This window comes from Seriola dumerili, unplaced genomic scaffold (genome assembly GCF_002260705.1).
Source record: "Seriola dumerili isolate Sdu_G_001 unplaced genomic scaffold, Sdu_1.0 BDQW01000104.1, whole genome shotgun sequence".
Taxonomy (NCBI): Eukaryota; Metazoa; Chordata; class Actinopteri; order Carangiformes; family Carangidae; genus Seriola; species Seriola dumerili.
In genome coordinates this window covers 414324-483211 of record NW_019174359.1, presented here as the reverse complement: position 1 = coordinate 483211, position 68888 = coordinate 414324, and the positions used below count along the sequence as shown (strand labels likewise).

The window sequence follows — 68888 nt, the reverse complement described above, 5'->3', positions numbered from 1 at the left end:
GAAGTACAAAGACTGCAGGGTGGGTGAGGTACCATCAGCAATTCCTCATTTATCTTGCAACAAAAACAAACAGGTCTGGAATAATGTCACAGAGGGTTCCGAGGAGTTGAGATGGCTTCTTTTACCGATGCTCTGGCAATGTGGATTTAGTTTGTGCCGTTAAGTGCCCCTTGTCTCCCATTGTGGCTCCTGGTCTTTACTCTGAAGTGTAAGTTTTGAATTTTAATGGGGTAACCGAAGACAGCCGGAGGGTGGATCCGGTGAGCACAAGTGCAGCGAGAGGGCCCTTTTGCCTTGACCGAGAAGAAGTGCTGATTTGGGGGGATTTGAGATGAGCTGCTTTTGATTCAGGCCCTTCATTAGTTGGCACTACATACACACCCCCTTCCTCTCAGCACCCGCCTGGTGAATCTGGCAAACGGAGCATCCTGTCATGAAGGAAGGGTTGGATATGATTGTTTTCTCCTGTCAGAGTCACAGGCATTGATTCCCGAGGATGCTCTTGTACCTTCCTCTGGAGCTCTTCAGATCAAGGGTGTTTTGTTTTCCATCACAGGCACCTCTTACACCACAGGTTAACAGTTTTAAATTCGCCTCCAGTGACCTTAATTTCTGCTGGCGATTAATTAATCTTTGCCTATTTTGTTTACAGATAATTCTTTCATTGAGACATTAATTTGGACTAATTAAAAGCTGCAGTGTAGGTCGAAAAAAGGAATTTGGCAATTGCTCTTTGATCCCCTGTGACATGAACAGGTCTATTGGCCTAACACCAGTCAATGGCCACAAAAGGCATTTATTCAGATATTGGGCATGAGCAGTACCAGCCCTTCAGAGTATCACTATCCTTCTGTCTGGGTCACCGGTCCCTGAGAAGCAAGTGTTCCTGAACAAAGTGGGCCTATTTAGCAGCATTAGAGAGACATTCGTCGTCAACTTAAGGTGTCGTTAAACCTTTTGATACCTGCTGCTGTGATTTTCAGACAGGAAAAGCAACGATGCGCCGTGTGATCTAAAGCACCTGGAGTCTGGCCCGATGAGCTCAGATTAGTTCACTGAATAGATGCCTGGTGATTCTCGCTTGTCCAATGGAGAGTCGTACTGGTCTCTTTAAGACACGGCTGAGACGAGAAAGGCACGTTCAGCTCGTCAATAAATGTGGAGGTCTTAATGAGGAGGCTGCTTGAATTTCTGAATGAAAACTGACCAGCGTGATGCTTGATGCATTCTTCACGGGGAGTAATATAAACAGAGCCGCTATGTCTTTTCTTACCGTGTTCTTCTTGACCTCAAATGTACTTGGCCATCCTCTTAAATAATTACTGATTTACTGTATATAACGTCAGGTAATTTGTGAGCCTCTGCCTTAAAAGCACTTCACAGAGTAAACGATTCCACACTGATCAAAAACAGGGCAGACGTAGAGCAATAAAAGGAACAAAAAAACGAAGCATATGTGGGTTGACTGTATGATCTTGTAAGTTCAAGGAGAGGTCAGAAAGTGATCGCTCACCAGCATACTGCAAATATATTGCATCTGCAGGAGCTCTAACAGGCCTCCAAAACAGTCCATGTGTATGCTGGCAAATACCTCTGCACCACCCATCTATTTCTTACCAAGTTCAGTGTCCAATTTGGAGCAAATAATTAAGTACACTCAGTAATGCTTAGGTGCTTGAAACAACATGAATTATGGTGATTTGCTCTGTGTATCTTTTGCTGGTAAAAACCTGCAACATATTAATAACAAATCTGAATTCAAAAGGAGAGTTTCTGTTCTGTCTTGTCACTTGTAACCTTTTTAACTTTATTTGTGAATCACAAAATTGAACTGATGTATCGTATTTACTTATTTTAAAATATATCTTGGTGTCTGCAGGTTGCAAGATCAAAGCCCTGCGGGCCAAGACCAACACCTACATCAAAACCCCGGTTAGAGGAGAGGAGCCTGTGTTCTTAATCACTGGCCGGAAGGAGGATGTTGCACTGGCCCGCCGTGAAATCATCTCCGCTGCAGAGCACTTCTCCATGCTCCGGGCATCCCGTAACAAGCTGGGAGTGTCCTTTAGCGGCTCCCCACCCACACCTTTGCCAGGTCAAACCACCATTCAGGTGAGAGTGCCATACCGTGTTGTGGGGCTAGTAGTGGGGCCTAAAGGCTCCACTATCAAACGCATCCAGCAGCAAACCTGTACTTACATCGTCACTCCCAGTCGAGACCGCGACCCTGTCTTTGAAATCACAGGGTCACCGAGCAACGCCGAGCGCGCTCGTGAGGAGATCGAAGCACACATCGCCTTCCGAACAGGAGGCCTGCATGACCACAATAATGAGAATGACTGTCTGGGGCCGAATGGTGGAAGCAGCCCAGCGGGCAGCAGCGGTGGTCTGGAGAGCCGGCTACAGCAGGTGTGGGGGCTGCAGGGGGGCCAGCGCAAGCCTCTCACCAGCAGCTACCGCCAGAACTTCTCAGATGCCATGGTTGGAGGAGGAGGGGGAGGAGGAGGAGGTGAGGGAGGGGGTATCTACAACAAGGGCAACTTCTCCAGCTCCGGAGAGAAGCCTTGCTCTTATTTTGGATCAGAGGGAACCCAGAGCTGGGGTGACCCCGACTACCCCAAACAGGTGGCCTTCTACGCCCAGCAGCGTTCCAAGAGCTTTGGAGGCCTCCCGCTCCCTCTGACCAGACTCTCCCCTGGCTTACCCGAGTCCTGCGGAGGTGGAAGCACCAACAACTCTTCAGTCACCAGCATTGTGCCCGTAGCCGGCTCACCTCATGCCCAGGCCCGCCGCGCCCACAGTGAGCCCACCTCAGCCGGCGAGGGTTTCCCAGGCCGTCTGCCAGTGCCGGACTCGCCACCGGCCACTGTGCGGGACTGCATGACCTGCTTTGAGAGCAAAGTGACGGCTGCCTTGGTGCCCTGTGGCCATAACCTCTTCTGCATGGAGTGTGCCATCCGAATCTGTGAGCTCAACCACCCGGAGTGCCCAGTGTGCCACACCCAGGTCACACAGGCCATCCGAATATTCTCTTAAGGAACCACATCAGTTTTTATCATTAGTTTTGTCAGTGTTTGTTCAATAATTATTTACTGTTATTATGATTATTATTATAATACACATTTTTGTTTTTCAGAAAATTTAAAAACAATCAAGCAGATATTTTAGAAGGCACTGCTTGCTTTACTAAAAAGTATAAGAAATATTTTTAAGTTTTTCTTTTATATATATATATGCATATATATTTTATAAAAGTTTTGTTTATAAGAGAAGTATAGTACCCTGCATTTTCAGTTTTTTGACTGCTGCTGTTTTTCATTCATGAATCACAGTGTAGGCAGAGGTAGTAATGTGAACATTTTATTATTCAAATTTTTATTTTACCATGAAGTGGGTTTATATTGAAGGAAGAAGATGATTGTTTAGGTACCCAATCTGCACCTGACTGACCTAGAAAGTCAATGTTGTTATTAGAAGGAAAAAAAACAGAATTTTCATTGCACCTTACAATCATCTTGGTCTAAAATAGGATTGTCAATCATACCTTGAAATTTCAAGAGCTGATGTGAAGGTGAATTCAGCCTTTTTTTTTCAGTTTTACTGTGATTGTGGTTTGATATAATTGGTCCAAAAGAGACATTAATTTTCACAAAATGAAAATGTGAATCAATTGGTCCTAGTCAAAGCCTTGTGATCTTTACGAGGAAACAAAAACAGCCCCTTATTTCATTCTTATACCTTATCGTCTTGTAAACCAGATTAATGCTAAAAAGGGATAGGGCATTACATCATTTATTTATAGTAATTGGTAACATTTTATTGGTATCATAATTCACAAGATAGATGAAAGTTGTATAAAGTACCAGTAAAATTTTCTTTCCAGTAGCCATTGATTACACTTTGGTCACTGCAGTTTGTTGAAAAGATTCAGAAATGCTTGCTCCTCGTGGCGCTTGAAAAGCATGTGGTCCCTCGGTTGGCTTAAAGCACTGATTTAATTTGTGAGGCCGAAAGCCTTGGAATTCATCCAGTTGGCTAGTTCTCGACATCTGTCTCCCCGATGGACTTGTTTCAAAGCCACCTTAACCGCGCTTTATTGTCTTGTGTGGTCATTTAGCCACAGTCGCTGAACGATAGAAGACAAAGCAAGAGCTCCAGTCAACAAGCAGTTCTCTGAGGTGTGCACTGTAAATAAGGAGGAGAATTAGTATGTGGACAGAAGCCGAGCAAAACTGTAAAATGTTTCCTGAATCAGCAGCACACTCAGATTAAAATAGTTGACACTGTAAAAATACACAGTCCCAAATCAGTAATCCTTACTCCACGTCCCCATTACTAACAGCATTAAGTGTGAGCTCCGAGGGGCCTGCTGTCTCCCCTGTAATTAGCAAAGCTGTACAGGAGCAGGTGTTTCATGGCACACTGTGACTGTGACCCCAAGTTGGAGGTCTTGCCTAGCCCCCTTTCTTTCTCTCCTTTCTTTTGGGAGTGGCTTTTATGTCTCCCCCTGCTTACAGTTCGATCGTTTGCTTTCGAAGGCCTCTCTGAGTGGGGCGCATTGTCTGGGCTCGGTAGCAGCGTGGGCTGCAGAGTGCTCGGACACGGCCTGGATCTACTCATTGATAATTAGGCAAATGGGCTGGTCCAGGTGCGGACCGTGTGGGGACTCTGGAGCTGTATGAGGGGTAAGACAGGGTCCCGCAGTGAGCCCCTTACCGCCCCGCCCCACTGTTACAAGCACAGAGGGGGCTGGATGGTCTGGTTGCAGCTGGGCGAATAGGACCCCCTCCTTCCGCTCCCTCTTGCCCCTTCCTCCCCCCTTTTCCTTTCCTTTTCTGCTGCTCTGAGCTATCCCTACTGGGGAGAGGGGGCCTCTTTTGTCCCAAAACACACACACACACACACACACACACAAAATTTGAAAGACAGTAGCTGGATTTGCCAGTGCCTGTGAAATGAGGGGAGGCTTTGGAGCAAAATAAATTATCTACAGTTATCTGGAGATAACACCAGTTACCTGTTTCCAACGTTAATGTCACAATCTGCCATATACCCTTTACAAATGATGAAAATGTTTACATTCACCTACAAAAGATCTTATCACGCCACCCCCCACCACCACCACCACCACCACCACCACTCCCCAGCTACACTGCCCTGAAATTTGCACTGGCACTGTTTGTGTGACAGAGCCAGTGCAGATCGACGTTTCCATAAAGCCCCGGTCCCTCTTTACCTCCAGCCCCCGCCCTTCCCGCCCATTCGCCACACATAGATAGATAGAGAGATATAGATAGGGTGGGACATCCTGCAGCTGCCCCTTCACTATGGACACCCGGGCTTCAGCCAATAGCAGCCCCCCTCTCTTTTAGCTTCCAGAATGAAATCAGACAATTGTAATTGACAGGAAAGCAGAGGAAACGCCCCATTTAACCAGCACTCATGCTGAATCAAATTACACACCCTCTGTGTCTGCCTTAGCCCCAGCCTGGGGATTTCAGAGGGCTAGAGGAGAGCGGATGGGGGTAGGGATTAAAGCTGTTGAATGATAAGGGGGGGTTCATTTTGGCTGGAGAGACAGAGAAGAACGCTCCAATATAAATGAGACCCTGCAGATCTAGCAATTTTATTGATCATTCAAGTGTAGCAGGGAGTTTTGAGTTGTCACATGTGCTCCAGTAGTGAAGACAGGGAACACTGGTGATGCAGCAGGCCTTTGTGTTGTACTGGAGAACAATTAAAACTCGGCTTCTGTCTCAGAGAAAGATGAACGATTACAAATTGTGTCATCTAAGACGCAAAAGGTCCTTCCTTCTTTTTTTTTCCTTTTTTTTTTTTTCCAACAACAACATATAAAAGCAGCAGACCACTCGCATTACACGTGGACTGCAGGGAAAGCACTGTACTTGCAAACAGTACCTTGAAATCTATCAGATGTAGGAATAAAGAATAGTTTTTTTATGGATGGAGAAATTGCACAGTGGTTTGGCCTAAGCTTTCAACGTCAAATTCAAGGCAGTATGACACTGTTCTTTGAACTTAGTATTTTTGTTATTTTGTTTTCTGCCTTAATCTTTTTTATTAAAATAATGTCCTTACTTTGGCATACAAGGTAGCAACTTTGGCCTTTGACAGTACCGCCCACTAAACAACTTTTAAAGTCCTTATTTTTGGAGAGAAGAATGTGAATCAAAATGCTCGGGTGGGGATTAGAGGGATTCAGGAAATTAGGCCCTTAAAACACTTTACTTAAAATACAGAGTAAAGCACCTTATTACAAAACATGCGCATTTGATTAATACCAAACCGACCACTGATGGTGAAATATATTTCATAGAATCTGAAAGACATGCACATAAGGATTCCCTATCATTTTTTGTATTATGGTGGTTCTTGTTATTCTTAATACTACAGTAGTACTAGTGGTAATTTGGGAGACCTCTCGTCCATGTAGTCAATGCTGATGACTTGGTTGAGTTTTGCACTGGTTTAATGAAGAGAGGGCTTATTGGAGATTCTCCCAGTTTAGACGCTGTATAAGTTAATGAGTATTGTACTTTATGGGAAAGCACTCTGAGCATCTATGTAAATACAGTATGTGTATCAGTTACGAACATCCAGACAAAGGCCCGCTTGAAGTGAGGTTTTGATTATTTTTACAAACTGAAAGTGTCATTGTCAATGTTTTTAGCATATGGAATTCAAAATGTTTCTGGGTTTTAGGGAGAGTAAATCTTTTATATACGTGTCCCATCATCCTTTTGACGATAATAGTATATTAGATAGATCCATACATTTAAGAAATATTATTTAAACTGATTAACTTAGTATTTCATCCAAATATATAAATGAGAAATTAACCAGACACTACTATAAACTGTAATAATTAATATCCTTTATGAAACCGCTGATGTATAAATCCAATCTCAAATAAAAACTCGAATGAATAGTATGTGTAATAACCTAACCCCTACTGAATAAATCAGTTTCTATGTATATTAGGATGAAAAGCAATAATAGGACTATACTGGGACAATAAACAGAGGAGCCTGCTTAGTCAGTTCTTTAAATAATATTCTATTCAGAAATTGACCTTGATTATTAGGATAATACTGCTGCATTTCTGTCTCATATCTGCTTAAAATTCATTATGGATTCACGCCAGTGTAGTAACAGATATAATTAATTAGTAACAGTTTCAGGATAAAGTGATTGTTCTTGTTGTGTTCATCAGGGTCTCAGTCATTCGGTTGTTTCATTTTTACGTTGATATCAATCAGATCACAGAGGTGGGGTCGAGACAAACTTTTAAGGAATCCTCCTGCCAAGTAGCACTGAAACGACGACTTGGAGGGAATCTCATTGAGCTGGAAAAGTGATCGCTCAAGTGTAAACAAACAACAAGACCAGAGCAGGAGCACCGAGGTTTGTCCTGTTTGTTAAAAAGCAGGAGCTGGTGACTTTGCTTATGACAGACTGACGTCTTGAAGGCTTTGGTCGAAAAACATACACACAGCAGTGAGAAGTAAGGGGGTAGGGCAATGTGATACGATGTACTGTACCAGTCACTCTTTCACTGAAGTCATGTTGACCATGTGAAGAGCTTCGATTCTTCTTCTACACACAGGGGCAGACGAGTTACTTATAGCATATCTTAAGATGAGTTCTGTTTACATTGTGACGATAATAAGTTTCTGATTTCATGGCTCTATTTGATACTTGTGTTGCACCTACTTGTCATCTGTATTGTTTCTGAAGGAAAAAGGTCAGACATAGCCAAAGAACAATTTACGAGGAGGGGACATGAACTAACTTATCACTTGAGTTAACTTATTTTAGCATGAAAATCCGCTTGGTTTAGAGTTTATTGAATTAAGAAATAATCTCATAGGTTAGAATTACTCTGTTTACCCGAAAGTCTTCGAGGCCACTCAGTCGATATCTGTGAAATGAAGGCATATTATGTTTCCGTGTTGTAAGATTAGTTTAATACTACAGAGGCGCCGGTAACAGACTTACTTCTCCCAAAGAGACCAGCTTACAGCACATCCTGGCACTTACACAGTCCTTTGAGTAGTTTTCTATTGTCCTGGTTAGATCGTTGGGGGGGAAAAAACCACAGTCCAGGGAATGTCTTAATCTTTCTGAAAAACTTGACCGAGCTTGAGAAGTTGAGATAAAAAGGAACTGCCCAAGTAATTAAAACAAAAAAAAAAAAACAGGCTGAGAAGGAATCGTGTTGACAACGACAAGCCAGTGAAAATTCAGGCTGAATTCCTAATTTTTAAGACCCTCAGAGTAAATAGTAAGGGATTACCTTAGATGTAAACAAGGCGACAGTGTAACAGTGAACAAAACAACACTGTGGTTTGAGTTAATATCGTTTCCAGAGCCATTAACTGTATCCTTGAGTTTAACTGCATGTTAGTAAAATATAGTACAGTAGGTAAGATTTATCAGAAAAAAAGTTAAGATCACATAAAGAATTCATCAGCCTGATACCTGAAGTGTATAAAAAAGCTTTAAGACCTTAAAGTTGACATCGGTTTAAAATCATATATTTACCGTGTAGTTTAACTAATTGATACATAAAGTTTAATTATGATTCTTAAGAATATGCTAAGGCGTAAGTTTCATTTGTCCAAATCACCCAGTATGAAAAACTTTTTAATTCAGTGGAGCAACAAGGGGGTGGGGTGACTCACGGTGACATTTGATTCATTAAGTTCTTGTTAGTATTATTTACAATATTGTATTAAGCTTACTATTATAGTAATGGTAGAAACTGTTGATGTTTTTCTTCTCTTGATATGAAAAGGTCTTTATGCATTTATGTAGAATCCCTTTTAAGGAGTGATAGGAAATCCTTATTTTCAATGGATGCACTTAAGCAATTGTACCAACCTGTCGAAAATCACACATTGAGCAAGTAATGCATTTGAATGTAAAAAAAAAAAAAGACCACTCAACTTAATGCACTCCTTACGCTTATTGTTTCGTCAATTTACAAGTGAGCTTTAAGTTTTTGTTTGTTTTTTGGACAGAATTTGCGACAGGTTTTCAACGTAGACTATATTTGAGTTCTTCCACATACATTTATAGAAAGTAACTTAAAAAGAATAAAAAAAACATATTACAGTTTCTCAAATCTATTTTGCTAACATGGGTTATTATTTCATAGAAAGCAGAGGAAAAAAAAAGTCAGTATCTGGATGTTATTTATGAAAAGTTAAAAAATGAAGCAACATATTTATGAGTAACCTCAAGACATTTTGTTTTTTAATTAAAATTACAAGAAGTTAATATATTTCTAAACACAGGGAAGTCAGTTTCTACTAATAAGTAAAATGAGAAAAGAAGTTTAGAAGTTTTATTTATGAAAGTTATGGACGCTCGTCTTTTCCATGTACTTTATCGTGAATGAAGTAAATGGAACAACGAAGAGTTCCCCATAGCTTAAATTTTAACTTCAGACATGCGCTACGTCAACATCAGTGCATTCACAATGGAATAATTACAGAAAATAATATAATATTTTTTAGAATTTGGAGATATTTTAGTCACAGAGCATCAATTTTGTGCCTCAATTATATATTTTTCCTGCATCAGCATTCTTTGTGCAGTGCTGCTTGCTGTAACCCCTTTCTCCCCTTCAACTAACCCCATGTTACTGACTGAACCACATTACTCATTTCCTCTGTAATCTAAACTCGCTTTTACTTATCAAACGTATAAAACATGTTACGACTGCAACGCTTGGAATGAATGAGGTAGCTGTGACCCTCTCGCCAATAGGGCCACACATAACTTGTACACACTTTTCATTCATACATTTTCTACATCTACTACTCAGACAGTTTGTGATCGATAGCAGCAGAGTATAATCAGCTTAAAGAAAGTCTTTATGAGAGACTTTCCCTAATGTGTTAATTGGGAGAAGCGTGCGGATTGAGCGGAGGCATCTAGGAGAGGACAAGAGCGCACTGTGTAGTAGATCTATGTAACTAGATGCACACATATACACACAACAGATTCATTACCGTACTAGGTTGCATGTATGTTGTATGGTCACTTAGACAGGAGAAATGGCGCAGGTCCTGCGTTATCCTTTAACGTCAGCGCACTTGGGCTGTTTCTCCTCTGTAGATTTTCATAGTTGGAGTCTCTTTGGAAACTGGAAAGTTGACATGAGTTTGGAGCCAGGCAAAGAGACCATTTCAGTCCCCACATAAAAGTTGGAGTTTGTATTCTCAGTTACCTGATAGTGATGAAAGACTGTTCACACCTCATATGAATTAACTTGAAGTTCTTAGTTTGTGTAAGAGTTGATACAGATAAAGGAAAAAAAAAAACTTGACAAAAATACTACAATGGCACATTTTCTGCTGCATGTAAAGGATGGGGACTGAAGTGGTGCTTGCTGGTGAAACTCGCAACCTTTTCCAAAGAGGCCAATACAGTCTGACAGTTTGTCTTTGGTAGCGTTTCCAATTTTTCCAGCACAGTAGAGGTGTTTCATACCGGTCTAATAGTGGTCGTAGTGCATTAGTTTTTGGGCCAGCATCACCTGGCATTAGTTTCTGTGAACAGTGAAAGAGGGTTGCCACTGTGGCCCTCTGTGGCTGACCGTCAACTTTGATGGATGGAAAAAAAAAGAAGTCTTTGAACTCTGTTACAGTGTGCCATGCCCTTACAAGGCATGTGATATTGCAGGTTTATTTCTTATAGCACATGTTTTTTTGTGAATTACATTTTTTGGAGACATTTTTATTATTATTATTATTGTATCTGCGCCATGTTAGTTCTGGTTCTTTGTTATTTTTCCAAGATTCAAGATGTATTGTAAATGTTTCTAATAAAACAAAAATGAAATGATCTCCAATTGAAACCAATTGTGTTTTTTTTTTTAATTTTGTTTGAAGGGGGAGTACTTATGACTAAATCGATCCTTTGATGATAATGACTATTCATATTTAAATTTCAGTGATCAGAGGAACGGTATCATTTTACAGCACTGCAAATAGCTTGTTACCGAATCACAGTGGACATTAAGAATTGACTTCTATTATAGCCATGTCTGTATTCTGTGATTAGCAATCATGGTACCTAAAATCACGACTCATTCAATTAATTCTGCCCTTCTACCAGATTCACTAATGAAGACGCCAGCTACTTGCTCCCTTCATCGTTTTAAAACATCGTGAAGAGACACGAGAAGAGGCAGGCTATAACAAATGAGATTTATTTATACATATGCAGTCCAAATATACATATATTAGAATAAATGTTTAAAAAGCCCTAACCTACACCACCCAGTTCAAAACCTGTGAAGTCAACAGAAGTCAGTGTTGATGTGGGAACACATCAGCAGGATAAACGCCATCTGTGTGCATAACCTTTGGATTTAATCAAGCCCCTCCCAACACTACCATCCTCTTCTCCTTTTCCTCATCGCTTAAACTATTACATACTAACAAACCCAATCCTGGCTCCTGAATAGAACCCCCGCCCCCTCAACAGGAAATAAAGACAAGTGAGAGCGAGGGCAGACCTCAGGGAGATCCCAGAAGGCAGAGTCCTGTTCCAGTTATATACAGTGTGGAGAGAGACAGAGAGGAGTAGGTGAGCAGGCAGCGGAGGATTTCACTTACAGTAAAACAAGCCATCTCGGGTACATCAGAGATCACAGGAGCAGGGCAGGGCTGAGTGCCCTCACTACCTCATCTCCTGAAACATTATCCATCCATCCATCCATCCATCCAGCCATCCAGCCATCCATCCATCCATCCATCCCCGCTAGCAGCCAGCAGGAGCAGCAGTGCAGGGTTGTCCATGCATTTAAACATAATCTCTTCCACTACACCCAAATGTTCAGAGCAGGGGTGAAACGGTCATCAACAGTGCTGCTATCCCAGCGACATGTTAGGCAGTTAACGTATCCACAAGTGATGCAGCTATCCCATCTCGTTTAGAGTTAACGCTGTGCAAAGCTCACAAGAGCATGACTCATCTATAGAGTACAAAGTGTGCACAGAGCAGGAAAGGCTTCCAAACAAAGATCAAAAGCAATCAAAGAGAAATTACATGCCACTGTTTGGGAGGGATGTTATTGCTCTAAGTGGCCTGGTGGAATACAACTTGAACCGACCAACTTCGACCAACCTGCACATTTAGGAAAAAATTACTTGAAGCCCTTGCTCCTTCCATTAGTGAGGGACAGTTGCCCTTACAAGCTTCTCCACATAGAGATTTGATTGCAGGTAAAAGCAAAAGCACGAAAAGCAAGAGAGCTCCCTTTGCAATGAAGAATTCAGTGGGGAAAATCTGAACCAACCAGTGTTAAATTGCAAACCCTTTGGCCAAACAAGACCTTAATCTAGTGTTCAATAAATATTATCTGGGACACTTATCTAAATATTATACATTTTGGAAAAATGGGAATGACAGTGGCGACAGAGGGGTTGCAGATCAGTCTACTGGATGTGGATTTTTATTGCTCAATATCCAGGTAGTGGGGAACTGAGGGAGAGCATTTACCGGCTTGTAAAACAGAGCTTTCAAAGGGAGGACAGTTTGCAAAGACAGAAATCGTGACGAGATACAAAAGGGACCTCATAATGTTAAATTTTTCATTAGATTGTGAATCAATTCTGATCATGTACCTCTTTCAAAGCTATACAGGGTGCACCTCCCTATTCACACCCCCCTTGACTGCTTATCTAAACTTCTTTACCATCCCTCCTTCACTGGTCCCTCTCTTCATACTGTATTAAGTTTTCTTAACCAGACACTAGACAAATCAACCCCAGTATGTCCCTCTGTGAAATGGTTATTTCTACCTGTCTCTCCATTTTCCCTGTCCATCTGTCCATCTGTCTGTGTCTGTTTGTCTATGAGGCTGTTTCTCCATTTGCCTGGAGGTGAAGGAGGAGGTCAGTGATAAGGTCTCAGTTGGACTGGCAGCAGACGCCCTTGTTGGCTGAGTTTTGGGTGGGCTCGACCGTGATGGGCACCACGTTGGAGGCTGGTGAGAAGTCTGAGTCGCTTCGCCCTGACATCTGCCTCTGTGACACGATGTTGTAGATGGCTGTGATGGAGAGAGGAGTGAAAGGGAATGAGTTATGTGTAGATGCCTATAAATCCAGCCAACAGTGGGACATATTGTGATAAGGACAAACAGCATGGCAAAACTGAACAACAACTGTTCTATCCAGACTCCTGGCAGCAGTGCAGGATTCTTTCCATCCTAAACTGGCATCCTTATGTCATGTGGCAGTACCCAGTTTCATTTTAGGCATTCCCCACAGCTACAAGTTGCGGTGCCTTTTACATTAAAATTGCAATAACTAAATAAATATAATACATTATGTGTCTGTGACTTGGTTCTATAACCCTGCATGCTAATTCTGCTACACAAAAAAATTGAGTAAAACTACAAATTTGACAGACACTAGCAGTTTGAACACACAAGTGAACTTCAGTGTAGCTTTTTTAAGTTTTTTATTTTTTATTGTTCAACCTTCATCATCTACTTCTTCAATAATGCGATAAATGTCTGAATGCCAGTTACCTAAACTTTGGCTTAGATGCAATTGGGGTAGTCAGCTGATCAACTGAAGAGCGGAGTGCAAACCTGGATCTGACTTCCAGTTGCACACTGCCACTTTAACTCTAAACTACAGCCAGATGTGGAACACAACTCCTGAAATAAAAACTGCCCACGAAGCAAGAAGGTTTAAAGCAAAACAAGACTCCTGGCTGACAGTGACATGACACATCAGGTGGGGAAACTATAACTATAACTTTCTATAGATCCTACACCTGGTGCTGTGTCTGTATAGACAATAACGCAACAATATGACACTGTCTGACCTACAATCTTTCTGCTGCCGATAGCTACACGTGACGTCGTCTCTACTCCACTAGGTCTAAAGTTCAGCTCTTACTGGCCTGCTAATGCACTGCTAACTTCCTCTCTTCTCCTCCCTTAATGAGCTAATTAGCAGCGTTAGCTCAATGGGACTTGTTGGTTTGAAGTTTCTATGAATCTGAAATTACTCATAAGGCTGTGGTCTGGGCAGGGTGGCTCAAACGGCTAAAGCAGAAGCAGAGGGGAATTGAACATGGAGCAGAAGCTGAATACAAACAGTAAGTGGCACATACTTGCAGACTGATAGCCCCTGGAGCAATTGAAGTGGAAGCACCACTCGCTGTTGGATTGTCCCTTTAGGCACTCCAGGGGTTGACAGTCACAACAATTGCTTTTTTCTCCATGTTACCAAATCTCCAAGATCAAAACCCACTTGTCAGTGTGGCTATAAACCTCCTGGGGAAACTGCTCATAGACATTTACTTGAGGAAACACATCTGTGAACCAATATTAGAATTTCTCTCTTCAATAAGCAGATGCATCTGGTCCAGCGGGTCAAAGAGTGTTTGTGACCACAAACAAAGACCAGTGCGTAGTGGTTTGCTGGTGATTGCCTGTCTTCATAGTGGCTCTCCCCAGGACTGAGTGGCTGAGTGGTTTTTCAGTGTGCCAATTACTCACATTTTTCACCTTAATAATATAAAAAAAAAAGAAAAAAAAGAAAAATCGGGGGTGTTCTTTGCCACAGACTGCACATCAGTGGGAGACACAAAGAACTGATTACATGGATTTTGCTGCCATCTAGTGGCAGAAGATAGGCTTTGTTATGTAAACCATCAAAGTCTGGATGGACAGGCATCACATGAAGCACATATGAAGTATTAACGCTTTAGACATCAGTTGCATTCAGGATCAAATGCACGTTCAGTCTGTGATTTGATATAAACACAAAAAAGCAAAGAAATGTTAAATTCACCTGTGAGAATAGTTTGGAAAGCCAGCTCCACATTAGACGAGTCTAACGCTGATGTCTCCAGGAAAGACAAGCCATGCTTCTCTGTAAAGCACAAATGCACATAGTCCCATTATTAATCATTATATGTCTTTATTATTGTCAACTTTCATAACTACACTGAGCTGAGATATGGTGTACTTTTGTACTGTACTGGCATTAACAGTGCACTGATTCAGGATTTGATTTCTCCTACATAATACAGCACTCACTCCAGAGTTTTCCCCAGAGAGTGAAACTGCTTTGTAATTAAAGAAAACTGAATGGGTTTTATAACAGCTAACTGGTCTGCTCTGTGAAGAATATAATGGTTTACATTCTGATAAAAAAGAGAAACTCTGGAGTCAAAGAATATGGTTTGCTAGGAGGTACATATCCCATTTAAAAAGATTATAGTGCTGTATGACATATACAGACAAAAGAATAGTTTTATACATATAATAAACTATCTGTGTATAAAATGGCCCTTTTCACAGCAGATATTTTATCTTGTTACAGTAGGAAAAGCTCAGGTGTTACTGTTAAAGAGGACTTCTGTTCTATTCAAGTGTCCCAGTAAGCCCTGACAGTGTGTCAGTGGGCAAGCATGTACAATACCCTGAAACTGTGTGACTCTGAAGCAGTGAAATTAAATTCAGCCATTATTCATTTATTATTTACAGCTACTTACAACTTTTCTTACCATGACATAAAAAAGTTCAATAACAAACAGTAAGCACAAATTGAATCGTTTTTTAGTTTAATTAATCTTCTTATGCCGACCAACAACCGAAAACACCAAAAAAAAGTATGATACGAGATGTAACCGCTTGATATAAAGGAAATTAATCTGCAATTATTTTGATAACTGACTAAGCAGAACATTTGATGACCCCAAGTGAGGCGATAATTGTCACACAGTGGCATGGGTGCGGCATCAGACTGGTCGTTTGTCTTTGAGGAGAACCCTTCACTCGTGGCATTATCATACACTTTGCATAGATGCGTCTACAACATGGTCCTTATGCAAACTGAGAATCATAAACTAGGCAGGTGGTATAGGAAAAACAAATCAATACAAACAGGAAGCACTAACTGGTGAAAACATTACTGATATAGCAGCGAAAACGACTTTCTGTACTCTCATATGGATCAACAAGACTCAAGTATTTGACTCTCTTGCTTCCTGTCCCATTATAAGTCATTTACCAGTCAAAACAGGTGCAACAATGAATCAGACACAAGCTAATACACTCAAGGGCGAGCGTAAACATGTGGCCCAACCACTGTAAAATAATTAGTGTCAAAAGGTTGATAAAATTATTCATAACTGGACTGAAAGGCTCCCTGCTCTGAAACAAAGCCTTGAAATTCTCAAAGGTCAGAGATAAATGGAGGTTTAATTAATTTAAATCAAGTCCTTTTTACCTTAAGCTGTGCTTTATGTGCTGTAACACTTTCAAGCCAAGGACATATGCCATTTAGTGGACACATTAACACAAAATGCCTTACAGTATCACAGTGCAAACATTCCTGACATGTGGAAATGAGCGTGTTAGTTTGGCAGTGTTGCAAGTTTAAAAAAGCAGCCCAAACTAAACTGAGAGAAAAGGTAAGACGCCAAGTATAAGCATTAATTAAATTCACTGTCAGCAACACACATGATATTCTATAATGTACTTAAGGCCTAATTAAAGCAGTTTGGGGTCAGTTCATTTCATATGCTTATTATCACAGCTTTAACCTGGCTATAATCTAATGAGGCAGAGTCCTAGAACCTCACCGGCCAGTACAGGCTGCATACTATGCATAATGTGCTCACACAGACACACAATGTCATTAAAGAAACGATACCTGCAAAAGCCTTGGCCTCATCTGTGGGCACAGCCCTTAGGTGGCGTAGATCGCTTTTGTTTCCCACTAGCATGATGACTATGTTGCTGTCTGCGTGGTCCTGCAGCTCCTTCAGCCAGCGCTCAGCGTTTTCATACGTCAGGTGTTTGGCAATGTCATAAACCAAGAGAGCTCCAACTGCTCCACGGTAGTACCTGGACGACGTGAGAGGAGATGAACAAAATATAAATTGGAGTAACAATTTGTTGTTGGTACAGCCTGTTCTTTTCAGGATTCTTTGTGGGTGTGTGACATGGGCTCTGACAGCTCTGAAGCACAAGGACGTCTGATCAGCAACAATGGTAGAAACAGAAAAACAAAAGAAATAAAACTGTGAAGCTAAAACAGCTGCACACGAAGCTCATAACGCAAGTAAACACTGACTGAAACTACTTGTTTTAATCAAAGACTGGCTATGCTGACTGTCTACTTCCTCAGTGCCTGTGGGGGCCTGACACTGTACATGCCAAAGCCTCAGTGGCTGCTGCATCAAGGAAGACAACACAAAAAGAGACAAATGTTGGGATGGGAATTTGACCCAGAGATTAGGAGGAAGCCGTGGTTAACAAAACACTTCCTGCCCCAAGGCAAAAGGGTGCGTTTTATAGTTTTCATCACTTCTGATTAAATCTTTCCAGCTATTTTAGGAATGATGAAGCTGATCGATTGGTTTATTATAAATGTAACGCATCACAAAGAGGATGGGCCGTTGTTTCAAGTTTCTTTTGGTTGGAAGTTTATATCTGCTAAAGTCCCTACATTTTATAATACAGCCAAAGTTCATGTGACTGTGAATGAGTTTTGACAAAATAGCACATTAAAGTAAATAGATGAGGTGTGGCTCTGTAATGATAACATGCTTGTTTGGTCTGATGCATATGGATCTATGAGTGTGCTGGATTTAATTAAGAAGGTCCACTGTTTTCTTCAACTGAGCATGTACTGTGTGAAGTGGATATCTGTGGGTATGTGAGGAAGCGAGTTGGTGCACGACAGTGTGATCCCACAAAGGCTTTGATGATTTGCTCTCTTGTACTCACGCAGAAGTGATAGCTCGGTATCGCTCCTGTCCAGCTGTGTCCCAGATCTGAGCCTTGATGGTCTTGCCTTCTACCTGGATGCTGCGCGTGGCAAACTCCACCCCGATGGTGCTCTTGCTCTCCAGGTTGAACTCATTGCGGGTGAAGCGTGACAGCAGGTTACTCTTCCCTACACCTGAATCTCCGATCAGCACCACTATAGAAAATAAAGGGGATTTCAGACAAAGTAAGAGGAACAATCATTAGCATAGTCACATGGCACATTGTAACTCGCTGGCACAACAGAATCTCAATTTCAGTGTGGACAAAGAGAATGAAAAATATACATGGAGACCCGACCATACTGATGTATTTGATATTTGATGAGAGTGTTTGAGCAGCACAGCATACTCTTTGACTGGAGCTGTAAAGGGAAACTCATGGTAGACCAGTTCATTAAAGCACAAAGAAGTTGCACTGAACAAGATGGGTTGACTTTTTAAGATTAAATTTGATTCTCATTTCTACTAGATAGCCTGCCTCGCCAATGACGCACATTTGTGGCTCCCAGCTGACGAAGACCTGAACCTCAGAGGACTCCCACTAAGTACTCAAAATATTAGAACCACCTGCTCTTTGCAAGAAATACATGCAGTCTAAGCATATGAATCCAGGTGAAACCACTGACTTCCTGCTGATTTCACCCATCAAATGCACCTGAGTTATGACAGAATTTGACTGAAGGGCAGTAAATCAGAGAAAGAAAAATGTTTTATGCATGGAGATAACTGAGACACATATTGCACAAATCAGTATAAATGAGTTGTCCTGCTGTTTGCTGTATATAAATGTTTAGACATCAACTCCTCAAACTGGGTACTCACTCTAGTCTCAGCCAAACCTGTGCAGTAGTTTGTGCAAATGCCAAACACAAAATGCACTCAACCCTCCCCCAAAATAGCTTCAGTTAATAGGCCCACCATTTAACATTTCCCAAACAAAGCATAAAGATCGATCAAACTTGCTAACATCCCTTACAATGACTCCGCTTACAAAAAAGGGGCCTTGTGTTGGTCTACATATAAACTTCAGCAGGGTTTTTACTGACATAAGGGTAAGAGAGGTAAATGATTACATTTACAATTTAGAGAGAGTTATTCCTTTAATGCATAGTGCATAATCATGACAATAAAAAAAATAAGGCTTTTATGCTGTTTCTCCTCTTCCACTGGGTCCTTTCCTACAATGTATGGAACGAGGCATTAATAAGATGAGCGTTAGTCAGAAAACTACTTCCACAATTGTCAGGTGAGTCAATCTGTCAAAAGGAACCTACCACACCGGCACACCACCCTGCTATTAGGAAATAGGAACTTGTTATGGAATGTTGAAATTAGATGAACAAACCAACCACTGTGGCTACACATGCTTTTAAGCAATGCTGTTGTTTCTTAAGGGAAACTGTGTATAATTGGTCTGTTTGTCAGTGTTAATACAGAGTAACAGTAGAAACGTGTGTCCACATTAAGTGCTGGCTTATTTAGACTTGAAATAAAATAAAAAATACTACTACATGCCAAAAAAGGCAATACTATAATTTTCCGTTTTGTCCAATACAAAAGATCTTGGGCGGAGGACAAAAATCATTATACAATCATGTCCAAGTCATTCGCCATCAGACAGGTAATATCACAGCTTCATTACACACCCATTCACTAACCCTATTGTTGGGTTTGCATTCTTCAGCTAAAAAGATACGACACCTCTCTATTATGTTATACAAAACCTGCACCCAGTTACATAGCCAAGCCCACGACTGTCTGAATGAAGGAATGAAACTCATTCCTAGAATCTGAGTCTATCTTCCTGTTCAGTGGGATTAATTTATACACTGATATCTCCCTATAAATGGAATAAAAGATCACCATCCCATGTCCAATTTCATCATTTCCATTTTTCTGAAATTAAAGCAGTGTATAATGCTGGCTAAGGCAGGCGATCTAAAAGAGATACCTTCTATTAAAGCAGGATAATTATTTTCTTATCAGTGCTGATTTTATGGAATCAAATGCATCAATGAGATTCAAAAAATAGAAAATATATTCACTGAGAGATGGCTTTAACATAATTTACTCAGTTGGGTAGTTAATCAAAAGAGAACTGTCTAGGAAGGACCAGAAATGAAGCAGTTAGTATGACATTAAAAGGTTTCTAAAAAAAAACAAAACAAAAAAAAAACCTGGCGTTAAGGTTCGCTGCTTTCTTTAAAATGAACTATCTGAGGAATGAGCTATGATTTCAGCAGCAACATGACGTCCTGTGCTCTGTGCTGATGTCTCCATCAGTGGGGAAAGGTTTATGTGACTCACTGAGAGCTCACCCTACTTGAGTCATGCTATCCAACAGCGAGACACAAAAGGGGGTTGTAGGAACAAAGGAGAGCCAAAACACTTACGTTAGCTCTTCCCTGCTTTAAGCGAAAGACTGAATGGCAGCTGATACCTTATCAGTGTCCTTGCATTGCTGCACATGATTCAGATAAATTTGCTATTTGGTCACCAGAAACCATGTCACTTCATCCATGGACGGGCAAGTGAGTGAGCAAATCTCATCTTCTCTAAGCTCTGAAAGCGAGCTTCTCTGTGCCACATACACACTTTTAATGCAGGTAATACCAGTTTGACAACACATGCTTGTTTAGTGTTCTATATTTGAACAGACCATGGGCACTTCATTTCCCCCTGCTTATGACAAAGTACAACTGCCAAGCACTGGTTGTGCCAGACAGCCATATTGGAATAATCACTTCCCACTGTAGTATCTTTGATACCAGATAACACCTTGCAGGATAGTGTTTCTGCTGCTGCTTAATGTTATCTGGTCACCAGGAAAGCTTTTTAATAATTATACATGTTGCTTATTTATAGGGCTGCTGTTTTTGATCAATCTGATGATTATTTCTACATTGAAACACTAAAAACATTTGCAGGGCTGAATGTGGCATCTTCAAATGTCTTGTTTTGTTCAACCAAAAGTCCAAATACCCCAAAAATATTTTGTTTATAATGTTAAGTGACAAAGAGAAGCAGGAAATCCCCACATTTAAGAGACAGGAATCAGATTTGCTTGGAAAATGAAACATTTAATCAATTATCAAAGCAGTTGCTGACTAATTCCCTAATCGTTTCACCTTCAACTGGTTGTTAGAGCATATTAACAACTTTTATATTAGAGTGAAAGTGGTGTAATTGCTAGAGTTGTGTTAGGTATTGATAAAAGAGGATACGGACACTCAGGCTACAAACACAAGTGATTTCCAGTAGACCATGAAGTCCCCAGGTAGAAAACTGACGGACCAAACTCTCGTTTCTTCTGTAAACAAATCTCAATAGCGGCTGTTTTAATCTGTCGCCCTGTCACAGTTTATGACCCCTTGTTGACCAACGCTGCATCCCAAGATGATTGCATCATCGGCCTGCAAGATGATGACTCTACAGCAGATGCTGCTTAACGAGACACATAAGAGTCCTTGTAAGCCGCCTGCCAGTGCTGCAATCATATGGCTGGACGGTTATAACGTCATTTTGTAACTGAAGGCTCAACCAACAACAGTCAAAGTTGTTGGAGCTCGGAGCAGGTGCCTCTGTCTCCATGTCTGATAGACGTCGTCTTACACCTTGTTGTTAGGCATGCGGGTCAACGCTCCAGACAACTCGGCATCAAATGACGCTCACAGGTGAAGCGTTAGTGTCGACGTTTAGCTACCTAACTTAGCTCAAAGATAAACAGCGACTTACCTTTAAAGAGATAGTCATATTCGTCCTCTCTGTTGGTCATAGTTTCTCCTCTTCGGTGAATTTGCTCGAAGTCGAACAAACTTCTGGTGTATATCTACTCAGCTGCTACGAGACCAACCGACAGACCCCCTCGGTTCACGACTTTAGCCTCACACGAAAGACGGTTGATTTTCACTCAGACGACGACACCGCTGAATCCCTGTCAGAGTAGAGGAATATGACGCTGCTGTTGTTATCGAGCACAAAAACTCCCCCCAACGGCAACTACTAGCTGAAAAACTTTCGCCTCGTCTTCCTCACCCTCTGTCACTTGCCATTACCGAGGCTGCGACGTAACGTCAATTCCTTTGTCCAGCCCCTTCTTCGCTCCTATTGGTCAGTAGCTGAGCGACACCTGTCACTGGCGTTGACGCGATTGGTCCGCCCTGCTGTCGTTCATGATTTGGCCGCTGGTCGTTAACTTGGATGACGTCTGCGGGCCCCAAGCCACAACAGGTAATATCAAGCGTCAGGTTAGCTAGCAGCAGTAGCGAAGCCCGGCTGGCAAACAGTGCAACAAGTGTCAAAGTACGGATAGTTTGAGGTACATGGAGACCATGTGCAGGGTTTAATAACTCAAAAATAGGCCACACTCACTGACTTTGCTTATGAACATGATTTTGAACTGATGACATGTTTCACTAGCCTATGCGTTAGTGATTTTCGGGGGCCTCAGAGACAACAGTTGTAACATACAGTGTTTACCATTCTTCTTACACAGCACTACCCCTCCAAAACTATATAAATCTAACTAATAAAACATATGTAGCTGCAATTATCAGTCGATTAATTGGTTTATTGAATGACAGAAAATGAAGTGGCAACTGTTTTGATCATTTTAGTTTTAGTAATCCCTCCATCCCCTTAAATGTGAGGATTTGATAATAACAGGCTACATTAATTTAGAAAATAATCACCAGCTTAATAGATGATGATAATAATTGTTAGTTGCAGCCCTAAAAACATGAAATATTTCTTTATTTGGTGTAATAATATTTCATGGTCCTTTGGTTTGTCACTTTCATCAAATGTGCAAAAGTTTAGGGCAGAACAATAAAATATTTAATACTCTTCTACAAAAATGATTGATTTTGCTGTCAATATTTTTATGCAATCCCAAACAAGAGGGGAGTAATCAGTCAATGTCAGCAAAACAAGGGTTAATCAAATCTCCCTTTGTCCTCCTCCTTTAGGGCAAATAATTCAAGGTCAACTGCAGGTACACAGTCTGTGGTGCACACAGTGCCTGCAGTTGACCTTGAATTACATGCAGTTTGTTTAGTGGATGTCAAAGTAAGATAAAGTGATTCCTGTGGACTGATGTGAAAATTATTTTTTTAAGGACAATACCAGTCCCATTTATTTACCGTAAGTAGATATTTTGTGCCTGAATTGAATGAAAATTTTACCATTTGAAGTTGAAATATTGTGTTCATTTATTCATCACGTATTCTGTGTTTAAATAAGTCTTTTTTGACAGAACAGAATTTGCAGCAAAGATACAGAGAAGACAGGAAGCTATCCAATGCAGACATCTGACAGTTGACTAGGTTTTATCATTTCTGACTTAGTTTCAGGGTGTCTAGATAGATACTCAAAGTGGCACAGTGAAGTTTGGTTTTTGGTGTAAGGATTTGCTCGTATGTATCTGGCACTTCCCAAACACCCAAAGCAACAGTATAGAAAAGTATCGTAAAGTGTATAGAAAAGAAACTATAAGAAGCTAATACTAGATTCTATCTTGAAATGTGGGCTATACAAGCATGAGATATGAACAAATGTACCATATTTATTATCAACATAAACATTTCTATGAATTAAAATTGATTATAAAGTAAAAACAGAACAATAATACGTACATAGTCTAAACAGTAGTTGGTATTTCCCACAGTTAAAGACTTGGCAGAGTTGGAAAGACCCTGAAACGACTCTCAGCATTTAATGGGTTAATATATAAACATGTCACACAATTTCATTGTTTTTGCGACATTGACACCCAAATTCCTATGGTGGGTTGTATCTGAGGATAGCGACCTCTATGATCATTTAAGTTGGAGGACTTGTTTGGTTTTGTACACACAGTTTCCTGTTCATCTCTTGTTTACTCTGTCGCTATCATCCACTGACGTCCCATAAAAGTGACAGCTGGTTTGGTTTTACTGTTTTTAAATTTGATGCAGGGAGGAAACTTTCATGTCATATCATCCCAGCTCTTTTAAGAGGCCTGTGCACTAATTCACTGCATGCATTATTCTGGCAGGGATAGGCAAAATTAATTGGGCCAGTTAATTATCTCAGCTCATGCAGAGGAAAAACAAGATATCATGCTTGAAAAGGTTGCACACCTACCTAACCTAAACCCTAACCCTGACTTGAACAGTTTGAGAAGGGGTTCAGATCACAAACATGTTTTAACACTTTGACTCATAAAACAACTGAGATTTTAGCTAACCACAGGAAATTATTTTTCACTATTGTAGTGTGCAGTGTTGCGATTGACAATCAGCACTAACCTGGTATTTCTAATTACTTGAAAATTCTATTGTTGTAAGACAAAAATAACACACAACAGGCTAACTGTCTCCATAAATCATTTATGTCTCAACAGAAATACATTCAGTCTCATCATAGATCAGTCAGTACATAAAATATTCACCACCAACTAAACTGTTGATTTGAAGAAAACATAAAACAGTCTTATGTCATTCACTTTCAAAACCTTACCCATGCTATGATTTTTCCAATTTTCTGCATGAATATATATAAATATTTTATCTTACAGGTAACACAGTTTTGTGTTTTACCACTGACGTATGTTCAGCGGTCAGCAGGGACTCTTAAAAGACTGATGCTGGTTTCCAGCTACATTCATTCAAACATCCTTTGAACACCTCACACCACCATGTAGCTCTTACAACTTGTAAATCAGTCATTTTGAAGAGGCATCTTAAGCCAGGACCGTTAATATTGGTACCCATGGCTGCCATGGTGCCTGCCTCTTGTCAAGCTCTTGCACAGGGTTGTGGGTGAAGAAGGAGTTCACCTGTCACCCACCCTGTGGCCCCCTGGGCTCCTGGGGGATGGTGTAATCAGATGTTCCTGCAGCAGGGCTTATTCTCCTCTGTGTTTTCTGCACTGGGGCTGTTCAGGGACACGGCACTGATGGAGCCTCGAACCACTTCCTTACTGCTAACCTTTCTGTGAATGTCTGAAACAAGACATTGACACACATTATTATCCACTTACATTATGTTAGCATAGAAAGAAGGTACACAGTGTTCTCAGGCTTTGACAGGAAAACATAGCACAACCCCTTTGATAACAAAACAAAGTATATGCCACTCCATCCTGCACAAAAGTTGAAAAGAAAAGGACAGCATCACTTCAAGTTGTTGTTAAAGTTGTTCATTTCCAGCCTCAAACCAACCAGAAGTGTTCCCTCCCAAAGCAGTCAATCAAATAGCTGCCCCAGAGCTACCAAAGGTCGTGTTATCCTGACCCTTCCCTGGCCTCCACGAGCTGAGGAGATGGATGTTCTGGCTATGTGAGGTTAAATTTACGCTCACAGAGTGAAGCCTTATCCCAGCATATTTATGGGAAAATGTGTGCTTCCAGTTCACATCATTTGTTATTAAGTTTTTGGGGAGGAGAGACAGGAAGGGAGAGACATTCAAGACGAAAGCTTTAAGGGAGCCCACATTTGTGTAATGGCTATTACCAAAGTAGTAAAAAAAAGTTTAAATGAATTACCTGCTAGGACATTGTTGAATGCTGCTTCCACATTAGTTGACTCCAAGGCTGAAGTCTCCAGAAACAAAAGTCCTTTCTTTTCTGGATAATACAAATGAGATAAGTTAGTTATTTTATATTTAGTAAATTCAAATTTGTTGTCATTTTCTCACTCTGACTTTGTCACAGTGGCCTAAAATACAAGATTTCACTGCCAAATCCTCAGAGAAACTGGGCCCTATAGCAACATCACATAATGTATCTTTAACCATCGACTGGAGTCAACAAGTGAGAATTTATAGCCACTTTTTTCACCATGAAGAATGCAGGACTAATTTCCATTCTCTACAGTCATAAATTCAATTTTCATAAACTAATTATGAACAATCAATGCACAATTCCTGTGCAATGATTTCTAGCACAGAGAAAACACTTGTTGACTTTATACCTGCAAAGTCTTTGGCCTCCTCAGTGGGCACAGATCTCTCCGACTCCAGGTCAGTCTTGTTGCCCACCAGCATCACCACAATGTGGGGGTCAGCGTGGTCGTAGAGCTCCTTCAGCCAGCGCTCCACACTCTCATAGGTAAGGTGTTTTGTTATGTCATAGACCAGCAGGGCTCCAACAGCACCTCTGTAATACCTGTTTGGAGGAGATTGACTTTACAGTAAGTCCTTATGTCACATTTAGGTGTTTTATTTGTTTGTACATGGAGCTGCTTGAATAAAAAGTGAATTGTTTGATCGGCACACATTATTTGGAGTTGTAGTTTTTGCCATTCATGAATTTAAGTCCAATATTTATTCTCCTTTTAGCTATGTTTTGGTCTCTACCAACTCTGCACGACGGAAACTTTGTATGTCTTTGATTTAGTGCTGGGCAGGAAGCATGAAGTTGGTTTTTAGAGAGAACCGTTACAGTGTGGACCAAAACAAACTGAAAGTCGACATGAAGCTCTGCAGAGATGAGAAGAGCTGTAGTCAGGTGATAATTCTCTGTAGGTTCATCACTAACAGTGACCTCTAGTCATCTGATTCAAAAAAAAAAAAGCTGCTTTAAGCACTGTCCTGTCCTCAGTGATAATAAGCCCTTTCTCCTGCTGTTGATTGAAAAACTTCAATGGCTGACAATTGCTCTGAAGTCATGAACCAATCAATACATCCTTCACAATTACATTTCTGCTCCACTCTTCCAGCAGCATAATTAATTCCACTTTAATAGGTTTTAGCTGCTTGTTACAGCACAAATGGGAAATTCCATGGGAGTGAGAATTTGCATACTAGTCGATGTGTAATTACTGAAAAAGCTAAGCAGTCAGAAAAGAGCTAATCCAGCGGTGTAGCATATCCTCCGATTTTTTTCCATGTCTTAAAAATAAAATTGACATGGTTTTATTGTTTTAAAACCAGTTTTCCACTGTTAATCCTCCTGGTTTAATTAAAAAAAAAGAATGAATCAGGGGCACCCGCAGATAGAACAGAGACTCGCTGAGGGTGGAGCGTTCAAATACACGTCTCTGCTTTAACCAACGGGATTTTGGAAGCAGTGTGCCGGTTAAAACCTGACATACAGGTTGTTCAACAGCTATGGTGCATAAAATGTTGATTTAAAAAAAAACTGTCTTTACCTGTTTGGAGGAGACTGACTCCTTATGTGACATTTAGGTGTCTTATTTGTTTGTCATGGAGCTACCTGTTACATATAAGGTGATATAAATAAAAAGTGAATTGTTTAATCCAGTGGTTCTTAAACTTTCTCATCAAGGACCCATAAACTGACACAAATTAGACCACTGGCCCCCATTTGATAAGGTTTTGTCCCAGGGTCCCCCATCATATTTTTGCTATTAGATGTTTTATTACAGAAAGTGTTTGAAACTCATGACCAAAACAGTCATGTCACTGTGTTACTTATGGATGGAAATATAGTGAAAATAAATTATTCCCCTCTTTCAGAACCGCTGGTTGAACAAAAAATGTAATATTGGTGTAATATTTAATCATAAAATAAAAAAAGCCTTAAAAACTTTAGGACACATAACCCAGACATACAGCTGTGGTGTGTGTGTGTGTGTGTGTGTGTGTGTGAGAATGGGTACACGTGTATATACTAATATATCTATAAAAGCTGCTGGGTCTCGGCACTCACGCTGAAGTGATGGCCCGGTATCGCTCCAGTCCGGCTGTGTCCCAGATCTGGGCCTTAATGGTGAAGCCGCTGAGCTGCACGGTCCGTGTGCTGAACTCCACCCCGATGGTTGTGCGAGTGTCATGGTTAAACTCATTTTTGGTGAAACGGGACAACAGGTTGCTCTTGCCTACACCAGATTCACCAATCAGAACCACTGGAGAGGAAACAAACCACAGAGCCATTTTAATTAGAGCTCCAGGCTTTGGGTTAGGTTGTTGCAAAAGTAAACCCAGTATGTCTTAGATAAATGAGACAAAACAAATATTCCCAGAGCCAAATATGAGCCAATCCTGTTCACATCATCCTTAACAGAAGCTTTTAGTCAAGGTGTGTCTTTTTTTGGCTGCCCCATAAATCCACAGCTGTGGCCGTCTGACTGGGGCTAATTACGCCATCAGGGATATAGTGTCCTGTTTTAAAAGCAACACCACACCCACAAGGTAAATACGTTAATTATTTCAAATTGGGGATGTAGAGAGGGTGTTGGCCTATAACAGAAAACACCATTACTGATTAGTAAAGAGGTAAAATGACATCCATCCATACATGTGTCCTATTTATCCTACTGAGGATTTAGTGAGGCTATAGGCTATCGCAGTATACACTGGAGGAGAGGCCAGGTGTAAAATACACTGCTCGTTCTGTTTATTCTTTTATTTCCAGAGCAGGAAGTGATGGTTACAAAATATGAGAAGCAAAACACAGGCAGTATTGGAGGTGGACGCCTTTAAAGTAGACATTTTGAAGTTTTATTTTTACTTTTCTTTTGCTCAAGGTACCTTCATTTGTCCTTAATTTCCAGAAAATTGCCAAAGAGCAGTGTTTTCATTCACTGAAGCCATGTATTTTACCAAATCTGAAGGACAAATATACTGTATTTTGTATTTCCTTTCACATTGGTCAGCTCTATGGCTAAGACACACACTTCCTCCTCTGGAAAACTGAAAACCTTTGCGGTAAAAACCTCTCACAAGTCACCCTTTGTTTCAGAAAATAACAGTCTCTGTAAGGTGATTCCAAATCAGGTGGAACAAGTTAAGATGCCACTTCCTTAAATCTTGCCCTGAGAACCTACCTACTGGGTAAACAGGACAAGAAATAGCACAGACACCCCCTCTGTACATTTCTGTGACTAATGTTTGGGTTTCAGTTGTTAGTGGCTGAGTCAGAGAGAAAAAAAGGCTTGGCTTAATGGGCACAGATAGGAAAGTATGACCACACTGTGAAAACACCGCGGCAAAAGGATCTCTGCACATTTTGGTTAAGACACAGTCACAGCTTATTGCTGAGGTGTGTGAGCTCGAGAACGCTGAGATAATAATCCAAGTTCTTGTGACATCTCCACAGCCATTAAATATGGATTTAGAGTGTGGTGGGAGTTAAGTGAATAGTTAGACATTTTGGATGATGCATTTATTTAGCTTTCTTGCTGAGACTCTCATAAATACTTAAAATGTGAGGCTACAGTCGGCAGACGATTGGTTTAGCTTAGCACAGAGCCATATTTCCATCTTTATACTATGCTAAAACCACAAATTTTGTTGTTTTCATTTTTGTATACCTTAGAGGTGTTGCTAGGCAGATTGTTTTATTCCAACTTACAGAGCCAGGCTAGCTGTTTTCCTTTGCTTCCAGTCTGTATGCTAAGGTAAGCTAATCACCTGCTAGCTAACATCGTATTCAGCGCACAGGCATGTGAGTGGTATTAATCTTCTCATCTATTTAGCAAGAAAGTGAATAGTCCAATTTCCCCAAATGTCAAACTATAACTGGGGCACTTTATCTAAAGAATTAAATTTAAATAAATTTAAATAAATTTAGTCATAATTAAATTTAGTCATAATTACACACGTCATTAAACAGCTCTCTTGTACATTATTTGATTGAAAAGGTGAAAGTGACAGTACAACCAGCTGATTCCCACTGTTTAGTTACTTAATTTAAGCTTAAAATTACGTGGGTTTAAAAGTTTTATCAACATACAATAATAAAGATTTGCCCATTTAGATTTCCCAGTTATTGAACTAGGCAACACCACAATAACACAATCTTTCTAGAGACAGTGGAAAGACGGTGAAGACTGTTTCACACTATCAGTATCAGTAGGCCTACATTTACTCCAGTACTGTGCTTGATTACAGTTTACAGAGGGAACTTGTACTTACCCAGCAGTATAAGTTGTTCATTATGAGTGCTTTCACTTTTAATACTTAAAGTACATTTTGCATCTAATACTTTACCATTTAAATCACTTTACCATAATGATTTACCATAATCAGAGGGTTTGTTGATGTATACATTTTCATTTTTTTCCAAACATTTTTAAGGATTTCTAATCCATGTTGGTTTTAAAGTTGAAGTTCAAAGTTCAAAGTTCATTCTCAACATCGCAAAAGAAAAAAAGTTAAGAAAACAGTCTCCCTACAATGTTCATTTACTAACTGGTACGTTTTGTCCTGAACACCTGCTGATTCCCACGAATCTTAAAGCACAAATAACTAAATAACCTCCAGGTCTTAACTTACAGTATGTTTAACAGGAAGTCTGAGGTCATGGCAAAGAATGTTTTACAAGTTGCTCTACTTTGGCATGTTTAGGTAATTGTTCACTCTGGAGCCACAAAACAGGGCTTTTTTCCAGTGGGTGAGAATGTCTGTTTTCCTCTTCTTCTCTTCTACTATTGAGTAACTTCTTATTCAAACAATACCCCTGGTTTCTATGGCGATACAAGACAAGAGGCCTTCACGCTCTCCGGCGGCCTGGATTGTGAATTCTGAGGAAGCTAGGACAAACTTCATGTGTTGCAGTGAGGATTAAATTTTCCTTTTGTTTGTCTTCACGACCTTCAGGACTGGAAATGCAACTACTACACTATTGCTCATGGTGGAAACCTATAATAATTCAGGCCTATATCCAACTGACCAAGGTTTCATTCTGACAAGCGACTTATTCATTCATGTTTAATTAAATTGAATTTAATTAAAACTATTTTTCCTTAAATGTGCACTATTATACATTGGCATATGTGTATTTGTCTGTAAGTTAACTTTACATACCTGGCAACCCTAATTTTATGCAACAGTACAAAAAGTTAAATAAGGCAAACATTATATAATCTGATTTTACTGATTAGTTTCTCTGAGCTATCAGTGAATCTCTTGGTGGAATGAATACTATGATAGATATGATAGATAGATACTATGGCACAGACAGCAAGGAGCACTGCAGTAGTGAGTGAGTCTATTCAATGATAGTAATCGGTTTCTTAGAGAATTTACAATTTGCAGGCAGGAGGAGGGACACCTCCTCTGTTGCTGCTTCTGAGGGTTCTCCACACATAACCCCCCATAAATAACCCCCAACATGTCGCTTTTACACTGGAGTTTTTGAACAGATTAAACAAACAAAATATAATGTGTTAATTATTGAGCCTTAGAGGTGCTGGTAGGAAGATTTTGTTATCTTTGGACAGAACCAGGTTAGCTGGTTTCCCCTGCTTCCAGTCTTTATGCTAAGCTAAGATAACTGGCTGCTGGATGCAGCTTTAAAATTAGCATAGAGACATGACAGTGATATCAATCTTTTTATCTACCTCTCCACAGGAATAAGCTTTAATCCTCTAAATGTAAACATGTTCCTTTAATGTATATTTATTGAAATTCATTTCTACGAGATATTTTTTTGGTCTTAACTTGTATCAGCACAGGCATAATGCAGCTTTATAGCAGAAAGAATATCACTTTGGACTCTGGCTGTAGCCTTATATGTAACGGACAGGTTGATCTTCTCATCTGAATCTTGGCATGAAAGCAAATACACATAATTTACAAGGTGTTTAAAGATTTTTAGGGGGAGTTGTGTAGAGATAGAGAGGAAGTGTGTGTGTGTGTGTGTGTGTGTGTGTGTGTGTGTGTGTGTGTGTGTGTGTGTGTGTGTGTGTGTGTGTGTGTGAGAGAGAGACAGAAATTNGCTTCCAGTCTTTATGCTAAGCTAAGATAACTGGCTGCTGGATGCAGCTTTAAAATTAGCATAGAGACATGACAGTGATATCAATCTTTTTATCTACCTCTCCACAGGAATAAGCTTTAATCCTCTAAATGTAAACATGTTCCTTTAATGTATATTTATTGAAATTCATTTCTACGAGATATTTTTTTGGTCTTAACTTGTATCAGCACAGGCATAATGCAGCTTTATAGCAGAAAGAATATCACTTTGGACTCTGGCTGTAGCCTTATATGTAACGGACAGGTTGATCTTCTCATCTGAATCTTGGCATGAAAGCAAATACACATAATTTACAAGGTGTTTAAAGATTTTTAGGGGGAGTTGTGTAGAGATAGAGAGGAAGTGTGTGTGTGTGTGTGTGTGTGTGTGTGTGTGAGGGTTCCCTCCAGGAATTGAATCCCACATGGAAAAGAGATGTTATCGATATGATATGGATGTGGCATGTGCCTTTACCATTAGGCCTCCAGGGACCCCCCCCCCCCTGTATTCTGTATGAATACAACTGACTTGACTGTCTACATACTTTATCCTGCAGTGGAACTCCATAGTGAAGTAAGTGATGCTGTTTGATGTTTTGAATACAGTGATTGTGACTTCTCCATCCACCTACCTTCTATCCATCTGGTGCTTTTTTTATCAAAATGGCATTTTTCTACCAAAATGTCAAATCACTGTACCTGAACCAAATCACCTTTCTGAATGACTTTTATTTCTCTTGTACATCTGTTAAGAACCATCTGGTGCCGTAAGCAGCTGCATATAGGAAACTGATTACTATTCTATGTAGGTTGAGTGCAGAATTAATTGAGTGAGTAGCACATGGTGATACTTTTCAAAGAAAAAAGCCTTTTTCAAGTCCAGTTCTGATGCACTAGCAACTTGTTTATACGTTATATTTGTGAAAAATGGCTCCGGTATACTTATAATAATAAACAGGAATTAAAGTACACATCCTGGTTTCAACAGTAGCCTGTGGTATGCATGTGCTTTCCCTGAGACAACATACTGACCAGGTAATGTGTGATTACAGTATCACTCAACTTTGTAGGCTAGTAATGCAACTCTTTCACCTGAAGCAAAAGTTTACCTAAACAAATCTATTTATCAAACAGCTGACTGTCATCCAGAGACACAACTCCAGGCTATTAACTGTCTATGTTATGTGGTATTATCTACTGTTTATTATAATAAGTGGTTTTTCACTAATAGTCTGTTTTATTCTGTCGACAAAAACAACACAATTCCTGTTCCTATTACCAAGTTAATAATAAACAAGGAAGTAAAACTTCAATGACAAAGCAACATTATAGAATGACACTTAAACCCTGATAGGAACATACCTGGGGATCAAATTAAATTCAAACTAAGCAGAACACATGTACTCACCCTTAAAGACAAAGTTGTAGGCCTCATCTGACCCCATGTTCTGTCCATTCAGTGTTGCCGCCCCACACTCTACTGCCGTGTCTCCGGCTCTCGCAGACTGATCACAGGATGTAAGATGACACTGACCCACACCAAAACCAATCTGCCTCTCAGATCCTCAGGCGTCAGGAGAGAAAATGGCTGCAAAAATGTTTTGACACATGAGTGCCAGTCACCAGCTTTCTACCCTTCACTACCCTTCCCTATCTGAGTTAATAGAAAGCTGCTTGTTTGAACAAGACATGTGGAGTGTATCCAGGCTGTTCTGCTGCAGCAGGCGGGGTTTGTGTCAGGGAGTGGTGGAGCAGTGATGGAGGTGTGTCTTAGTAATGGAGCCAGCGCAGGGCAGGTTGGACAGGTAGGGCGACTACCAGGTAGGGCTGATGGGGGCCTGTCAGGTGCCTCCTGGTGGAAGAATCAGATGACAGTATGCAGGAAGCAAATAGCAAAAATTCTTCTTGCTTCATTGCTGAAAGGAAAAAAACACATAGTACATGGTGTTTCTATAATAAAACAGGTCAATTTCGACTTGTGGATTTTTAATCAGTTACTTTTTCGGCCCAACAGCAGAGAAAATAACAAAACAGCACCTTGGACACTATGAAACCATCCCTGCTGGGTTTACAGGAATGTGCACACATGCATACTATTTTACTATTTCCATCTCCCACGGCCAATAAAAACCACCTCTGTTTTTCAAATCCTGTTTTAATATCCAGGCCTGTTGATCCCATCAGATCCCCTTGTCTGCTGGCCTGTTTCTAAAAATGTGCAGTGACGGAGACTAATTCCTGGACATGTATGTGCGTAATTACAGTGATTATGTATCAAAATATTGGATTTTAAAACTTAGTTTGAGTTGTTTTTTTCCGATTCTATTACATTGAGACCTGACTCATTAAATCAGATATCTGTCTTCTTCCTCCTTTGCACTTTGCAGAAAAGGTCAAGGTCACTGAAACTCTAGAGTCTTAGATTTTGTATTCTGGGCCATAAATGCACTGTGAGGACATATTCATAAGCGTTTTTAGCCCAGTCATGGTTAACTCAGCTCTGTGTATCCGACTGTTACAATCTTAAAAACAGGAAACTGAAAACTTTTGAGGCTCCTCGTCTTTTTGATTTAATTTAAGTAGTAACTTATCAAAATATCTTACATTATTACCCATAAATGCTTCTAAACACTGATTCACTCTGCTATTCAAATGATTTTACCGGTATTCATTTTGGGTTTTCAGGCAAGTGAGCAAAGCAAAGAGTAAAAGATGGGAAGCATGTATATACTGTGATTATCTACCAGAAATATTTCACAACAAAAGGATGCAAAAAAGGAAATTGTAGTGTTGGCACAAAGTGGTAGATAAATAGATAATGTTTCTACTTTGACAATAAAATTAAATTTGTATCAAAGAATACTGATACTATGGCGACATTCACAGCTAATCCTGGTAACCCTGTGAACCATCTCTGTGTTTGTGCCCACACACGTAAACCCAGAGCACTCAGTTGAGAACAAAAAAACACAAAAATAGGATTGTGTGAATATTAATCCAAAAAATTGTTTATTTGACAGCTTTGAAACTAAAAGTAGCAAATAATCTTTACTGGGATTTTATCAGACAGAAATTCTCATTAAACTTTCCATACACTTCATAATATGCACATTAGGCCACTGATAGGATCCAAAATGCTCAACATGTCTGAGCTAAAACTGCGTATGAGTGAATCAACCGTGAGACCAGCTGATGATGGAACCACGTCAGCGGTTGGACATGCAGACATCCTACTGATAAACTGCCTGGACTTTTGAAACAGATCATTAAATTAACAGATTCATAAATGAGGGCAAAGAGTTAAAAAACCCCATATTGTGATTATAAATACACTGACACACACATCCCTAACACAGACATACACACACGTTCACTCACACACTCATAGATATTTATGCATTACGCACTTTGTGAACAAACAGAATGTTACAACAGTCCATGAAAGACCTGGATTATATGACACTGTCTTTTCCAGGCAGACAGAAGCGACACAGACACACACACACACACACACACACACACACACACACACACACACACACACACATCTCCACTATGATGCAGCCACTTGGGTTAATGGTTCCTCCAGGTACTGCACCAGTGCTTCTGCCTATAAACACAACAAAGACAACATAATGTCAAGAAAGGATGTATGCAGAGTGAGGAGTGATGCTTGGAATAGTTTCAGCCATTATGCTTCTGTACTGTGACTCATACAGTACGAGCTGCACTATGACGCTTCCTCCAAAACTGATCTGTCACGTTTACTGCCGACACAACTGGTTTTAAATGATTTAAAGATGAACACTGCATCATACAGTGCAGTATGGACCTGCAGTGATTTGTTAATTCATTGATAAACTGATTGACAGAAAAGCAATCATGCACTATTCTGATAATAAATTCATTGTTTAAGTAGTTTTTTGGGGTAAAAAATGACAAATATTTGATCATTTCAGCTCCTCGGATGTGAGGATGTGCTGCTTTTCCTTTTCTGACATCACACTAAATTGAATCTCTGAGTTTTAGACTGTTTCTTTTTGATAAAACAAAACACCTGATGATATCGTCTTGGCCTCTAGTAAACTGTGATGAGTATTTTTCACTGCTTTACAATGACTTATAGACTAAACAACCAAATAGTTCTCAGATTAATCAATAATGAAAATAATCATTAGTTGCAGCCCTCGTGCAGCAAACTGGTATATTTTTCTGTCATATTTTCGAAGAACACTGAAGACTTAAGTACTTGGTACAGAGTCAGTATACCACAATGCCACATTCCCTTGCATTTTGAAAACCTAACTGAAATCTGCCACATCAAGAACCTGCAGGTGTGAATGCTGATTTTTTTTCCAGTTCATCTTTCACCATCATAAAAATATATTCACACGCAATGTTTGATATAGTGTACTGAAAGAAAAAGAAAAAAGCTTGAATGCTGGGGGCTCCTGCACAATACCTGTGCAACTCTCCCACTTGTGAACTCATTGTTTGAAAGTGAAATTACCCCAAGATAAATTATGAAGATTTCCATGAGGTTTGAAACCTGCTGTGTGACACAGCTGTGGTCAGAATGTTGCAGATATAATACCGGCCATGCTTCAGTATCAAATGATGGGAGAAGACATTGTTTACATTGATCATATGTTGGAGCTCTGAAGCTTGCAAAGTGCAATAAGCACTTGTCATGTGCATGTCTTTATCTAACCTTGCATCTTGCCGTTTCCCCCATTTAAAATTTAAAACCAAATCTACCGTGTTTAAAAATGCCCAAGTGTATATGTTAATTGGTTCTTCATCATACAAGAAGGTATATCCTTAACCTTCATGACTGAATTAATGTACATTAAAAATGTGCAGCAACCCCACATATACAATTGAGCTCAGCAAGTACAGAAGGCCACAGCGAATATATGAAATAGCATACCAACAAAAGCAGGGCATCGTTTGTACGGTGAAGCAATGACAGACAACAGCACCCACTGCTAGTGTGTTAAAACTCTCACCTTGGCTTTAAGCATTCCAAAGCCCACTGTCTCTTTGGCGTACATACACAGCAGTAGGTTGGCCACACGAGTAATGGCCACTCTTCCCTCCTGAGAGAGAAATCAAGAGATACAAAGTCAGCGCCCCACTCATCATTCACCTGAGAATAATTTCATTGGTTTTGGTAGAACTGTGCCTCTTACCATACAATCCATGAGTATGAATTTGAGTTTGTCTTCATTGAAGGCTTGGTGGCCGTTCTTGTCGTAGGCTGCCCAGATGTTGCTTGCGATGGCAGCTGTCACTCGTGCGTCAGTGTCTCCATACCCAGAGTAGGCCAGAAGTGAACCTTCATTATTCAGTAGGCTGGTGAAAATTTAAAGTTCGATGTTTCAGTATCTAGTAGATTAACATATGACCACACACCATACAGTCTATGAACTTTACTCAAGCTATCTCTGTCAAGCTACCTATCATTAAATGTAATATTTACTACAGGGATAAGGGATGCAGTGGAAGGGTGGACCACCTGAACAGAAGGTTACCAAGTATAAACGGAATATAAAGTGATATCCCACTGTCTGATCTATTTACAAACATGTAATTATTATGAATTATGTTACTTTTTGATGCATGATATAATAATCATGTGCGGGTCACAGTACTAGATGTGCTTGCAGGTTTAATTAAGCTAGATTCGAGACTTTCAAAAACAATTTTGAATGATAATTTTAATGGATGGTAGGACCATATTAATCCTATAGTCAAAAATGAAAGCATCCTACTAATAAATGGAGAAATCTCTATCTTTCTGTCCTTTTCTTGACAACTGCTCATCAGATCAACTTCATCTTGGTGGGTGTAGTGGCGGGGAACTAAGGAAGTGCAGTGTCAACTGTGAAGTTTTTCTTTGGATGGACCCTTGTGTAAATTAGGGAATGTAGACATTATAATTTCACTAAAGCTGGAACAATTAGTCGATCAACAAAAAAATTGACAACTAAATTGATTATTGATTGTTTCAGTATTTAACAGTAATTTTTCAAGCAAAAATTTGAAAATTTCACCTTTTGCAATTTCTCAAATGTGAGGATTTGATCATTTTCTTTGTCATATATGATATTAAACTGGATATCTTTGGGATATGGGCTGTTTTTTTGCGGATTAAATTCGCAATTTGAAGACGTCAATTTGGGCTCTGGGATATTATGATAATTTTTCACAAATATATACGCAAAACAATTGTAATAGTTTTTTTATAATTGATACAAGTTAGTTCGGGCCCTTATTTTCAAACAACATGTAACATTGAACTATTGAATAACTATTTCGCCAACAGCTATCACTGTAAAATATCCATTGGCTGAGGTTAATATTAGCCTACTTGTACCGCAGCACTACGGAGGAGGACTTATGCTCGGTTCATCACGATATTTAGCATACTCTTTACATTTACATTTATATATCAAAAAGCCCTGTGTTGTAACTGTCACAACAACAAACTGTTTAATGGTCAAAAACAAAATTAACTCCTGTACCAAGCAGCCTCTCGCTAGCATGCTGCTAGCTAGCTAACCGTACTCACAGTGTGCTTTGGACTCCGTTTGTGTTCGCTTGGCTGAGAACCTGCGTTAACGCCTTCGGCCGTAACATAGCTAACTACTTACTTTAGTGTGATACTGCAAAAAAAAAAAAGCTTAATATATTTTAAGTCACTTAACATCTAGCTTTAAACTGTCTCAAAACTACTGAACAACACACGTCAAGTCAGCTGATCCTGATGTTTTCTTCCCTTTCCGGAAGCCTTGGCAAAGCATCGTGGGAATTGTAGGCATCAAATTTATCCCGAAATCTTTGGTGAAAGGAAAACGTTTTTATTGTGATTTATTTTGATACTTAATACGTTTAGCTAAATGTCCCTAATATATATGCCCAGGACAAATACTGCGCTACAGCTGTGACACTTAATACTCAAAAATTAATCATTTTGATGCTTGTGAGACTTTTCGTCCAATAGTATTATTTGTAGTCCACTGCATTTGTCTTTAGAGCTGTAAGATGTTTAAATAGTATAAACATAGTATAAAAGTATAAAGTATTTAGAATAGACAAGAAATTTTGCAAATAATTTATTTGGTTGAAAAAAAGTCCATATGCAGACATACAACCATATATTTCACAGGTAATTTTGTAATATATTGCAGATCCCAAAAGTTATATTTAGGCCCTACACTGCTTGTATGGAAATACATAACCATGTTATATGGCTTGTTTTCATTTGTCATCAGTAATAATCATAATCAGATGGAAATTCTTTTTCATTCTGGCTGAATAGTCAGAAAAGACAGAGAAAGTCCAAGAAACACCTGTATATACAATATTGCAATAATGTATTTTGGCAATGCTGCCAGCAATGGTGTAATATAATCATAGATATTAAAGGGATACATGCCCTGGTATCGCAACAGATTCTTCTCCTCTACAGTTTATATTGTCATATGGGACAACCAAATTCTAGACACATCATAGCCTTGGTCCTATAACCTGAAAACATTTAGGCAGCAGATACAACCATATAAATTAGATAAAGTATTTAGAATGGTGGAAAGAAGCTGTCGAGATGAAAAAAACAACTTAGAAGAAGTGTTAACTTCATGAATACCTTCCAACCAGGCAAGATTAAGGCTCAAGGGTGGAAAAATAACATGTTAGAAACAAATTGGTTGTCCAGACAGAAAACACAACGAAACCAACCTTCTGCAACCACATCCTGATGAAGACCCTTTAACATAACCACCTAAATACAATATTTTAGAATTAAATAATGTTAAAACACGTATTAAATGTTAATTTCTTAATAACCTCATGCAGAAGTCAAGTGAAGAAGCGTGCCAGAAATCATCTCCGGCTGCACTGGCAGGAGAAACACAGTGGCAATAATAGTCATGGTGTCATTCAACAGTAGCAGTGCTGCCACAGCATTTAGCACAAGACTAATTGTGTTAGAAACTCAAACTGGCAACACTCTTCCCCCAACCTCCATTTTCATCCATTATTTACAGAACAGATGAGGAGATTACAAGTGATTGGAATACTCCTAAATCTGTCTGGGGGTCAGGTTAGACTCAAATGTAACAGAGGACTGTATTCATTCAATTATTAATTTTATTTTTTAAATCTCTCAGTTCCTAACTCTACTATTCTTTCACCCTAAAACTCAAAAATGGACTGAGTGAGTTAGGCCAGTAGTCTCTCGATGGCTGCGTTGACATCCCCTCCTGTAGCGATGAGTGCCTGCAGATTGGCCTCGCGGTTGATGAAGCCCATGGCGTTGAGCTGGTCGAGCTGCTGCTGGAAACGAACCTCCGGGCTCTGAAGCTGTGAGGGAAGAGACAAAGACGCTGCTCATTTACAGGGATGGACCTTTGGACCTTTGAGATTGTGACTACGGCTTACGCCAGCTGATACTAACACAATTGTTTTTTCAAATATGATCAAAGTGACATCACCCACACTAGGTTTTTAACTCTGCTTAACTGCTATTTACTCATCCTCTCACACGATGTCACATTTTAAGCATTAAGATTTTTTGCCTTTAAAAACTACAGAAGAGCCAATCAATTATGAATAACTGACATTTTTACTGAAATTTGAAGTGCTTTCATCATTTAAACCTTCTGACACTTTATCTGCCTTCATCTGACTACACTTCAAACAAAAGATAAAATAATAATTGAGGGACAAAAAAAATCTGTTCTTGTAACTTCCACTGTTCATTCACAATTTGCTCCATCTGCAGTGCTTACACTTCCACTGAGAATTTTTTTCAGGTTTTACACTTGAATTCTTTTATTCCAGGGCTTGACCTTCAGCTGATGCTTCATCTTAACGCAGCACGTAGTCTTGAGGTGACACTTCAACTTCACTATTTCTTTTTCCTCAGCACTTGCATTTTAACTGGCATTTCAACTGAGTAACTGCATTTTCACTGCCTTTCTGAGTTGAACTTCAATTAGTTCAACTATATCATCAACTTAATATTATGAAACTACATTTATATACAGTGGGGTCCATAAGTCTGAGACCTCAATGGGAAAGTGGTTTCAGACCCCACTGTATAATACCAAATTTATAGATATCATTATCTATTTCTCTTACTCAAAAACATTTTATCCAACAAGTTGTTAAGAGGTTAAGAAAAAAGAATTGACAGAACTACAACACACTGTATATTTAGTTAATAAAAAGAGCTATCTATTGAAAAAAAAAACAAAAAAAACTGCTGCTCTGATTTTGACAAAAACAAAACAGGACGAATCTGCACCCAGATGAAACATACCGATGGCCCCCCGCCTGCAAACATCTGTAACATCTGCTGCATGAGCTGTTGCTGTGAGGGACTGGATCCTGATGCCGTGGCAGAAGAGGGAGGGTTCTCTGGAAGGACTCTGCCCCCTGTGGCTGGAGGAACTGTGAGACCTTGTGGAGACAAACTAGAGGGGAAGGATTTATTTAAAATTAAAGACAACTGTGGCGACTCACAGGATTCCTGCAAATTTTAGCTAAATACATTATGACTTGAAATGGCTGATAATTTAGTACATCTTCCACTGCCAGTACCTGCCAACTATCAAACAGAAATGTTACAGTGTTACCGCTGGCTTTACCATTTCTTTAAATAAATTAACCTTGTAAGAATTTCATTTTCTGATGTAGTCTGGTAAGAGTGGCAGATTCTTTACACATATATCTTAAAAAAAAAAATACAACATTTTAATGACTTAGTCCAAGCTCTTGTGTTCTTTTTCTTTTCATGATTTAAATAGCTGAAGGAATTCTGATTAATTCCCAAGTTGACCGCCAGACAATTAAGACAATTATGTAGATTTAAAGTATTCGACTCAGAGGTATAGCTGGTACCTGGACATGAAACCCGGGACTTCTGCCTGCAGTGTCTGCAGGCCCTGTTGGATCTGTATGAGGGCCTGCATGGCTCTGGGGTTGGTCAGCATAGAAAGCGTTTGGGGATTCTGCATCTGCTCAATGACAGACATGACATAACTCACATTTTTCCATCTTGTGCACACAAGATAATAACTTGGATCTCTGTATATCACATGAAAGTCCTGCTCTGACCTGTCTCATTAGCTCAGGGTTGTTGAACATGCGTGAGACGTCAGGATTTTGTTCCATGAGCTGCTGCATCTGAGGATTGCCCGCAAACATCCGTCTCATCAGGTCTGGGTTAGACATCATGTTCTGGACCAGCGGGTTCCCCATGACCTGCGACAGCATCTGTGGGTCGGACATCAGCTGTCTCTGCACCTGCTGCTGCAGCTCCATGAAGTTGGATGAACCCATGCCGAGACCTAACAAGCCAGACAGGTCACCCAGTCCACCTGAGGAGGACGAATACAGCTGGAGATTAGTTCCTGGCAGGTGTGCGGGCATGTTGATGGGGAACTGCCACATGATTGCTTTTTAATATTTTGCAATGGGAATTATTTGCAATGGTCCACCTAAATATTTTGCATTTGCTGTCACTCAAACTGCTTTTTACATTTCTACATTTATTGTGCATTCTTTCCAAATGTCTGTGTGGAAATGCAGTTTCTGAAAGCTGAAGTTGTTGGGGCTTCCTACCAGCATATCAACAACCATCATTCCAAATCTTAGGCTTGATGTCAAACATGCTTTGTGCACAGTTTATACATAGTGATTTTTTTTTTAATGTAGGCTCATAAAGCGTCTGATGTTTTCAACATGTTTTATGCAACATCCCTCCACAACATATTCCCTCAGCGACAAGAACGACTTCCATTCAAACCATCAACATTTATTTACAGTAAAAAAGTAGGTTAGACTGGGAGAAAAAAATCTGGATTCAGATGTTATCTTTTCACAGTGTGAATTTGTCTTAAGTCCTACTTGGCGTAATCTTGCCATGAACCTAAAATTAACCTAAACCCAAGTCAAACATTGTGTAAGTATTTGGAATTGGTGACTTATGTCATATTCCTCTTACTTTGCTACCAGCTGCTAGTTTAATTACTCTTGCATAACCTATTCGACAAGAACTGCAAATATTAAACTCTCTGGAGTGCAGCAGTAATTTAAAAAATGTAGACATTCTTACCCCTTGCATTAGCAGGTTGTGTTGGTGTGTGACCTGTACCACCTCTTGTGCTTTCTGCTTCCGTTGGGTTGGTGCTGCTGGTGCTTTGTTGAGGTGGTGCAGAACTGGGACTTGTCTGAGATGCACTGCCACCTGTTGTTCTGAAGGGAGAAAGCAACCATCAAATAATACTCTTTCCAGGCACAAGCTTAATGTCTTGTCATACGCACATCTCATGAATTGTACTTACTTTGGGGCAGTCTTGATAACAAGATGAACGGTGTGTCCATCTTTGATACCATGCTGCTTTAAAGTATCACTATCCTTTAGAATCTTTCCAGTAAATATCAACACCAGCTGGTCCTGCTTGGCCTCGAATCTTTTGGATACCTCCTGTCTAAACTGGAAATACAAAACAAGAACAGAGTAAAGTGAACATCAGTCCAGATGTTCCAAAAATAAGAGAATCTGGTCCACTATATATCATCACATTAAACGGATCCTGTATTATTATGCAATCTAATGGACCTCTTTTCAACATGGGAGCTGTGTCAAAATCTAGTCTGACAATCCGAAAATCAAATTTGTATTCCCTCAAATTACCACAAGGTGATAAATTTTTAAAAAACAAAACCAACATAGTGTATTCCAGTGTAGGAGTATTGGTTGGTTTTTTCTTAATCTTTGTGCACTGTATAAGTAATGAAATTGCCATCTATAGTGTCCCCTTGATTAAGAGACAACTGAGGCAAGCAGCAAACTTTTGCTCCAGGGACCCAAAACAGGTTAATCCGGCCACACATCTACATGAGGGCTTGGTCACAGTTAAAACATTAGATAGTGTAAATATGTCGGTAAATTGTTTCACAGATAAGTATCAAAGAATGGGTGATCATTATCAGCACTTTGGCTTGATCAGTATTGTTGGTCAACAGCGCCCCACCTAAAGAGCTGGGAAACGGTCTGACTACACCCAGTATCTATCGCTGATAGATATAGCTTCTATCAGCGACCTGTCACCTGTTCTGACCGGTGGACAGATAGTGTACGATAAGTCTATATCGCTTTTGAGCAAACACACAGACACACACACACACACACACAGTTTCAACGTTACAATGTTGTAACTGTTGGTTAATATCAGAGTAACATTGAACTGTCCACACGTCACGTTAGGCTACGTCTTGGTCAGAGGAGGAATGGGTCGCAGTTTAATCCCAGACAACCATTTTAATATTGCGTAAACACCAGCGAGACTTTAAAAATACACAAACGAGGCTAGATTAGACCAGACTGACTTAACCAGTGATACAGACCTAAAAAGAATGGACGACTTAACGCGATTGTAACTTTATAACGCAAAGTTAAACTGTCAACAAACTGTTGGGTGCTAACTCAGGTAAAGCTAGCAAACTTGACTTCCGCTAACAGATGCCGAAAAGGGTTCAGTTAACGCACCTGGGCGACAGAGGAATCCTCCGAAATCGCAAATTCCTCTTTTCCTTGGGGGGTTTTCACAGTGACCACTATCATAGACCCTCCGGGAGCAACATTTTTATTTCCGTTAGCATCCTCCTTATGGTCCTTGCTGTTACTCTCCGCCATTTTTACTACTCCCCTTCCTCCTTGTTAATACCGGTAGAATTAACGTTGGGTCGACGTGTTGCTGCCCTCCATCGACCGTCAGTTGAACAGCAGCTTCAAAATTTGGGGTAAAGTCCACAATAATAGAGAAAATGAATTACTCTTTTTATTATATTATTATTTTGAAATTGTCTATACCACTGGTAGATACCACTATACCACTTTATATATTATATAAATTATTCTTTTTACTTCTATCCGTTGTTTTTAATCCCAGTACCAAGCTGCCTTTATGTTATGAAAGGTGCTATAAAGCTTAATAAAGTTGTTATTATTATTATTATTATTATTTTTATTATTATTATTAGCTATTTTTATTATATGCAAGGGTGAAGTGCTGTTTATTTAAGTACTAGAGTCCACCTTTGATGCACAAGGCCAATTGTTTACCACTTCTAATACTACCTACCTATCAATGTTGGGGTCTAACAAAGCCATATGCAACATAAATGGTTTAATTACTGGCTCACAGTCTGCCATTTAATAGTCACTGATAACAAGATATTGAGACAATATGGACATAACCTTCTATTATACCTGTAATTTGTTCTTTTTGTAAATAAATGAGTACAAAATGATGACTTGATGAACTATTCATAAAGTCAGCCTAACATTTGTTGTGTGTTAAGGAATTTCTCTCAAACATAGTAGATATGTGTGGCTGTGTGAGCATCAGGTAATATGACAATGATAGGCCTTAATAAGTACCAAAAGTTTAAGCACTCATTATACAGAATTGCCCATTCGAGAATAAATATATGTTATGGGCCTACTTTATGTAATGCTGGGTAGCTTAACTTATAATAATACATCATCATTTTGTTGTTGATATATAATATACATTATATTTTGTATTATTAATTAGAGGCTACTAAGTAACAAGTCACTAAATTTATCAAATTAATATAATGGAGCAAACAGTACAATATTTGCCTCTGAAATGTATAAATGGCATAAAATACTAAACCCCAAATTACCCCAAATTGTACTTATATACTTTCTTGTTTTACAACACTACATGTTTTGCTCCCTCTGCTTTCATGGCACTGCTAAGTCATCCTAGCTGTATTTGAGATAATTCCTGTTAGAAATCAAATCTAATCTGACCCAATTCTTTCTCCAGTAAAGGGACCCACCCTCTCAAACACTCTGCAAACAAACACACCAATCTGTACAAAGTTGTCTGATTGTTCTACATCAATCCACGCCTAGAAACTTTCAGATAACTAAGCAATATAAGATATGGATTTTTTGCTGTGCTGTCGACTTTCTGACCATTGCAGCGGTGTGCTGTGAAATCCTCCTGGCTCTAAGGTATGGTAGAAAATTGTTAATTAAAACCATCCAGGTGTATGGTTGCCTTGGATATTTAATTAGTATTTATCAATGCTTGTCTTTTATTTGAAATGAGTGATTTTGATATGATACCTGCATAACGTTTCTTTTACACATCCTTGGCTAGATTTCTCATATTTCTGCAAGAATGAAGGCTGGTCACAGGTGTCTGCTTTTCCACCATATTTTGCTGTCTGTCATGTAAGTATGATATGAACTTTTTGCAAGTAAGATATGAGGATAGATTGTTTTAGGCTGCAGTTTGGTGGCACTGTAGTAATTATAACATCCAAACTCTTCTTCTAAATCATCAGCTTTTTGTGTCATGGCAAAGACGTTTTCTTCAATGACAACGGAAACCTTGTACTCCCTGGGTCCTACAATATTCCATGGATGGCGGGCATTCAGGATTTCCGCACCCTATCTCTCGTCACCATCCCTGGCACCCATGACAGCATGGCCCGCTACGGAGGCCCAGAGGTCGAATGCCAGGCTTTGTCCCTGAGGGATCAGCTGAGGGTTGGCATTCGTTTTCTGGATCTCAAAGTGTTGGGACTGTCTGACACCCTCTATGTTATGCATGGGGTGACCTACCAGCGTAGCACTCTAAGGGAGGTCTTAGACACAGTTAAAGCCTTCCTGTCAGAGTTCAAGACTGAAGCTGTGCTCATTAGAGTGCAGCCACAGTCTTTTGAGAAGAACACAGTAAATCAAATGGTGCAAAATCTGATTGGCAATGACCAACATGTGTGGGTGGCCTCTGGGATGCCAAATATGGGTCAAGTCAGGGGGAAAATAGTCTTTTTGCAGAAGAGCACCTTCACACTAGGAATTCCCCTCATAGATACGGAAGGTAAGACCAACAAGGTTAGCAATGTTAAAGATAAAGACAACAGAATAATCAAACAGCTGGAACAAGCCACTGAAGCCTGTGGAGGGGATAATGCTATGTTGACTTACACTAGCGGCACTGGCTTTGGTACTTTCTGGGGAATGTTTCTGACTCCAAAAAGAGTGGCTGAGAAAGTCAACCCATGGCTCAATGGATACCTTAGACAGTTTTACCCCAATCAGCCCAGACCATGCTTTGGTGTCATCGCCATGGACTTTCCTGGCATTGACCTTATCCAAACTGTTATCAATTTAAACTGGTGGTAGAGGTGAGGTTGATACATTACTATGAAATCCGTTCTGTATCTTTCCTTTCACCCCATACACACTTGTATTAAGCAGAAATGTATTGTAATCCAAAACTGATATTCTACTTTGTCATTTTAAATTCCGTCTCAAACTGTGTGATTTTGGAAGCAGTATACCACTGACATTTTCTGACCATAATCATGACAGAAATAAATTCTATTTCATTGCCTCCTCATTGATCTGAAATCTTTGTTGCTCAGTGATTTTGCAGCTCTGTTACTTTGCATGTCATTTCATGCTGCCTGAATTTGCTCTTTGTAAATAGCCCTGGAATAAGTCTTAGGGTTAGTAAGTAAAAGAAGCAATGAAAAAATGTTAAAATCCTCCACTGCAAGTAAAAGTACAACATTCAAACCAAACTTTACTCAAGTAAAAGCACAAAGGTGTTCTCAACAAGTAAAATAACTTTTTATGCAGCTGAGTTGCTGCTGTCAGCGTTATTATATACCTCATTACATTTTTGTATTATTATTATTATTGTTGCAAATACAAAGAGCATTTTAATGTAGCTATAGTTGAGGTTTATTTGAATTACTTTACATACTGTTAGATATAATCTACAAAAATTGATTAATGATCACATTATACGTTTTGTACATAAAGTTATAATTTTAAAGTAACTAGTAACTATAGTTGTAGTAAAAAGTACAATATTTCTCTCTGAAATGTATTGAGGTCATAGTATGTAATAGTATAAAATGTAAATACTCAAGTAAAGTACAAGTATCCCAAAACTGTAAGTACAGTACTTGAATGAATGTAATTAGTTACTTGTCATCACTGTGTAAATATAATAAAAACATATTCTCTCATATCGTAATACTTTTTTTTAAATATTACAGCAGGTGACTTTAGAGTAGAAAGGTGGTTCAGGAATGTTCTTAATGTTTTGATCGATTACATAAAAAGTTGTTATGCTGTTAATCTGCTAGCGCTGTAGGTCTTTCAGCCATAGAGAAACAATAAGTCACGGTAAGCCTCACTGCGCATGCACATAAAAACTTATATTGATAATATAAATATATATACATATATATACATATATATATAAATTCACACACAGTTTAAACTGAAGCTCAACAACTGTACCATTTATTTCAGGGCTATTGTATTGAGTTACACTGGATTGTCAGTGTTTCTTCCCCTTCTGTCCTCTGCAGTGCAGGACATCTGTATGTATTTATACCACTGCTGGAAGTTTGGTAACCCTGTCTTATATTTGTGATTCACTGAGAGTTTCCCAAATGTGACAGCATTTCCTGAGTGTCCAGATGTTTGTGTGTAAGCTTTATTGTGCACATGTTTGTGTTTTTCTCCTCCGATCTTTGATGATCCAGATCTCTAAAAACTAGCCACTATCCAAGAAAAGCTGTATTCTAGCTCTCATGAGTCTGAGTCCTGTGAATTAGCTTAAAAGTCTAACACAAACTGGCATAAAAGTTTGTGGCACAAAGTTCTGTTCAGTTATGATGCATTTAGGTGCCTTTGTGTTTGTCATATAATAGTGCTGCCTTCAATGTGTCTGTGTAAATACAATTTGAAACAATTTGAAGACAATTTCCAAATAATCTAATAACATAAACTTGTCTGTCAACAATCAGTTATTGTGTATGTATCCTGCTGGCATTAATGACTAGATGAAGATATACCTACAATATGTTTGAGCTAATTTAGTAACAATGTCACTTAAATATAGTTTGTTATACTTTGTCCACAGTCTGAAAATGAGAGATATTTTCAGATACTCCTAGTATCATAAAGATTTGTTCTGCTTTTATGTTCCTATTAAGTACATTTGTTTTTGGACTAATGTCGAATGTATCTAACAGTGTTTGGCATTAAGAGAACATGGATATCTCAGGCAGTTAGAGTTTACACCTGATTCCTCTTCCCCAGCGTTCTTTGGGGAAGGTCTTTTGAAAGGCATTGTAAAAGTAAGAAGTTTTATTGTTCATGACAAGTTCATCTGTTGCAAATGTAACTGCATGTTACTGTTTTAGCCCCAAAAAACTATCAAACTGGCAGTGTGGGGAAGGCCTGGACACTGCATTTAGGGTTATCATGTGGTGAGATAGAATTTACTGAAAATATTATTCAACAGTAAATGAACATGAATAAAAAAATCAGAACACTAGTTCTAATTTTCAGTAGGGAGCTAGTGAAATTTTTTCTTTGGCCGATGGGATTATACTGGAGGAATGTGCCACCTTTCTTGTGGTTGTACAACATATAATTACTGAGGATTGTTCACATTTATTTGTGTTTAGCTGAATGATCAGCACAGGGTTAAGGTTTTTTCATTACTTCCAGATCCGGGGAGGTCCTTCTGGTAACAGGCTGGCACCAGCTCCTCTGCTTCTCTCCTAAATACTAACTGCGCAACAGAAGGAAAGGCAGGTTCTCAGGCAGAGCGGGACGGTGTTGCTCTCTCCGCTAACACACAGAAACAAGTAAGTCTTGTAGTTATGTCTGTTTTTATCGTAATTAGACAGAATTAAGGCATGGCCTATATTGCTACGTAGGTGCTCATCCATTTTGTTAACAACTTCCTTGAGTAACGTTACACAACGTGAAGGCTCCTAGGTGTTTGATATACACTGTTGTTAATGTATTCGACTATTTATCTGATTATTTATCTGATTCCGGTTAATACGACCAGAGCTGTCGTTTAGGCAGGGCCTCAGTATTTGTTGACAGAAATGGGACTGAAACTTCCTGGAAATTAAGCTGTGGCTGAAAGTTCAATGTTAGATATTATTTCATAATTACACTGCGAATAAACACGTGACTCACATGCCGCTTGCAGTCAAGTTGTACCTTTTTACTCACCTATCTTAAAGTAATGCAGTTTAAAATACAACAGTCATGCAATTATCCTATAGCTCCATGAAGGTTATGATGTTCAGTTTTGTTAATTCATTTGTGGGGTCATTTTGGAGGCTGTAGGTCGTTCTTGAATTGTATGGTGACTGTTTTTTCACCCCATTTATATCAGTGAAGCAGAGAAACACCTCTTTGTGGAATGCTGTAATCTCCATCCTTCAAAATGATCACATAGGTTAATCAGCACCAGTTGGACAGTGAGCTCACTAGCAAATCACTTCCAGCTCCTTTACTAAAATCCGCCATCTCACACAGCTGTGGACATGTAGCAACAAAGTGGAGAAGTTAATTGTCTCTGTGAAATGGTGGATCAGCAGGAATAGGAGAGAAACCAGCACGCATACTTAAACGTTAAAGGTCCCATATTTTATACTTGTAAACTACCTGTGTTTGATTTAGTTATTTTTTGATATCCATAAGAAGATATATTTGTGGTTTTAAGAATAAAAAACCATCTCACATTGTATATTATGGGATCTTTAAGATTCAGCAACTGTTTTGTCCATAGTTAAAGAATCAGCAACAGCAACATTAATCAGAGTCAGGAACTTAAAGTTTATGTAGCGTCTTGTCTCTTTCAGTCTCGGCAGGATGTCTGTCTCCGTGACCAGAGCTGATGGGGTCACTGTGTTCACTTTGACCTCTAACCCCCAAAGTCCTTGCCCTCCACTGTGCCAAATCCTCAAGGCCCTTTGCTACAACCCTGTGTGCTGCACTGTGTCTCAGCACCTTAGGAGGGTCCAGAGAATGTCTCAGTCAGTACTAGGGGTGAGTTATAACCTTGTATGTTTTATGTTCTCTGTGAAATAAAGCTTTAAATCTTTTCTATGCTACACAACAATTTTTATTTAGCACCTTTTCTTTCCCCACGCACTTCTGTTTGAACTATGAGTAAAAAAATGTTCTGGCAGTTTAATACACCTAAACACACATTGTTGATCTGTTGACCAAGTTGTATTGCTCTCTGCTAAAAGCTGCACATTGTTGTCCTAATCACATTACAGTTATATTATAGAGTTTTTCCATTACACTGTCACGGCTCAGAACCTGCCTTTCTGCTTTGGTATCAATAGTTGTACTGTAGAGGTGTTTGATGTTCATACTGTGCTTCTCCCTCCACAGGCTCTGCACATTATGGTTGGGTTGCTCAACATTGGCCTCGGAGCGATTCTCTGCTGCACTCGTGGCGGCTCTTGGTGGCAAATGGACGAAACCTTGTTTCCTTTTTGGATGGGAGCATTGGTAAGCATGATGATGCTGGATTTTTCTTTTGTGTCATAACTAAAATCCCACAGGAATTCCCTCCAAAATGTATTATATTATTATTATTATTATTATTATTATTATTATATTAAATCACTAACAGACTGACACTTTGTTAATTAATAAATGCTTGTTGCTTTTTATTTTATAGTAAGGGTTACCTAGTTGTACTTGGTGCTCAAAATAACATGTATGAATTTTCATTTTGTGTTTGTGTTGAAGAGTGGAATTCAAAGATTTTGTTTTTTTTGTCTTCTCTGTAGTTTATGTTATTTGGCATCATGTGCATTTTGTCTGAGAAGTACCCCAGTCCATGTGTGGTGAGTAGTTAAACTTTATAACATCCTCATGTTATCTTAAAATGACTTCCTTCATTTTATTGTTATCTTGTTTTTCTACTAGTTTTTACTTCAACACAAACAACATGAGATTATTTTGAACTTGCTACATGTAAAGGCAGATATCACTCAAGAATATACACACCCACATTCTTTCACATGATGACAGTATATATTTTCAACAGATGGCTTTTGTTGTTGGACAGTTTTGAACTTCCCTGAATGTACTGTCAGCTGTTTATTGCCTGGTGTGGTTTTGTATTTGGTTCCATTCTAATTTTGCACATAAACTGACAAGTCTTGTATTTTAGGTCATCGTCAATGTGATTCTGAATCTGGCAGCAGTTGCTTTTGCCATTGCAGCCATCATACTCTACAGCATTAATCTGGCAAACATATGGCTGTGGTGGATGTGTGACCATGAGGATTATAACTACAGTTTCAGACAACAGGTGACACTATCTCCTGAGGAGGCTGGCATGCAGGAAAAATGCATGGAGGCCCGGGCACTGAGTCTGGTAAGTGTGTAAAAGCTCATTTCAGCAGTAGATAAATAACGCATTTCTTTATTTAACAGGTTTTGACTTGAAGGTTACCATCTCCAGACTTTTAATGTATAATTAAAGACAATTTTGATCCTCAATTGTTTAACTGGTTTCTCAAGAAAAAATGATCTTGTCTGAGATCCTCAAGTATAAAATCATCAATAGAACATTTTTATGCTGGTGCGCTGGCGTATCCTGAGGCACTATTCTTTCAACTTGTCCGTCCATCCATATGTACGTTTGTCCGTCTCATTCTTGTAAACACAATACCTTAGTAACACCTTGAGTGAATTTGATCAAATTTGATACAAACATTCACTTTGACTCAAGGATGAACTGATTATATTTTGGAGGTCAAATGTCAAAGGTCACTGTGACTGCACAAAACAGGTTTTTGACAAGTTCCATTTTGTCAAAAAAATATGCTTTACACTACATTTTATAGATTGAATGACTTCATGTATAAACTGTAAATGGTTAAATAAATGAAACGGTCAAGTTTAAAAGCATAAAGCAAGAAAAAAATCTATTTAATTAAATGTAATTAAAACAATTCAATGTTCAAAGCTGTTAAAGGTAACGCTGTTTTGTTTGTGTCCCACCAGATGCTCTTAAGAAGCATCAATGCTGTGCTGATTGTCTTGTCAGCCCTGGAGCTCTGTGTCGCCATCAGCTCAGCCACCATGGGGATCAAGGCTCTGAGGAGCAAGGAGAAGACAGAAAACGAGGTAGAGTACACAAAGCCGTATCTTATTGGACCTGTTGTTCAGCCAGGACAGGTTTGACTGAACGTTTTCTTTTAATTGCACGTTTGAGTCTTAATGTGTGGACAGGGCTTTAAGGTTATGAACCTCTGGTCGTAGTGTCAGTCAGTGCAGTATTTTCACCTCAGCTGCCATTTACAGTGCAAATCAATTAGAGAAATAGTTTGACATTTTGGGGAAAAAAATGCTGGTAGGTGTATTTTTTAAATTTATTTATTTGTCCCTGTTTCAAGGCTTTATGCTAAGCTAATCACCTGCTGTCCTCTAGCTTCATCTTAGTGCAGTACTCATATCCCTGATGTTGGTGTCACCCTGGTTCCCTTGGCAAAAAGCCAAATGGATTTTTACATGGGCTTATGGTTTACTGCAGAAAATAAGCTCTGTGACAAACAACTGCTTATGATACTTGCACGTTTTGCTCAGCATGATAATCTTAAATCATGAAGGAAGTAAAAAGCTAATGTTGGGCTATAAGCGAACTACATCACGGTCACATGACTTCAACGTCACCACCACTAAATTTCAGCTCGCGGTTTGATTTAGCTCTTGCCTCTTCTACAAAAGCCTTCCTCCTTACAAAGTTAACAATAGTTTGCAAAAGTTTGAGTATAAACACAAAGAGGCTGTCAAAGGTGGATTGGTGAGTAGATCGGTTTTCGTGTTCGGAGTGACGAAGCTAAATTCTGGGTTTTAGGACCTAATTCCTGCAGCACTGTATTCTCATCCGCCTCTCTGCAAGAAAGTGAATTAGTTCATTTCACAACACGTCAAACTATTGATTTAAGGATTTGTGGGTACAATCCTAATAAATCAGTCAGTATGGACATAAATACACATTTAAAACAATAAAATAATTATTTTCCCTGTGCATTCCCGCTCGAAACTGTTCATGAGTGTATGTGATTATGTGCTATTCTTTATGGTTTGAGTATGTCGGCACCTTTATATGCTTCACTGATATTGTTTTTCTCTTTCAGAGCACTGCTGATCCAGAGCTCTACAAACCACTACTGGAGGAAGTCACCACCAAGTAAACCACACAGCCTGAGGGAAAATCTCTGCTTAGCACTATCAGGTACCAGGAACTGTAATCCGTAGCAAAATGCCATTGACTGTATGTACGTCAATGATGAACACTAATTCAGCTGGTACCATCTTTGCCAAACTTCTTAAAAATATTTGCACTTGTACTTCAGAGTAGATGTTGTTAATAATCTGCACTTTGAACGCTGCTTTCCATTTCATTCTCTTTTTTTAAACTGTTCCCGTTGATCACGATCTTTTGAGTAATGTGCCTTATATTCAATGTGTTTGTTGTTGGAGGTTCAAGCATGTGTGTGTAGCGCTGATAGACATACGGTTATTTTACAGTGTTAAACCGTGTTGAAAAATAAAGGCATCAGAACTATTGACAGTGACGTGTTAAATTGCTGTGTGTATTTCTGCTATGTACGTCACACGAAACCGTAAAGTGTGACTGAGAACCATCAGTGCTCGTTATGTACAAATAAGAACAATAACTATCGAGAGAAGCAGAAGTGTGAGTTCAAAATTTCATATTCCTCTTTTTCCAAATACAATTTCTGACCATGTTACAGTTTAATAAAATGAGTTTCTCAGTAGTTTCGACCCGGGTGATGAACCCATTCTTAATTTTAGTATAGTTTTGAAGTTCTTGTGCTTATTAAGTATTTCTTTTGTATCCTTTTTTACATTCTACTTCAGCCAAGATGGAAAAGATTCCCCCTTATTTAGGTATTTAGTCTGGAATTGAGTCCTTAACATTTTTTGAATAAAAGGTGAGAAAAGGTTTCTAGTCAGAATATTTGAACCTGTTTTCATTGCAAACAATGTACCAATACTTCTAAAGTCAACTTTTTCATCATTGTAGTGCAGCAGCCTGCTTTACTCTTTTTTCTTTTTTTAACTAGTTGATTCAAATTAAAATGGATTAAGGGATTCTTAACTACACAAAGATAAAATTTACCAAAACTTTATGAGTCGTTAACTACGACAAACAATGTTATTCACACATTAAGATACGTGTTGATGATCCTGTAATGCAGGGAAAGCATAGTGCACAAACACTACTTGTGTTAGTTTTTGACTGCAGGACTTTTAGTTTAGTATTTTTATATAGTGGCATTAACAGAGATGAATCCCTGGTCTTCCTGGTCTTACCTGTATACTGTAATAGCATGGCGGTCGGGAAGAAGTTTCTTCAGCAGGAATTAAAACTGCAAACAGAAACAGACAGCAGCATATAGAGGACGTTGACCTGTCTCACTGTCCTTTGTCACATCTGCATGATTTGTTGTTAGTTTGACAGTTTCAAGTGCAAATCAGTGACTCTAAACCACTTACAGAATCAAAGTGATGTTAAATTATAACTTTACTGGACAAATACATGAACTAAGACTATGAACATTATACAATCATTTGTGCTTTCCACTGCAGTTCTTCAACTACATTTCAGAGGGAGATTTTGTGCTTTTTTACATATAAATCTTGTAACTCATTTTAGGTTTGATGCTGCTGTAACACTAAGAAAACATTTGCCTACAATTCTGAATTGTATTATTTCATGTATTATTTCAATACCTTGCTTTATGTTGGGGCTTTTATTCTGAAAGAAATGAATGGTCAAACAGGAAGCAGCATTTTCATTGCTGCAAAATGCAGAACAACCAGATCGTGGTAGTTGCAGCAACTTCTCAGAAACAGGTGAGTTCTCCACACAAATGAACACATGGACGTGAACATGAACTTTACAAGGAGACAACGTGTTGACTGAGCTCTGAACCTTGTGTTCATTTGGTGGTGTTTTATTTCTTTAGTCAATTTTACCAAAACTAAATTATATTCTTTCTATGGTCTGTGAAAGTGAGTGAATGAATAAATAACCCACCCTGCCTCCAGATATCAGTTATACTTTTTTGTGTCCTCACAAAATATTCAGCACAATAGACTGCTAAAGTTTAATGTACATCTTAAAACAATGTGACAGATACTTAAAATAAATACTGTGATGTACAGACACCTTCTCAATAACTTATTTTTCAAATATAAAACTAAAACACACTTTTACTTTGGAAGCTAAAGAATCTGCAGCATATTTTAGACTGACTAAATAAAGAACTTCAAGCAAGGAACAATAAGTATAATCTTGCTGCCTCATGGTAAAACCATGGCTGTAATACATCTGTATATTTGGCTTTGATAGAGTTGTTGATCGATACCAGTGACTCTGTTTACTTTGGCAGGTGCTGGGACTTTAAGACATTCATACACTGATCCATTCTCCTCTACAAACACCCACCCCTCACACACACACACACACACACACACACACACACACACACACACAGGTAAAATATGAGCGACTGAAGAGCTTCAATCTCAAGTGAAAAGCGTCACAATTCAAGAGGACAGACTTGGGTAGGGAGAGACGCATTCCCAACACTGACCCAGAAGTACATTCTCCGTTTTATTTGTCGTGTGTGTGTGTGTGGTGTGTGTGTGTGTAGGACTGAAGGGTGTCTGACAGTGAGAGCATGTTTCCACGTCTGTGTCGGATCCTGAAGGATCTTTGCTGCAGTCCGGAGTGCGGCTCGGTGTACCGGGAGCTGATGCAGACTAGTGTCACCACAGCTCTTGGGGTGAGAAATTTAAACAAATGTATTTATATAGAGTAGATAGTGGGTTGAAGATGTTCAGTATGAGACAATCAGATTTCATTGTTGTGAGTCTCTTATAGACGATACAGATCATGGTGGGCCTGTTCAACATTGGGCTGGGGCCAGGACGAACCAGCACACATCCTGGAGATTTGACCGGCTTGGGAGCTGCTTACTGGCTGGGTGCTGTGGTAAACTAATACTGTTGTGTTAATATTACCATGACAGCATAGTATTGTTATGCCTCATGTTTATTAGCTGTGTTATTTTACATATATATATCAGTTGCCAAGACCAGAGAGCAAAACTAGTTTGTAATAACTCTTCCTGGTAACTGCTAAGCAAATACAATAGTTTCTGCTTGACTGTCACTGATATTAAGTGTGTGTTAATCTCTCATCAGTTCATCGTTACTGGAATCTTTTCCAACTTGGCTGGACAGTTCCCTTCTTCATGTTTGGTAAGTAAAACCCTTTGAACTCCACTGACTAATTAAAGGAAATATGCAACTGAACTTTTAAGATGAGGACTCTTTCCTCTCAGGTGGGCTTCACTGTGTTCATGAACATTGCTGCAGCAATCTTTGCCATCACTGGCATTGTGCTGTACGCCATAGACCTGGGAGACGCCTCTCTCCTCTGGATGTGTGATCGCAGCACCAACAGTGATGATCATTATGGTGACAACTGCAGAAACGTGGCGCTCTTTGCCCAGGTAAGCACATCTCTGAAATTAAACTTGAAACACAATCATACAGTGAACTGAATGGCATAGCTAAAGTAGAAATCAGGTGAGATATTTTTGAATAAAATTGAATTTAAAATGTTTAAATTTCTCACCCTTCAGAGGTTATTAAGATCCATGGATATCACACTGATCACCGTCGCTCTCCTTCAGCTGTGTGTCAATATTCGCTTTGCTATTCTGGGCATCAAGGCTTTGACCAGTGAGATGAGGATGGAAGAGGTATGAAGACAGAAGACAACACACACGACTGCACAGTCAGAAAACAGCTGGGAGGTTCATTCAGAATATTCATAGTATGAGCAGCAGTAGCAATAGTTATTGGAACAGGGGTAAAAGTAGTAGCAGCTGCGTTTCTGGGGGAGTGTTTACTGTATGTAATGTTTGTAATGTTTCTAGTGAGATGTGAACACATGTAGAATTCTCTGCTTTATCCTTTTTTTCCCACTTTGTTCTGTGCCGGCAGGGTGACAGAGATGTTGAAGGAACTTCTCCTGACCAGTCCTGGTGCTTAAAACCATTTGAGCTGGACACCTGAATGCATGACTATGAATAGACAGCGAGACATTACCAATTATACTGCTCATGCTTTTTAAGACCTGTGATGTAAAAGTATACTTTTTTTTACATCATTTTCTTTCTTTTTTTCCAGTGTAAACACACCAAATGTGCGATTGGGACACAGCTAATGATTCTTAATGTTTTCATTTAATGCAATACCAAATAATCTTTCAATGAAAATTGTGAAACGTTTGTTAAGATTACACTGGCTAACATGACAATAATACACAGTTTGCTATTCTCAGATTTCCAGTTAAACTTTTCACACTGACTAATATCATAAAGTTGAAAATGTTTCTTATGCTGATTTTGTTATTTCCTAATATTGCTTTGTAAACTATTGTGCAGACTGTTGCCATTTTCAGCAAATCTGTATTACCACAAATATATATTTTAAAATATTTGATAGAGTATTGTATAAAAGATTAAAAATATGTGGAAATACAGTGTTTGATTTTCCCCATTTTACAAGATGTCTGTTTAAAATGAGCTGCAGGAAGCGGCTCATATGAGGGTGACATCAAGGCGCCTCATTTTTGATCAGATCTATTGTTTGATGTTGGGGACATTTTCCCGACACAGCATGGATGCAGGTTGGTGAGTGAGGACAGAAGAAGTGAGACGACTTCTTCTCTGTCTCTAAGTCTGATTCTCTGCAGAGTCTGTTAAACCTGTGCTCAGTTTGCTGCTGCTGTCATCCCCTCACTGTGAGCAGAAATACAAAGATGTCTGTGTTTATATTCAATGTTTCTGCGTCATGATGGAAACCTGAGATGAAAATCTGAATGTGTGTGAGTGCAAATACACATACATAAAGTTTATTTTGTCATCAGTCATCTGCCTTGCATCTGACAATCATGCTGTATATGGGCCAGATTTGGGCCATGGAAACAGGTATATACTGGGCAAGAAGAAAACAAGCACGTGGCCCGAGTATGGGCCGGAATTATTTTGCTATTTGGGACTTCTCCTGTACATTTTATATTGATATTGAAAATACAAATATTTAAAATAAAATAGATATTGTTCTCGAGGGGAGGGGGTGTCTTACCTCAGTTTACCTCATAACTGCACTTCAGTACAGTAACTACAACTAGAGGCCTGCTGTACTTAGTTACTTGGCAGCTCTGGATAAAATGAACGGAACTCAGTTTATTGTTTACTCAGCAGACACGTGACTGAACACGTGATACAGAATGTAGAATGTACAGAGTGTATTCTAGAACCGAACCACGTTCCGCTGGAACTGGATCTTTAATGCGTCATAAACGCAGAATGTGTGAACCTATGACCAGTGAGACTCAGTATGTCAGTGTGAGAGACAGAAGAAACCAGTTACACAAACCAGTTTCAATTTCTCAAATTATTAGTTGAGAGTTTTGAGTTTTGAGTTTTTCAGTGAAAAGGAAAAAAATTATGGAAATCAACCAGGAAATGACCACCGACCCAGTTCTGAGTGACCGGGAGAAGGTGGACCTGGACGCCGTCCTCCTCCAGGTCTTCATCAGCACCCTGGGGGACAAGTGGCAGATCGTCCAGGACAGGATGGTGGATCCGGTCAGCCCCTCTTCCTCTTCATTGCTTACTCATGAACACGATCACGTTTTTCTCACGTGTGGATGAACAGCTGTTTAACAAATTAATCAATTATCAGACTGATCAATAACAATAACAATGACACAACAGCTCTAAATAAGCTCCAAATAAACGAACAGTAAAATGCTGCTCACACACTAACATAGGACTAATTACACATAATGTTATATTTACATTATGTCAGAGGAAATCAACTCACTGCTCTGAGTACTGTTACTGTTACTTTTGATATTTTAACCACATTTTCCTGATGATACTTGTTGCAAAGGTGAATGTAAAACTTCTCTTTTTCTGTCTCTTCCTCTGGCAGATATCTCAGATTCACATGGCTCAGGTGTCTGGGAGGATCGTCAAGGTGGTGTCCCAGCTGGTCGCCACGGCTCTCCAGCTGTGGCCCAAAGACGACTCCAGAGCCTCAGACTCTGAGAGCAAGAAGGAGCTTCAGAGCAACAGCAGCAGGTAAGACACATCAGCTCCAACACCTCATTGCACCTTACTGAGATCTGGGCTGTGATTGGCTACTGTCAGATCTCCACTGCGTAACACCAGGGCGTCTGCAGCATTGCATCCAGTCTAAAACGATGTTAAAAAGTCCAACATTTTACACACAAAGGCATGGGCGCAGGTTTCATTTGAACATTGGGTGGGACACATTAAGAGGGGAAACATTAAGCATCAGTTAATGGTGGAAACATCTTTATCATGTAAAGGAAAAAATCAGGCATCAGGTAATTCAGGGGAGTCAAGCAGATTTGTAATATCAGCAGATAAAATTAATAGGTGTCATGGATCTAATAAATATTTGACAAAACAATGTATGTCCATTTGTAGTGAATGTAGAACAGTAGCTTTTGACTGCATCACATGATCTTCCTCAGCAGATCTGATGAGCACTTGATGAGGTTTCAGTCTTTCAGCCTCAGCTTTGATAACCCAAAAAAATGGATTGAATCCTGTGATAACTCGGCAAACATCTTTCTTTTGAGGGAGATCATGTGGTAGGATCAAAAGCCCCAGAACAGCTGCTGCATGGACTTTGTAGATGACATGTTTTTGTCAGCTGCTGCTTCCAACATGAAGAGTGAACTTTCAATCTAAATCTGTCTTTGTTTCCTTCTCTGTAGTTCATCTGCTGTGACTGCAAGGCCCGCGCATCTCCAGAAATACTTCGAACTCACCGAAGACACACTGGTCCAATCACTGGGCAGCCTCGCCTCCCAGCCGTCAGTGAGGAGCATGCTGGGAAATGTAGTGAAGCAGCTCAACCAGGGTCTGCGTGTGCTGTCTGCTGAGAGCCAGGACAGTACAGAGACTGAAGGGTCAGAGGTCAAGTCTGCTGCCATGAAGGTATTGGCATTGGCATGTGAGACTCTGACTGAAGTAACAGACAACGCAGCACATCAGGACATAGACGCCATCTTGGATACAGCGACTAGGGAGGTGATGTTCGCCGTCGCTGACAGCATGAGCAGCTGTCAGCACAAAGAAAGGAAATCTGCAAGAATCCTGCGAGACCTCGCCTCCAAAGCAACTGAGCGACGCTCAGAGTCTACAGAGTTGCAGTCCTGCCTTCATTGGCTGGGCTCTAGCGACCAGCCTGAGTCGTCTGCACAATCTGAGTCTGATGTACATATGAAGTGTTACCCGTTATGTGTGTCCTCAAAGAAGGTCAGCAGAGACCTGGCAGAGTTTCGTAGCTCCTGTCTTCAGGTACTGAAGGGTCCTCTGGCTAAGTTGTTAGCCCTGTTCTCCCCACGGAGCTTCAGCATGATGATGAGTCCACACAGACCACACCTGCCCACCTTGGAGTCTGTTGCATCTGACATTTTGGACATCATAGTCAACGGTGTTAAGGACATATGCCAGAAGAAGAAACCAAGAAAGTTAATCAACAAGAAGACAAAAGTAACGGAGGAGCGAGTGAACTCCACAGCGACTCAGGTGAAAGTTGCTCTGCAGGAAAAACTGCGAGAGTTTCTCACCTGCCACAGAGACGCTGTGGAGGAAGGAAAGAAAGACCAAATGTCCAACCAGAGAGAAAAGACAGAACGTGAGGACACCCAGCGGGAATGGATATCCGGCATCAAGATTATTAGAGGTGCTGTCAGCACTCTGCTGCATCAGGTCTACCTCTACAGCGACGAAAGGGACAAATCGACTTTGATCAAACTGGAGGATCTGATCAGGGAAGAAAAACTGTCCGGCTTCTTTGTGCTGCTGACAGATTTTCTGAGTCCTCTGTCGTCCAGTCTTGTCAGTCCAGCTGACGTGGTTCCTTTGTTCTGTGAAGAAGCTGTAAAACATCTGCTCAGGCTGTTCATTTTCCCTCCTCTCTCCTGGGGGATGGGTCTGGTACTACGGGTGCAGAGCAGCCATGAAGCCGCCGTCAGGTTCAAAGAGTCGGCCCAGCTGTACGACGACATCATCGGCAAGTATACTCAGCTGATGTGCTACCAGGTGATGAACAGGCTCGCCAAGTTGCTGGAGGAGGACAACAGTGAACCACAACAGAGGAAGAAAAGAAAGAACATTGTGCATTTCTTCCAGAAGCTTCCAAGAAAGATCCAGAACAATTGGAGGACACCGACAAACAGGATGGACACGCTCTGTGGTCCATCTGTGGACGAGGCCACTGTAGAGGATGCTGAGGATGAGGAGGGAGGAGGGGAGGCCTCTGAGCTGAGGAGGAGGATTGTCAACGTTTTCCAGGATCTTCAGGATTGTGCACACGTTCTTTGGGTATGAGCCGAGGCCATGGCAGACTCAGGCTCTATTCCCCATTTTCTTTTAAAAACTGCCTCTACTTGTCTCTGTAGTTCACTTGGGAGGAGTGGACTTCAAGAACCTGACAAACCCGAAGAACCCGAAGAACCTAAAAACACTTGGACATGAGCAATATCCACATTTTGACTGGAGAGGAGCAGCAGTGTGAAGCAAAGAAGCCATCCACTACCAACTGGAAGTGAAGAAGAGAGGAAGGAACATTGTAGAGTCATGTTAGAGTTATGTTGCTCTGACATACACTGCAACATAAATGTAAAATAACATCGTTGCCGGTATTTCTGTTATGTTAAAACTTTGTTGTAATGTTCAACTGTGCATTTGCAGAACTATAAAACAACCCTACTAATGCACTGATTTACTTGTGTTGAATAAAAAGCTTGCATGTTACAAAGCCTGTAGAAATGGACATAAAAACACATTGAATAAAAAAAAGAGAGAAAAACAAAAACACCAGTTCAGTAGTTGTAAACACAACTTCCGTTTAAAATGACACATTTAATGAAAGGAATAAGGCCATGGATGTTCTGGCCAGTTTCCCCGGAGTGTAAGGAAGATATTACATTTTCAAAATAAAAGACAGACTAATCTGCTTCAAAGGAACGAGTACGTCATAGAAAAGGTACAATATTTTTCTTTTAAGTGTATCGATATAAAGGCGGAAGTTTCTCAAAAAGTAATACTCAAGTCAAGTGGTTACAGATACTCCAAAAATCTTTTTATGTACAGTACTCAACTAAATGTTCTACGTTACTGTGCACTCCTGCAAATGATTTTATTTTATTTATTTATTTATTTTGCTTTTGTGGAAAATTAATTTAAATAGATTTTTGGAATTCACGCTTTTAATTTGAAGAAATCAAACGGGCGACAGGAAGTATCAGGTCTATTGCTGCTGTCTGAATCTGAAATCACCGTCGGCAAAATCAGACTGTCGGAGTAACTGGAGTCTGTGATAACCGGTAAGTTCTCTGCGCAAAAACACAGCGTCATTCATGATAATGTGAACTTTGATGAGACAAGCGGTTTATTAAGATCTAATATTGGTGATATCGGATAGAGAGAGAGAGAGAGAAAGAGTTATTTTACATTATTTATTGATTTATTTTATTTTAGTTAGTTATGAAAACTTTATTCCAAATTTAATGTGAAACTTTTATGACTGCACATACTTTTGTATGTCAGCTTTAGGATCAACGGTTGATGTTACAAATTTAAGGAGGTGCAGCTGCTTTAGGGAAAGTCCTCACTTCCAACAGAAAAACCTAGACGTGAATCCAAATTTGCTTAACTCCTATTTGTTTACGTAATGGTCAGGTTCATACTGGCTGTGTTGAAATCACAGATGTCAAATACCTGAGATAAATGCGGGCTGATGTAACTGTGAATGTGTCCACGATTTTAACTGTTTTCACAACCTGTAAGCTCATAGGCATTTTCCAAAGCACCAATAGGCCACATAGAGTTTGAGTGGTTGAAGCTTGAGTTTTAGTTCAGTTGTTAGTTAGAAATTTAGTCATTTATGTCTTAACTACTTATTTTTCTAAGATTTGTTTTATTTTTTTTATTTAAAATGGCATACAGTGCAGGGAGACGCAAAAAGCCCAGTGGGATATTTAAAGCCTCCACTTAAGGAATGTTTAAATATCACAAAATTATTAAAAAAAAAATACAAAATGAACATACAAGAAAATAACGTGACTACATAAAATTGATTAGAAACTAATAGATTCAAAATGTATATGTATATAATAAAATGAACAGCAATTATAACAATAATATCAAAATAAGATCAGAAAATGTGAGAATGTGATGTGTATGACTTTAGCTCCATGAGCAATAGTAATAATTCATGTCCTAATCTAATTTAACCTAATCTAATCCATAATCTAATCTATCCACTCACCTGTCCAAAAATCTCCATTTCATGTCACAGGTGTGAGAGATGTCTGTCACTGTCGTCAAAGACAAGGGAGTGACTGTGGTCACTGTGGCGTCTGACAGTGAGAGCCTGTTTCCCCCCCTGTGCCAAATCCTGAAGCATCTTTGCTACAGTCCAACGTGCTGCTCCGAGTACAAAGGGCTGATGCGGACCGATGTAACTGCAGCTCTTGGGGTGAGAAAAAATGAAAATATATTTATTCATAAGCTTTATTAAGTGATGGTGTTAAGATTTTAGGTTGATCAAGTGTAAGACGATCAGATTTCATTGTTGTGAGTCTCTTACAGACGATACAGATCATGGTGGGCCTGTTCCACATCGGACTGGAACCAGGACGAACGCCCACACATCCTGAAGATTTGACTGATATGGGAGCTGCTTACTGGCTGGGTGCTGTGGTAAATTAATAGCTAATATTACTAGACACATTTACCAAAAATGCAATGAGGATTTTTCAGCAGGGGGATGGTGACACTATAGCATATCATTGCTTTATCAGAAATAATTCATGGCAATATGATATAGTTTTATGAAAACTATGCTATGTCTTTTTTATAATTGAATTGAATTGCTTTAAATTCACTGAGCTGTCTGCCGTTCTCTCTTCAGTACATTGCAGTTGGGATCATGTCTGTTCTTGCCGGCCAGTGCCCCTCTCTGTGCTTGGTAAGTAGAGGGGGGGGGGGCTCTGCCTTATGTGACAGACATTCTGAAATATTTTTTGAACTAATATTTCAGGTGGGCTTCGCTGTGTTCTTGAACATAGTTGGATCTGTCATAGCCATTATTGGCATTGTGCTGTATGCTATAGACCTGGGAGAAGCCTCTGTCATCTGGATGTGTGATGACACATGGAATAGCCACTCTCCAGACAAGTGCAGATATGTGGCTTCCTTTGCCCAGGTAAGTTTTCCTTTAAAGGATAAAGCTGGTTTTATGCTATATTTGTTGGGAACTATGTTTAGTCGCGGATTAATACACAATTTGTGAGTATTTACGGGAGCAGGTATGTGTATGTGGAATCGACTCAAAATACTACAGTGTGTGTATTCGTGGAATGAAGAAACATGGCACCCAGTCTGTTACATATATTGTATATATATATATATATATACTTTTATATATAAATATATTAAATGTGAAAATACAATCATACAGTATACAGCAGTAGAGTCTTGACAGTGTAATTTGAATATGACATATTAACAGTGCAAAAATATAATTTATTTATACTAACTAAATAGTTAATACTTAAATTTGAAAGTGTGGTTATAGTTTAAATCCTCTTTGAATCAAGCTGAACTCTTTGTTTCTTGTTCTACTTCTCGTCTATCAGAAGTTGTTGACAGGTATGGACATTACTTTGATCGTCCTGGCTGCTCTCCAGATGTGCGTCTGCATTAGCTTTACTATTCTGGGCGTCAAGGCTTTAGTCAACAGGAAGAAGGAAGAGGTACGAACCAAGAAACACACAAAACCATAATCCAAATAAAATAAGCTGCTGGAAGACCAACATCACTGTTGTTAGAGATAGTTGTAGGTGTACAGTGGAAGTAACAGCTGGAGTCATGATTGTACAACATGAGAAATACTATTTTAAGAGATAAAGACAAAAATGAGTAAGATAGATGAACAAAAATAAATTCAGTAAAAACTATAAAATCAACTTTGTCACGTTATTACTTTATTAAAGTTGACTTTGCTCTGTGTCGGCAGGGTGGCAGAGATGTTGACATTTACCAGCCAATGCTGAAGGAAGTCCTCATGACCAGTCCTGGTGCTTAATCTAGACAGATGGATGCATGAGTATGAATATGCAACATATAATTTTTAATCCTTTTTTCAATAATAAATCATCTTGATTTGATCAAATTATTGATTTCATAAAGACACTGTTTTATGCTGAATTGGAAATGTTTTAAAATGTTTTTTTTCCTGTCATCTTGTGGATGATGTTTTAAAGTAAATGTGCTTGAATAAAGAGGTAAAAATAGTGAAAGCTGTGAGAAGACAGTGTTTTTGAGCTTTTAATTATTTTTTCAAGGATGAAATTCTATTAATAATCACCTTAATGGTAGAGACGGCCTCTCCTCAGTCATTACTTGTGTCATGTGGATGACTGGCTCTTGTTTGCAAGCAATAAAGATCTATAGAAATTTTTGTGTCAGCTGGTCTTTCAGCACCAACTCATCTGCATCATAAGAACTGATCTGATTTTCAGTTTCTACGACTGATGCCTCTTTAACCCGATCGACACATCTCTTTGAACCACTTGGTGACATGTATTTTCAAATAAAAACACCTTTCTGCTTCTATAGGATGCATCTCATTTCATTTTCATGCGCTCAGCCTGTGATGACACTGTTTGCCACTAGGTGGTGTTCATTCTCCATAATTCACACGTCCCTGTACATGACATTACCTGCTGAACTGTGTTTTTCCTTATTTTACAATGTACATTTTTTGAGAAGAAAACTGCAGTTGAACAAACATATTCACCGACATCCCCAAGCTTGTATAAATATTTGGTCTATGAATATTGATTATATAGGTTTTAATGGTCCGTGCATAAAGTATAATTCTGCAGTTGTTCACGTTATATAATGAAAAATGCCAGCTGAGGGTGTATTGCCTAATTTCATTGTCCCACTTGTGCTAAGTGAAAAATGAATGTTGACGTTTGTTAGCCGATGCTGCCTAAACGCTGTAAACGCTTTGTGTGCGTTAATGTCCCACTGAATGAAGACATGCAATTCAGTTCAGTGCACCAAAGCGTCAGTTCCATTATCCAACTCGTACCTTGAAAAATGAACACTGAACCATTTATTTTGTTCAGGAAATTCAGCAAGGAACTGATGTTAGGATGGGTGGATGGATGAACTGATGATTTCTTCTATACAACAAACAAACGTAAACAGCTTGCCATGCGTAGGGTAACTAAAGGGTAACTAAAGAGTAACTGATCAGAGAGCAGTTGATGAATGCAATGCAATTCCTGCAGTGCACATTTTTATTTCTCACTTCTGACATTTAATCAATATTTTAATTGAATACACAACTGTTGATTCTTCACAAAGTCAGTGCCCCATGTGTTGATCTATGGATTCTCTGATTTCTAGCTTAAGGACAGATAATACACTCTAACTGTCCCTGGGCGCAGGAATAACATATGTGACATTTAAGCCTTTTATTTAGTCAAAGCTGCTTTCAAATGAATGAACTGTATGTTTATGAACATTGTGATTATTATTTATTAGTAACTTAGACTTCATGCACAGCTGCTGTTGTATACTTGCAGGTTACCTTCACTTACAGCTGCAGTTTATGGATTTTTGCTGCTAGGTGTGGACTTCATGCTGGTTTACTCTGTGTAAATATTTATTTGAATAAAACAGCATGTTATGTAATCTGAGTCCAACCTGCATCCCAGGGAAGGGCTGGCGTGGGGCAAATAGGAACATTTTCAAACGCCGTTCAGGCCACCGCCAGAGCAGTAATGGCCGTCTGGCACGGGTGGCTGCTTCAGGCCTGGTTGTGGGCTGTTGGACTCGGAAACCCAGGCGGACCGCACTTCAGCCGGATCTCTGGGCCCAGACCCGGCCGAGGCTTTGCCAGAATAATTTGAATAACAGCATAAGAGAAGTAAACTGTCGAACAAACAAACGCCGAAACTTTTCGTACCTGTGACCGTTCCAGAAATCAGGTGATCAGGAAACGGGGCGTGCAGGGAAAAACCAGATGCGCACACATCTGTCTTCTTTCATGGACTGCGCACATACGGGCATTCGGCCAAAAGGCGCCAACTTTGCTTTAGATACGGGAAAAAAAAGCAGTATGGTCGTAGTGAGCCCATGCCTGGCTCAGAGAACAGTCCTTGGTCTAAACCCCCTGAAACTTCCACCAGGCTTTATATGCACCAAAAAACCGACTGACACCGGAGGAAAGTCCGACAGCTTCGGAGGCTTTGAGTTTACTTTCTCAGCAAAGTGGTTCGAGAAAATGTTCATTTCTTGATGCTTCATGTGAACAGTGCAACATTTACTGGTCTGAATGTAAAATAGGCAAACACAAACGTGTGTATATCGCAAATTGAATATGAGTAAAAGGGAAACCATGAATGTAGTTTATATTCTAAGCATACATTCATAGTAATTATTGTAAAAGTGTGGAGCTATTTTTGTGCCTCATTCCTGTGCACACAGAGGGATTTTTTGTGCACAGACAAATACATTTTGCAAACATACAAATTATATTTTGAAGAAAAAATATTTTTGAGCAAATAATACCGTAACCTGAGCAAACTAAAATCTATTCTGTGCTCAATAAATGTATTTCTCAGTGTGCTATTATCCACAATATCAATGTGTCACTCAGTTTTAGTAAATCCTACTATGAGAAGCTGCTAGGCCAAAACTGAATACTTCACTTGCACATACAAATATACTGGCACTAAGCACTTGCGCATACTATCAGGCATATGCTGTACATGGCTACATACAGTTATTCATGTGTAGGACAGTAGCCTAAATCAGCCACTGGGTGTTGCAGCTGCAATGTTTATTCCCAGGTGAATCCCGGTTTTGGTGTTTGACCACTGTGGGACACCGTAGCTTTGAGGTGTGTTCCGTGAGGGACTCCATCTTGGTTTAATGTTTTCTTCTCTCACGGTACAAGGTAAGCAGTGTTAACAGCAGACTGTGTCATCTTAAAATAGCTTCATTTGAATCAACTTCCAGTCTTTCTGTTAAAACTGTGTGTAAACAACATGTTAGTTTACAGTTTACCACGGGTCTGAGACATGAGCAGTTGTATTTCCTGTGTTAAGGTTGTTCATAGTATTGGCTATTAAACAAACTAATAAATGAAGGGAACAACCTACTGAAAGGTGTCACACCGCATTGAGGTCTAGTTGGGGTTTTGTCCCGTCTCCGTGTTTTGTCTTTTGTCATTTCCTGTTTTAGTTTGAAAAGTAACTCTCCTCTCGTTTCAGGTCACTT

General features: G+C 39.5%; 9 protein-coding genes across 9 annotated transcripts in view; 5 read left to right on the top strand and 4 right to left on the bottom strand.

Moving 5' to 3' along the window:
* mex3a (mex-3 RNA binding family member A) overlaps positions 1–3036 on the top strand; it is a 4822-nt gene extending 1786 nt beyond the window's left edge. Inside the window, exon 2 of the mRNA XM_022746425.1 lies at positions 1880–3036. Coding sequence (XP_022602146.1) covers positions 1880–3036 — 1157 coding nt within the window. The remainder of the gene's footprint in view (positions 1–1879) is intronic.
* A 6319-nt stretch (positions 3037–9355) lies between these two features.
* On the bottom strand, positions 9356–21896 carry LOC111222643 (ras-related protein Rab-11A-like). Its single transcript, XM_022746439.1, has 5 exons — positions 21571–21896; positions 17795–17990; positions 16716–16909; positions 14847–14927; positions 9356–13087 (listed from the first exon to the last, which is right to left on the bottom strand). The coding sequence occupies exons 1-5, from the start codon at positions 21608–21610 to the stop codon at positions 12948–12950; spliced, it is 651 nt and encodes a 216-aa protein (XP_022602160.1). The 5' UTR covers positions 21611–21896; the 3' UTR covers positions 9356–12947.
* Positions 21897–23378: 1482 nt separating this feature from the next.
* On the bottom strand, positions 23379–33223 carry rab25 (RAB25, member RAS oncogene family). The gene is made up of 5 exons (XM_022746418.1): positions 32923–33223; positions 27487–27682; positions 25787–25980; positions 25360–25440; positions 23379–24817 (listed from the first exon to the last, which is right to left on the bottom strand). Exons 1-5 carry the CDS (start codon positions 32957–32959, stop codon positions 24699–24701), a joined length of 627 nt encoding a protein of 208 aa, XP_022602139.1. The 5' UTR covers positions 32960–33223; the 3' UTR covers positions 23379–24698.
* A 1281-nt stretch (positions 33224–34504) lies between these two features.
* Positions 34505–38284, bottom strand: lamtor2 (late endosomal/lysosomal adaptor, MAPK and MTOR activator 2). The gene is made up of 4 exons (XM_022746410.1): positions 38089–38284; positions 36707–36869; positions 36524–36613; positions 34505–35124 (listed from the first exon to the last, which is right to left on the bottom strand). The coding sequence occupies exons 1-4, from the start codon at positions 38154–38156 to the stop codon at positions 35068–35070; spliced, it is 378 nt and encodes a 125-aa protein (XP_022602131.1). The 5' UTR covers positions 38157–38284; the 3' UTR covers positions 34505–35067.
* A 342-nt stretch (positions 38285–38626) lies between these two features.
* LOC111222607 (ubiquilin-1-like) lies at positions 38627–44242 on the bottom strand. Its single transcript, XM_022746398.1, has 7 exons — positions 44077–44242; positions 42869–43020; positions 42640–42779; positions 41640–41902; positions 41424–41539; positions 40843–40996; positions 38627–39881 (listed from the first exon to the last, which is right to left on the bottom strand). Exons 1-7 carry the CDS (start codon positions 44221–44223, stop codon positions 39741–39743), a joined length of 1113 nt encoding a protein of 370 aa, XP_022602119.1. The 5' UTR covers positions 44224–44242; the 3' UTR covers positions 38627–39740.
* Positions 44243–45729: 1487 nt separating this feature from the next.
* Positions 45730–46826, top strand: LOC111222639. Its single transcript, XM_022746434.1, has 2 exons — positions 45730–45798; positions 45912–46826. Exons 1-2 carry the CDS (start codon positions 45746–45748, stop codon positions 46753–46755), a joined length of 897 nt encoding a protein of 298 aa, XP_022602155.1. The 5' UTR covers positions 45730–45745; the 3' UTR covers positions 46756–46826.
* A 2297-nt stretch (positions 46827–49123) lies between these two features.
* On the top strand, positions 49124–54008 carry LOC111222637 (transmembrane protein 176B-like). The gene is made up of 7 exons (XM_022746432.1): positions 49124–49247; positions 50262–50448; positions 50803–50922; positions 51207–51263; positions 51593–51799; positions 52432–52554; positions 53568–54008. The coding sequence occupies exons 2-7, from the start codon at positions 50272–50274 to the stop codon at positions 53622–53624; spliced, it is 741 nt and encodes a 246-aa protein (XP_022602153.1). The 5' UTR covers positions 49124–49247; positions 50262–50271; the 3' UTR covers positions 53625–54008.
* A 1258-nt stretch (positions 54009–55266) lies between these two features.
* Positions 55267–57633, top strand: ms4a15 (membrane spanning 4-domains A15). Its single transcript, XM_022746382.1, has 7 exons — positions 55267–55314; positions 56175–56249; positions 56348–56458; positions 56671–56727; positions 56811–56981; positions 57114–57233; positions 57478–57633. The coding sequence occupies exons 1-7, from the start codon at positions 55267–55269 to the stop codon at positions 57547–57549; spliced, it is 654 nt and encodes a 217-aa protein (XP_022602103.1). The 3' UTR covers positions 57550–57633.
* A 5244-nt stretch (positions 57634–62877) lies between these two features.
* Positions 62878–65702, top strand: LOC111222636. The gene is made up of 7 exons (XM_022746431.1): positions 62878–62911; positions 63886–64065; positions 64179–64289; positions 64501–64557; positions 64630–64794; positions 65228–65344; positions 65608–65702. The coding sequence occupies exons 2-7, from the start codon at positions 63895–63897 to the stop codon at positions 65674–65676; spliced, it is 690 nt and encodes a 229-aa protein (XP_022602152.1). The 5' UTR covers positions 62878–62911; positions 63886–63894; the 3' UTR covers positions 65677–65702.
* Positions 65703–68888: the final 3186 nt, after the last annotated feature.

Coding starts and splice junctions, on each gene's coding strand:
- LOC111222643 (XM_022746439.1), bottom strand. CDS start 21,610: ATGACCAACAGAGAGGACGAATATGACTATCTCTTTAAAG. Junction 16,910..17,794: donor TACCGAGCTATCACTTCTGC/GTGAGTACAAGA, acceptor CACGTCGTCCAG/GTACTACCGTGGAGCAGTTG. Junction 13,088..14,846: donor TTTCCAAACTATTCTCACAG/GTGAATTTAACA, acceptor TCTCCATCACAG/CCATCTACAACATCGTGTCA.
- rab25 (XM_022746418.1), bottom strand. CDS start 32,959: ATGGGGTCAGATGAGGCCTACAACTTTGTCTTTAAGG. Junction 27,683..32,922: donor CTACAACTTTGTCTTTAAGG/GTGAGTACATGT, acceptor TTTCCTCTCCAG/TGGTTCTGATTGGTGAATCT. Junction 25,981..27,486: donor TACCGGGCCATCACTTCAGC/GTGAGTGCCGAG, acceptor TCCTCCAAACAG/GTATTACAGAGGTGCTGTTG.
- lamtor2 (XM_022746410.1), bottom strand. CDS start 38,156: ATGTTACGGCCGAAGGCGTTAACGCAGGTTCTCAGCCAAGCGAACACA. Junction 36,870..38,088: donor AACGGAGTCCAAAGCACACT/GTGAGTACGGTT, acceptor AATTTTCACCAG/CCTACTGAATAATGAAGGTT. Junction 35,125..36,523: donor TTGGAATGCTTAAAGCCAAG/GTGAGAGTTTTA, acceptor TTGTGTTTATAG/GCAGAAGCACTGGTGCAGTA.
- LOC111222607 (XM_022746398.1), bottom strand. CDS start 44,223: ATGGCGGAGAGTAACAGCAAGGACCATAAGGAGGATGCTAACGGAAAT. Junction 41,903..42,639: donor ACAACCTGCTAATGCAAGGG/GTAAGAATGTCT, acceptor CGTCCTCCTCAG/GTGGACTGGGTGACCTGTCT. Junction 40,997..41,423: donor GTCCCGGGTTTCATGTCCAG/GTACCAGCTATA, acceptor CTTCCCCTCTAG/TTTGTCTCCACAAGGTCTCA.
- LOC111222639 (XM_022746434.1), top strand. CDS start 45,746: ATGAAGGCTGGTCACAGGTGTCTGCTTTTCCACCATATTTTGCTGTCT. Junction 45,799..45,911: donor CATATTTTGCTGTCTGTCAT/GTAAGTATGATA, acceptor CTAAATCATCAG/CTTTTTGTGTCATGGCAAAG.
- LOC111222637 (XM_022746432.1), top strand. CDS start 50,272: ATGTCTGTCTCCGTGACCAGAGCTGATGGGGTCACTGTGTTCACTTTG. Junction 50,449..50,802: donor TGTCTCAGTCAGTACTAGGG/GTGAGTTATAAC, acceptor CTCCCTCCACAG/GCTCTGCACATTATGGTTGG. Junction 51,800..52,431: donor AGGCCCGGGCACTGAGTCTG/GTAAGTGTGTAA, acceptor GTGTCCCACCAG/ATGCTCTTAAGAAGCATCAA.
- ms4a15 (XM_022746382.1), top strand. CDS start 55,267: ATGCAGAACAACCAGATCGTGGTAGTTGCAGCAACTTCTCAGAAACAG. Junction 56,728..56,810: donor AGTTCCCTTCTTCATGTTTG/GTAAGTAAAACC, acceptor CTTTCCTCTCAG/GTGGGCTTCACTGTGTTCAT. Junction 56,982..57,113: donor ACGTGGCGCTCTTTGCCCAG/GTAAGCACATCT, acceptor CTCACCCTTCAG/AGGTTATTAAGATCCATGGA.
- LOC111222636 (XM_022746431.1), top strand. CDS start 63,895: ATGTCTGTCACTGTCGTCAAAGACAAGGGAGTGACTGTGGTCACTGTG. Junction 64,558..64,629: donor AGTGCCCCTCTCTGTGCTTG/GTAAGTAGAGGG, acceptor CTAATATTTCAG/GTGGGCTTCGCTGTGTTCTT. Junction 65,345..65,607: donor TCAACAGGAAGAAGGAAGAG/GTACGAACCAAG, acceptor CTGTGTCGGCAG/GGTGGCAGAGATGTTGACAT.